Source organism: Bidens hawaiensis, unplaced genomic scaffold (genome assembly GCF_021521415.1).
Source record: "Bidens hawaiensis isolate Kalapana, Puna unplaced genomic scaffold, B.hawaiensis_p1.1 tig00012186_1, whole genome shotgun sequence".
In the NCBI taxonomy this organism is placed as follows: domain Eukaryota; kingdom Viridiplantae; phylum Streptophyta; class Magnoliopsida; order Asterales; family Asteraceae; genus Bidens; species Bidens hawaiensis.
Window position 1 is genome coordinate 77,940 of NW_027491983.1, and position 72,089 is coordinate 150,028.

The 72,089-nt window shown below is 37.9% G+C and overlaps 5 protein-coding genes across 6 annotated transcripts; all 5 read right to left on the reverse strand.

The window, feature by feature from the left end:
- Nucleotides 1-9,678: 9,678 nt before the first annotated feature.
- Nucleotides 9,679-10,068, reverse strand: LOC143540286 (uncharacterized). The gene has a single exon (XM_077033391.1). The coding sequence runs from the start codon at nucleotides 10,066-10,068 to the stop codon at nucleotides 9,679-9,681; it is 390 nt and encodes a 129-aa protein (XP_076889506.1).
- A 12,011-nt stretch (nucleotides 10,069-22,079) lies between these two features.
- On the reverse strand, nucleotides 22,080-27,392 carry LOC143540306 (ubiquitin domain-containing protein DSK2a-like). Of its 2 annotated transcripts, none has more exons than XM_077033408.1 (8): nucleotides 27,173-27,392; nucleotides 24,972-25,748; nucleotides 24,675-24,892; nucleotides 24,482-24,595; nucleotides 23,036-23,091; nucleotides 22,710-22,738; nucleotides 22,436-22,537; nucleotides 22,080-22,340 (listed from the first exon to the last, which is right to left on the reverse strand). In XM_077033408.1, exons 1-8 carry the CDS (start codon nucleotides 27,390-27,392, stop codon nucleotides 22,192-22,194), a joined length of 1,665 nt encoding a protein of 554 aa, XP_076889523.1. In that variant the 3' UTR covers nucleotides 22,080-22,191. The 2 variants fall into 2 exon arrangements, with proteins under 2 accessions (XP_076889523.1, XP_076889522.1); XM_077033407.1 differs by having other exon boundaries at nucleotides 22,436-22,540.
- Nucleotides 27,393-37,667: 10,275 nt separating this feature from the next.
- Nucleotides 37,668-38,377, reverse strand: LOC143540287 (G2/mitotic-specific cyclin-2-like). Its single transcript, XM_077033392.1, has 4 exons — nucleotides 38,356-38,377; nucleotides 38,190-38,278; nucleotides 37,863-38,097; nucleotides 37,668-37,780 (listed from the first exon to the last, which is right to left on the reverse strand). Exons 1-4 carry the CDS (start codon nucleotides 38,375-38,377, stop codon nucleotides 37,668-37,670), a joined length of 459 nt encoding a protein of 152 aa, XP_076889507.1.
- Nucleotides 38,378-40,854: 2,477 nt separating this feature from the next.
- On the reverse strand, nucleotides 40,855-43,575 carry LOC143540273 (G2/mitotic-specific cyclin-2-like). Its single transcript, XM_077033381.1, has 9 exons — nucleotides 43,542-43,575; nucleotides 43,306-43,423; nucleotides 42,944-42,989; nucleotides 42,737-42,850; nucleotides 42,543-42,668; nucleotides 42,016-42,105; nucleotides 41,703-41,924; nucleotides 41,331-41,608; nucleotides 40,855-41,233 (listed from the first exon to the last, which is right to left on the reverse strand). The coding sequence occupies exons 1-9, from the start codon at nucleotides 43,573-43,575 to the stop codon at nucleotides 41,065-41,067; spliced, it is 1,197 nt and encodes a 398-aa protein (XP_076889496.1). The 3' UTR covers nucleotides 40,855-41,064.
- A 14,898-nt stretch (nucleotides 43,576-58,473) lies between these two features.
- LOC143540307 (uncharacterized) lies at nucleotides 58,474-64,160 on the reverse strand. The gene is made up of 16 exons (XM_077033410.1): nucleotides 64,037-64,160; nucleotides 63,877-63,955; nucleotides 63,249-63,359; nucleotides 62,880-62,977; nucleotides 62,694-62,777; nucleotides 62,470-62,606; nucleotides 62,313-62,385; nucleotides 62,094-62,139; nucleotides 61,854-61,963; nucleotides 61,634-61,741; nucleotides 61,493-61,549; nucleotides 61,348-61,409; nucleotides 60,963-61,275; nucleotides 60,579-60,884; nucleotides 60,364-60,519; nucleotides 58,474-58,851 (listed from the first exon to the last, which is right to left on the reverse strand). Exons 1-16 carry the CDS (start codon nucleotides 64,097-64,099, stop codon nucleotides 58,597-58,599), a joined length of 2,058 nt encoding a protein of 685 aa, XP_076889525.1. The 5' UTR covers nucleotides 64,100-64,160; the 3' UTR covers nucleotides 58,474-58,596.
- Nucleotides 64,161-72,089: the final 7,929 nt, after the last annotated feature.

Sequence of the window (72,089 nt, forward strand, 5' to 3'; positions counted from 1 at the left end):
TGAATAATTTAGATCGCATCAGCGGTTCGCGCCGCGCGAAAGTGCAGGGAGGTGCAATTTTACATGTCAATCCTGGAGTGATACGTGTCGACACGTAACCGGATAACGTTGAAATGTGTGCCAACATCTTCGCGTCGCGCGAAGTTGCTCAACCTTCATCTTCGCGCCGCGCGAAGATGCATGAAAATCAAATTTTCATTTTCAGTCCCTATATTTCCAGATTTGACAATTTTAGTCCTTTAACTTTCAGATTTTTCATTTTTTTAGCCCAAAATATATATGAGTTTTTCCGAGATGTTACTCTCGAGGTTACAAATGGTAATAATGGAGTTTCTTCTTGTTTGTTAACTCGTTATGACTATGCTATACTGTGAAAGAAACGATATTCAAAATCGTTTTATTTTAAGTGCTCTTATGGATTACATTTAGTAAAATTCCACATCATCTATTTAGAAAAGTAAAAGGGAAAAGAAAAGAAAAAGAGAATTATCACGCAGAATGGTAACTTGTTTAACATGTAAAAAGCATAGGATTAGAACATTTAATAAAACTTGAGTGACCTAATTGAAACAAAAGAAAGAATTAGTGACTTACTTGAAACAATATCAAAACTTTGTTACTATTCTATGGTGTTTTACCCTTTTTTTAATAGCAATTCTTTTTACCTAAAATTCCTCTAAACTTGCAGCTGTAAAGATATATGTAACATCCTGAAACTTTCAGGAAATTTTTGATGGTAATAAAAGTAGAAAGATCAAAATGTAAAAATCTAAAATTTTAAACCTATCACACTACGCGAAGGACTTGGGAGAAAACAGAGAAATGGTCGGTGTCGCTCTACGGGACGAACTTACCCATTGGGTTTTTGCGGTATGCAATGTCCACATTAAGTAATCTGAGACGTGTTGTACCATGTGTCAACATGTGGCACAACGACACATACCAAGTGTCGCAGCGTATGTTGACGTAGGCTGTCGCGGTCTACTAAAAAAATTAATTAAGGACTTAAATACCTATAACTAGTACAGGTAAGTAAGGTCGTCTCCACAGGGATTCAAGGAAAGTGCTAATTTAGTTACTACTAATTTAATTATTAACTAAGTCGGACAGACAATGTCAAGCAGTTTTTAGACAAAAGATTAATTAAAACTAACAATTACTTAAAAACGATTTGTAAATAATATTAATGAAAATTATTCATTCTAGGTTCGGTTAATGTGACATTCAACTTAATCACAGATTCAATTATATTGATTACACAGTAATTACTAAACCTAGTAGTTGGATTGTGATATCAAACGATACCCTAACCGAATTGATGACACAATTAAACTCGGTTTACTTAATTACCAACTTATGTTTGTTAAAACCAATTAAGAGACAATATTTGATGATAACTAGTCAATGACAAAAGAGCTTAAACCCTAAATGTTGATGAACACAACCAAACAAATAATGTATTAATTAATAATCCCAAACACAAATTGTTTAAATAATCAATCAAAAATTAAGCAAGACCAAAGCAACAACTCAATCAAGCTCATAAACCTTAAGCATATGAATCTGGTCAGAAGTTAAAATACACAAAACCTACCCTAGAATGAACACGAAAACTTAGCCAAGCATTGACATATCGATTATATCACTTATCTTGATGAACATGCAAACCCGAGATGAACCGGAAGCCTTGGAATAGTAGAAAGTCGCCCAACACAGCCTCTTTTGCCTCTGGAAGTTGTAAAAATCCGAATTGGGAGGTTAAGGGGTTTATATAAGGCAAACCCTAATTTTTGCCGACTTTGAGCATCTTCGCGTATCGCGAAGGACAAAATAGTCGGGGTCAGATTCTTGCAACTCCGAGTATCGCGAAGTTGTCTCCCTGCATCTTCGTGTATCGCGAAGATGCAACTTTTTCATATTTATTATTTTCTTTTCTTGATTGCCTCGTGATGCGTGCACTCCAATCTGTCACTTCTCGATCTTCATTCCAAGCCCGTAAATATCCTCATTAAGCTCCATAGCTTCCAAGTTCCTGAAAACACATAAACATACTTGAAGTACCAATGTTCATTCGATTATTAAACTAAAATTAACTAATTAATATATAAAACTAACTAACTTTTACCCAACCATCACATCCCCACACTTATCCTTTTTCGTCCCGAAAAAAACTTTGCAATGGAATCAGAATCAGAAATCATTCTCAAAATACTTCATAGATTATCTTAATTAAGCACAAAGCCTTAATACTCACTAGGAAAAATATGGTGCGACAGTTTTATTAGTTCATATGATTAAAATGGAACCCACACCTCAAAGCCCTAAAGCCGCCTTACCATGCTTCATTATAGTTTTACCAAATCAGACCACCCCAACTTGACTTAAACCTTAAAATTAGACGATCAAAATTTTGTACATTTGTATAATTTTTCAAGCTCATATGTAATAGCTAAGACAATCTTTGATATTTTATCGAAACCAAAACCCAAATTTAAGTATTAAAGTCTACCAAAATGGCTATTAGATATGATTAGGTACAATTAGGTAACCAACTAGTAAATAGCCCCCACTACATGACATACCTCCGTTATCAAGTAATACCCCGAAGTCCATCACCATACGTGAGTAGGCACGAATTCATCTGTAGGGCTTACATATGACGTGTCCTGCGTGGTCCGTTTCTTAATGGTAATGAGACGCGAGCACAGGGACCCCATATGACTAACAGCGTGGATGATCAAGTCAGTAGTGAATTTGTACTAATAAAGCACTTTTTGTGATCATGTTTATTGACTTATGAATTAGCTGGATAAACTGCGGGTTTGCTCTTTGAGCTCTTTTTAATATGAATAAATCCACTTAGGATTTACGCATACCAGATGATAAACTGCATACCGACCCATGGTCTCCGTTCTCCGGGGCATCCCATCAATACAGGATTTAAGGTCATAAAACCATACGCCTATGAAGTTTTAGCCACTTAACTAGCAGTTTTTTCATTTATGTTTATATCACAAGCCATTTAGCATACTCTAATGTTAAGCCTATCCAACCATTGTACTATATACTATTCATATTAAAATATATTCTTGGTGATCAAATCTAATAGTAAGGCTTGAGTATGGCCTAATATTTCATTCCAGTCCTTACACAGACTTAGCTAAACAAACAAAACCCTGAAGGCATTTCCCACTAAAAATAAAGCATTTAAGGTTCAATTAAGTCAACAACCAAATTATCCTTTCATTATCAAGGCGGAGCCTACTAGTACATCTCAAATTACGTGTGTTCCTGTTTTATTTATCTCATATTATATAATAATTTTGAAAAATAACCTCCAATTTTTCTATCATTTTCCATTATTGTGTAAAAATCTTAATTGAAGGAACATTAAAACTTTTAAATATTTCAATTTCTCCCCTATCCCCACACTTGAGGCAAACATTGTCCTCAATGTTTAAAATTTAACAATTAAAAATAGGAACAAGGTTAAAATAACTTAGACAATTTTAAAAACCGGCCTAATGTGATGGTGGTTATACTTTTATACAATTACACTTTTAACACAAAAACTAATAAAATAAATAAGGTTATGAAAACGAAATCACCTGATAAATAAGAAAAACTCTCATGTGCAACTCTCGTGCCCTCGGTGATCTCTCGATGAACTTAACTCCTCAACTCTCGAAATAAAATCTGCAAACTCTCAAACATGTAGAAGCAAGCTTCTCACAATTGTTAAAAATATAGGTCTTTTAAACCGTTTGCAAACCATTAATTTTAAATTACCGACCGAGATTAATAAATTTCATAACCAAATTTGTTAAACAAGTAAAAATGTTAAAAGACCTAACTCACTTTCGTAGGAATCACGATTGCATTTAGCGTATGCAACAAGCCCTTTAAACCCCCCGGTAGCCCGGGTGGATAAGTATGGTCTCGTGAGAGTTTATAGTGAACTACACCCACAAAGTTCAACTACAACAATAATATACACAAGCAACCACCCAAAAGAATAAATCACATCAAGTGTCTCAATCAAACCACCCATAAGCAAAATAATAATAATAATATCAGTACAACCCATAAGCTAATAAAAACATAATAAAATAAACCAGAAAATAAGACCCAAAACATTGATCGGGACAGCTGCATCCGTCAACAGCGACTACTCATCAGAATCCTCTTGGTCATCATCATCACCAGCTCCACCAGCTCCTATTCCTCCTACACCTGCATCGTAAAATGCACTCGTGCCATACTGACTATGACCACTATAACCAGCATCTCCACCATAACTACCAACCTCACCATATCCATAACCACCAGATCCTCCTCCATATACATGCCCAGTGCCACCCATATCAAAACCACTAGTAGCAGGCGGCGGCGGCTGCAAAGTACCCGGTAATGGAATGTTCCAGTGATCAAACATGGTCCTGAAGTAACCCCGCGACTTGTTTCTGTACTCTCTGAACTCGTTTTGATACCCATGTAATTCATCCCGCACCTGTAATTGTTGCTCAAACATGTAGTCTAATGTCATGGGCTTCGGGTGCTGTGCCGGTGGTGGACTGGGTCGTCTCCTCTGACGTGGTCGGGCAGGTGGCCTCTCCACACGATGCCCCCTCGAACTACCCTCTGCTCTCACATCCGCCATCCGCGGTGGATCTCCATAAGTCATTATGCCCGCTTTCTGAGCATCATCAATCGTCACAACAGCGGTATCCTATCCCTCCTCAAAATAATCTACCGGAAATCGTCCAAACACACCCAACGACTGCGCAATCCAAGTAATCATAGGTCCAAATGCCAACTGAGTCGTGGCTCCACTTGCTCTACGACCTCCCCTTGCAAACGAACTTAACAACAATGTAGCTCGATTCACATTCATACCCCCAACCATGGCCATTAAACACATCAGATCAATATTATTACATTTATCCTTTCCCGACTTTCGGCCCACGAATGTGGAAGCAATTACCATATGTAGATACTTGTGAAGTGGATCCCGAATTTGCGACGCGATAACAGAACTCGTATGCTCGCCATCTCCAATAGTCCTCCAAAATCTAGTCAAATTGGTAGTCGAAATCCAGTGAGGCCGAGAAGCAGTCGACCCCGTAGTAAACCCCCGAATACTTTCCCAAAACTCGGGACCAGTTACCTCATGTTCCCCATACAAACCTACAATCACAGCAAACCGGGGCACTGTGAACTTAAACAACTCTCTCCCCAATGCAAAACTAACCGCGTATGGCTCATCAAAATCTTTCGGATTATGTCTGAAAGTGGAGTAAAACTAGTAAATCAGCTCCACATACTGCTTCTTCTCAAACCTCAGAATATCTCCCCAGCATCCCGGTAACAAACTATTAAGTCTCAGAACCTGCCCAATAGATTCCACCGCCTCCCAATCAAACGTACGATGTCGGAATATCTCCATGTCACGAATCTGCCTATACATCTCATATTCTGGAGTATCGGGGAGGAATCGTAATATGATGTGGTCATCTTCATCTCCCCCGGTGATATCCTCAACTTGTAACAGCCCAGCTACCGTCGCACCATAATATTGTCCGCTTTGGCCGGGACGTACCACCATCGCCTCACGGATTTGCTTTTGGTTGCCCAGGTGAAGACTTCCCAGGAGGTTACCCATCCTGATACTGCTCCCACCTGAGCACGCTTAACTATGGAGTTCTTCTCTCATCCACTACTATTAAGCGCCCAAAACGCGTTATGATAAGGATGGTATCCACCTCCTTATAAAGAAGGCTTTGTTCTCCTTCCCAACTGATGTGGGATGTCACAATCCACCCCCTTAGGGGTCCAGCGTCCTCGCGGGACCTAGCACTACCGGTTTGGCCCTGTGTCTGATACCATCTGTAACAGCCCAGCTACCGTCGCACCATAATATTGTCCGCTTTGGCCGGGACGTACCACCATCGCCTCACGGATTTGCTTTTGTTTGCCAAGGTGAAGACTTCCCAGGAGGTTACCCATCCTGATACTGCTCCCACCTGAGCACGCTTAACTGTTGAGTTCTCCTCTCACCCATTACCATTAAGCGCCCAAAACGCGTTATGATAAGGAAGGTATCCACCTCCTTATAAAGAAGGCTTTGTTCTCCTTCCCAACCGATGTGGGATGTCACAAACTTGTAACGCCTGTTAATTTCAGTTCAAGGATTCGGAACTTGTAAAGTATGTACAATTCTCGGGGTTTAACCGACATCTCCCGGAAGCCGTTTCGTCATCCCGGTACGTTAAAACATTTAACTTTCCGTTCAAGTTGCCATACCTTTCAAATTGGAGGGGCTTAGATGAAATATTTTTATAATATAACACAAACCTAAAAACCCTAACCCCCTTGCTCTTGTCCAATCGGCGCCCAACAGCCCCAACCCCACCATCATTTTTCTTTTTTCCGGCCAATTCGTGAGCGTAAAACATCAATTAAAGATTAGTACTATGATTCCCCAAGTCTTTTACACCATAATTGGTCGTTATATCACGCGTATTAATCGTTAAATTGCGTGTTGCAGGCTAACCGGGTGTTTGTCCAAACAAGCATATCCGGGACTGTTTTGAGTGGGGTTTTTGTACCAAAATCCTCTTAGGTATGTCTAGTATAACATACTTAAAAGTCATGTTCATTGGTGTTCGTTAGATGGTCAACTAGTTGTAGTTAGATAGTTAGTGTTCGGTTGACTATAATTGTAGTTTGATGCGTTTAACGCGAGTGTCGAAGTGATTAACGACCAATTCAGCTCGGGGACACTTGGTTTGATGTACGGGCTGTTGAAAAATCATTTTTATAAGTTATGGGGTTGAATTGGTTGTCTGTTACTCCAACGGGTCGGTACAACGCGCAATTGCGTTTATTGAATAGTTGGTGCGTTGTACTTGCGAGTTACCGACCCATTTGACTCGCGTACGTCGTGTGAACTTGTTGGCTGTGATTTTATCATGTAGGGTCCACACGGGGCTGAGTTGGATGTTAATGGCCTAAACGACTCTTAAACGCGCGTATTGGTATCGCCTAGTGCTTTCGAGGGCAATTTGGGAATTCTTTATTCCCGGGAGTATCTAAGGGTTTTTTTGGTGAATGTGAGGCCTCGGGGGCTGTTGTGATTTAGTTTGATGAGGTCGAGGCTTTATGTGACCCGAGCCCCGTTAGAACGTCTCGTAAGATAAACGAGTCATCTTGATGTCATTAGTATTGATTGAATGTAAACCGGCAGGTGTTTGAGTTTTGGGATTACTTAGGGATTCTCTATCTCATGGTGAATCCGTGTCTCGTGTCAGGTGAGTTCATGATGCCCCCCTTTTTAACTCTTTTTAAGTTTTGGGCTAGCATGCACACCTAAGCGAATTGCTTGATGAAACGTTTAAACTATTTTATATAGGCTTGCTAGTATATAGTTGGCCTTGGGATGTTATGGTATGTATATATATATATTATTGTATGGCCAATATTTGGCAATGTTGTAGTTGTATCGACTACGGATGTTACGTGTTTGGGTTGTACGTTTGCTCGACCCTGATGTTATTACCTGGATGTTATATATATAATAATGTATATATAGGAATGTACTTATAAGGATGTTCATATATATGTATGTATGTATATACATAAGAATGATTATTTGCCAATGATGATGGCTTAACTGGTGTACTCCTTTTATATTTTAGAACCTTTGGAATGCCTATTATGATTTTTATTATAGATGTTATTTATTTAAAAACTTGAAGTCACTCAGCTCAAGCTGACTTTGTGTGCATGTTGGTGTGAGTTTCAGGTTAGGAGGAGGATGTCTTATCGCTTGGACGTGCACGAAGCTACTTGGACGGTGAAGGGCATACGTGGATGGAAGATTTTACAATTGAACATTTTATTTTAAAAAGCTTTATAAAATACATTTAAATTGGTTTTGGGCATAATTTCCCGGGGTTTTGGGAACTTATTTTATTATTTATGTTTTCCGCTGAATTATACTCTGAATTGGTTATTTTGATGAAATGAATTAATCCAAGTTTAAATATTTTTATAAGTGTTTTGAATGAATACCAACTGTGGGGTTCCCGGGGTTCGGGGCCTTACACAACTGCGGCCCCGAAAACCTCAATCTCATTACCTGTATATCTGATCGGCACGCGTGTATACTGCTGAGAAGTAGAGTCAAACGTTTGCTGTTATTTGGACCTTTTCCTCGACATTTGCAAATAAATATACCAAATAAGTTCATGTCAAAACAAAGAAGAGTGAAAACCGTATAGCATTTTCGGTCGCGGTTGCCCTCAATAATCTAAATAATAAAAATTGTTGTTGAATTTTAAAATTTTTTTTTTAACTTTTTTTTTATAATCCAAAAAGACTCAAAATAAATTCCTCAAAACCGCATGTGCAATGACACAACGTGACAGAATCACACCCGACAAATTTATTAACCAACAAACCGGCAAAACACTTGGAATTCATTCTCTTCCACAAACACTTGTTACTTTTCAAAAACTTGTTACGATCCCTTTTTCGGAAAAAATCCCATCATTCAAAAACACAAAATCACCGACATCTTAAAATACCGACCCAAAATCACAAACTTTTGTTAAACTTTTTCAAAACTTCAACTCGACAACTCGCCGGAAAATTATTCTGGTGACCAAATTTTTTTTTGAAAACACTATCATTCATCAACAACTTTGTAACAATTTCCAAAATCCGGCCAAAACTTCAATAATCCGGCAAACCCATCCCTGAAAATCCGACATCAACTACCCACGAAATCAATAAACCCATTAATCCCGACCACAAACACACCCAATAACATGCATTCATCAAACCCTAAACAATCTAAGATACACCATTCAAACTAGAAGCAAACCAATTGCTAACAAAATTAAACACATACCTTCCAATCAGGTTTGTCAAAGATGATGAAATTAAACAAAGAAAGTGATGGTAACGATAGTGGCGGCCGGCGACGGTGGTGACAGGGGTGGTGGCGGCCGGAATTTTGATGTGTGGATAGGGTTAAAGATAAGAAAGATATGGTGAAAGTGATGGGAAATCGGATTTTTATAAAAATTTTCGTCAGATACGCGAAGATGCACCTTGACTGTTGACCATTGACTTTGACTTTGGCTGACCGTTTGACTTTTTAGCATCTTTGCGATACGCGAAGATGCAAGGCCTGCATCTTCGCGATACGCGAAGATGCACCTTTTCAGCAACATATTTTAACAGATTTTAGCTTTAAAATATTAATCTTTTAAGTGTTATTCGAGCTGATTTCCTCCGCCACCCGCTTCGGTCGCCACATACCAATCACCTACGTACCTGGGGCTCCCTCTAGCGACGCATGTGCTTACCAATTTCACTCCAATGCTAATCATCGTGTCGCTTCCCCACACTCGATCCTTGCTCTACACTGCACCATTTGAGGAAAACTATTAGCTAACTAGACTCAATATACAAAATTTACTACTTACAAATGACGGGTTGCTTCTCGGTTAGCGCTGAATTGAATGTCTACAGCTCGACATTCCTTGGTTCCTCAATCAACCGAATAAGTCGGTTCGTCCGCCAAAAAGCAAACCTCCGACTCATATATCTCTTTGTTCAAATCCGCATCCTCCAAATAGGGCTTCAACCGATGACCATTCACCACTTGCCTCAGATGATCTCAAAATCTTCGATGTAAACTTCACCGAATTTTCCAACCCTCTTGACTTGATAAGGTCCCGTCCACTTGCTCTTCAATTTGCCCGAAAAAAGTTTCAATCTCGAGTTGTACAACCACACTCGTTGCCCCTCCTCGAACGTCCTTCTTCTTAGCTTAGCATCGTGAACTCTTTTCATCTTGTCTTTATAAGTGAATGCACATTCATAAGTTTCATCTCTCAACTCTTCCAACTCGCATATGTTCAACTTCTTTTGTTTACCTGCACACTCATAGTCTAGATTAATATTCTTAACCGCCCATAGCGCACAATGGGCTAGCTCGACAAGTAAATGACAACCTTTTTCATAAACCAACCGATAAGGGGTGGTTCCAATAGGCATTTTATAAGCGGTCCGGTAAGCCCATAAAGCATCATTTAGTTTATTTGACCAATCCTTCCGATCGGGCCTTACCGTTTTTTGTAAAATCTCTTTTATCTGCCTATTAGCAACCTTCACTTGCCCACTCGTTTGAGGGTGATATGGAGTGGCAATACGGTGGTTTACGCCATACCGTTTAAGTAGTTTGCCAAAATTAAAGTTTTTGAAATGTGAACCCCCATCACTAATGATAACGCGGGGAACACCAAACGTGAAAAAATATTAGACTGGACAAACTTACAAACAACGGTATGGTCATTCGTCTTGGTGGCGATTGCTTCTACCCATTTAGACACATAATCGGCCGCCACCAAGATATAAAGATTACTGAAAGAATTAGAAAACGGGCCCATGAAATCAATCCCCCAAACATCAAAGATTTCGACAACGAGGATTGGTTGCATGGGCATCCCGTCCCTCTTTGAAATACCCCCCCCCCCATCTGTTGACATCTAACACAATTCTTGACAAACGCTGCGGCATCCTTGAATATGGTAGGCCAATAGAATCGGCATGCAAGCACTCGATGTCCTGTCTTCTTGTCGCTGAAATGGCCTCCACAAGGTGATGAGTGGGCATGATATAAAACACTCCGCATCTCCTCCTCCGGTATGCACCGCCTCATTACTTGATCCGGATCTTCCCATGTATAGTGCTTCACCTGCGAGAGGAAGTGTTGCTTCTTCTTCTTTGGCCAAAATTCCGGAATTGTATCTGCAACAAGAAAATTAATAATGTCAGCATACCATGGCAAAGTTGAAACAGAAAACAATTGCTCATTCGGGAAAGACTCAATGATGGCCCTCTCGTCTTTCTCCTTTTCTTCTTGTCCCACAAGTCTCGATAAATGATCCGCTACCACGTTCTCGCTTCCTTTCTTGTCGCGGATCTCCACATCAAACTCTTGGAGCAGTAAAATCCACCTGATCAGGCGCGGCTTCGCGTCCTTCTTCTCCATCAAATACTTGACTGCGCTGTGATCTGAAAAAACAATAACCTTGCTCCCCCAAATGTAAGATCGAAACTTATCAAGTGCATATACTACCGAGAGAAACTCCTTTTCCGTAGTGGTGTAATTAATTTGAGTATCGGAAAGGGATTTGCTTGCGTAGTATATGGCAACGGGCTTCTTATCCACCCGTTGACCCAACACTGCCCCCGACCGTGTAGTCACTTGCGTCACACATAATCTCAAATGGGAGTGACCAATCGGGTGAAAAAAAGATCGGGGCTTCAACCAATTTGTTTTTTAGGACATTAAATGCATTAATACACTCTTCGTTAAAAACAAATGGTACATCTTTTAATAACAAATTACACAACGGTTTAGATATGACACTAAAATTCTTGATGAACCGTCGGTAAAAACCGGCATGACCCAAAAATGACCTTATCCCTTTTATATTAGTAGGCAGTGGTAAATTAGATATGACTTGGATTTTCGCCCGGTCAACCTCAATCCCCCTACTTGAGATGACATGTCCCAAAACCGTCCCCTCTTGAACCATAAAGTGGCTCTTTTCCCAACTTAAGACCAAATTCGTTTCCACACATCTTTTTAAAACTTTTGTTAATTCATTTAAGTATTTTTCAAAAGATGATCCAAAAATCGAAAAGTCGTCCATAAAAATCTCGAGTGAATCCCCGACCATATCTGAAAAGATACTCATCATACACCTTTGAAAGGTGGCCGGAGCATTACACAAACCAAAAGGCATTCGCTTGAATGCGAAAGTGCCGTATGGACACATGAAAGTGGTCTTATGTTGGTCATCGGGGTGAATAGCAATCTGATTGTACCCCGAATAGCCATCTAAAAAACAATAAAACTTCTGATCTACAAGTTTCGCGTCCAACCACTTCAAAACCTCTTTCTTCACTACCTGCTGCATGTTTGGATTCAACCTTCTTTGTGCATCATGAGCGGGTTTTGCCTTGGGATCGGTGATGATCTTATGCATGACAATGGATGGGCTAATACCTATCAAATCTGCTATCGTCCAACCAATCGCTGCCTTATGCTTATTCAAGACTTCCACCAACGCCTTCTCTTGCTCGTCTTCTAAATTTACAGCGACGATGGCTGGTAATGTCTCTCATTCTCCCAAAAACACGTATTTCAGGTGTTTCGGGAGCTCATTCGATTCAACAGCCTGCGGACTCTCCAATGAAGGTTTCAACTTTGAACCGATCGTATCGGGCAACCGCTCCACTTGCTGAGACCATAGCGGTTTCCCAATAATTGCCGCATACAACTCCACTTCTCTCTCTTCTTCTTGTAACTGTAATACATGCTCAACTGCTTTCCTGCAACAAATAGCACACTCCTCTGTGGCATCATCCCCACTTTCGTGAGGGTTCAATCCGTCAATGACTTCAGCCGCAAAGCATTCATCACTCACCAGAGGGTTAGACACGTTTGAAAACACATTAAGCGTAAGATTTTTATTACCAAATGCCATGTCCACTACCCCAGTTCTACAATTAATCAAAGCATTCACGATGGCCAAAAATGGCCCACCGAGAATCACGTTCGGTTGCCATTTTGGGTCAATTGTCACGTAGTCTAGAACCAGGAAGTCAACCGGGTAATAGAAATCTTCTATCATCACAATCACATTGGTCACGATTTCCCTATGAAGCTTGAGTGTCAAATCGACCAACACCACGGGGTGTCGGCTTTTCTAAGTGGACCAAAGTTGTACTGGTCATACGCTCTAGTCATTTTAAAATCGCCCACTTGAATGGGTATAATTGGCGTTCCCGGATCCTGTAGCTTGGGTGGGAGGATATCCGTCAAAACCGAACTCACATTTGCAGTTAAATCAACTTGTTTGGGCAACTTGTGAGTTCATTTTTGAGTACACAAGTCTTTCAAATATTTAGCATATGCAGGGACTTGTTTAATTGCATTTATGAGGTGTAAATTAATTTTTACTTGTTTAAATATTTCCCACATTTCCTCCTGCTGTGGGCCCCTCTTCCTAAGTGTCGATGAGGTCTCAGGGTTCACCAATGCCCGAGGGAACGGAACGGTTTTATTCGTTGAACCCGTCTCCTTGGCGGTTGGTGTTCCCGTCATAGTTTTAGTTTCAATTTTATTTTTATTTGTTTGATTTGATTTAGTTTTCGGTTCAATTTCAACATCATCGTCACTTTTCCCATCTTCCCCCAAGTCCTCCACCACACCTTCAACAGAAGGTGGTGGAGTTACCCCATTATTATATGTCTTACCGCTTCTAAGGGTACTTACCTGGCTGACATGGGCATTCTTACTATTCGAAGAGCTACCACTCTGATGGCTCGGGTTCTTCAAGGTATCACTCGGCAACTTGGATGGATTTCTCTTCAAACTCGCCACTTCCTCAGCAAGCTGGCTCACCTGTTTATCCCTCGCAACATTGGCTTTCTCTTGGAGCTCTAACCTTTGATTTACACTTTTATTTTGAGCCTCCTGATCAGTCTTCATCTGTTTTAGAAAATCCATCACATCCTTAATCGACTCCTCCTTGTTTCCCGAAGAACTTCCTTGACCTTGTGTCCCCCTTGATTTTGCTGACCCTGCTGATAGCTCTTCTGATAACTCTTGTTTATAACCCCACGATTCACTTTGATTATACCTACTTTGACCGCTACCCCTCTCGTGTCACACCCCAACCTAAGGCAGAAATGTCGGGGCATGATCCGATTGCTCACAGCTCGAAGATACTATCATATATAAAATGTGACAATATCTAATTAATTATTTAATTCAAATAATAAACAATATTCAAATACAACAATACAATTCAAGTAAATACATAAATACAATCAATTAAATTCAAGTTTGTCTTCAATATAACCCTAAGGTCTTTCTAGGTGTCCATCCTTCAAATCAGTCAACCTGCATATACGTAGAAAATGGAGTTTTGGTCAACAACACATGTTGAGTAAGTTTACCACCATTTTTGCAATAAAATAAAGATAATATAATAAATAAGCAAAAAGTAATAAATGCGGCAATGAAATCAAACCATAAGCAAGTAAGTTGTCGATTAAACCATTGCCAAGTGAATCGGGCGCCATTAAATCACTATAAGCAAATAAGAATAACCGTTGCCAAGCGAATTGGGTGGTGGTCAATAGAATGAGAACCCTTTCCAAGGGGATATGTCAAACGATTGCATACAAAGACAAATAAGCACATAAGTAGATTTGATTAATCACACACAATTACACGTTTGCTATTTTTGATATGTATGTATATATAGATATGTATGTACAGTATGATATACGCATATGTCCCCAAAACGTTTGTAAAAATCGAGTAAAATAGGGGAATGATAAAATTCACCTTATCGATTAAGCCAAACGGGAATGATTACAACAAGAACAATAATCACGCTCTTCGAGAGACAAGGATCCTAATTAAATAATATTATAAGTGAATTATAATGATATAATATGTATAACGAATTTCAGATTTCGATGTGATTTGAGTTACAATTACGATTTGGTATGTTACGGATTGAACGATTGATCTCTACAAACTATTAGTATTATTTTATTATAAAAATCATTGTTTGCCATAAAATCGGGTTTAAGTACAATTAATTTGATTAAATATAAGTTAAGATATAATATACTAATAAACGTCTAAATATATAATTATCGTAAAATTTATATTTTGAAGTTTGTAACGACACCCGATGATAAAAATATATTAATATGTTTACTACGTTTATTATAATTTTGTTTAAAATAATATAGGTATGTATAATTATATACATATAATATATATATGTGATAAACAAATTTATAAAAATATTTTAATCAACAAAAAGCCTCAATATAAAGGTCGGGTTTAATAAAATAGTGATGGTTTTCTATTAATAATATATATATATAGGATTAGGATCATGTGAGAACTTTTTGGGAAGTGAGAACTATGAAAACCATTTTGGATAACAAAAAAACCCAAAAATAAAAAAAATCATAAAACAAAAAAAACACAAAAATAAAAAAAGTAAAAAAACCAAAGTTCTTATTTATCATCCCGGTTTCTAAAAAAACGTAAAAAAAATTCTCGGTTTAGCTAAATTAAACATATACATATATGTATAATATGTACATATATGTACACATATATGTACATATTATAATTTAAGGTAAATGATAATGTACATATGTGTACATTACATAACTAGAGATTAAATGAAAGTATAAATATGTGTATAGGTATAATATGAATTAAAAAGAAAAAAAATCGGTTTTTTTTATTATACATATATGTATAATGTGTACAAACATGTTTTTTCATATACATATATGTATAATTTAAGGTAAATGATAATGTACATATGTGTATATTACGTAACTAGAGATTAAATGAAAGTATACATATGCGTATAGGTATAATACGAATTAAAAAGAAAAAAAAATTCAGTTTTTTTTAATGAAACCGGAATGAAATATAATAATTTTGGTTTTTTTTACTTTTTTAAAATTTTCGGTCCTGTTTGTTTTATTATTTTTTTAATATTTTTTAGAGGGTTTTTTTAGTGGTCCAAAATGGTTCTCAAAGTTCTCAATTTGCCAATGGTTCTCTTAGGATCCTTACCCTATATATATATATATATATTTGTACACTATTATATATATACACGAAACTTCTAACGAGACTAATTGACACAAAACGTTTAGCATTAGGATGTCGGGTTAACAAAATATCGTTTATTTAATATGTAATATATATTATAATTTATTTAAAAACCATTAAAACAAGTGAAAACCAAAAATAACAAAAACCTGCAAAACTGGGACTCGAACCCGCGACCTGTGACCAGAATTTAGAACACACACACACCAGCCATGCGTGCTGGTGTGTCAGTTGATTAACGTTTGGAAACAGCACATTATATACAGAAACAGATCAAGATCCAACTGAATATAAACCCTAATTCATCAACCCTCAATCTGTTAATCGTTTCTTTAAATTTATTTAGGGCTTATGATCATCAATGATAGACGATTAGTACATATACTTTAATTACCTGATTTTAGGTTTAAACGCAGACCAATTTGAGATCGACAGAACCGGCGGGCAAAGATGACGAACGTATATCACCAAACTTCGAAAATATAATAATCATAGGGTTCTTGTTGGCGCTGATATTAACGGTGTGCAGACGCGATTAATTGCATAATGATCAATCCTAGGTTATATATTAGAATTTAGGTCACGGCGGTTTGAGTTTATAATCAAATTCGTATCGTCTTGATCTTTTTTTCCTAATTAATTACGTCGGTTTGGCCGATTATGGCAAGATTAATCATAAACACAATCCAATTTCTAACTTAGATCGTTAATTTAGGCTCAAGTAACTAAACAGGTCACGAAATTGGGTTAACAGGTCATGGGTACGGGGTCTAGTAAATGGATCATAAAGAAATGTTAAAAATTGCATTTTAGTCCCTATAGATTGAAGGTGGGAACAATGATGGATAAAAGTTTTTATTCGGGTTAAAAACGTATATCTTTCAAATTTAAATATATATTAAATCAATATAATAAATACATATAAATTGTAAAATAATTTCTCGATAACCGCGATAATTTTCATTATTAAAATTTCCCGAATATAAAACGGGTCGAGTAACGGATATAAATTCATACGTGGAAAACCCGAGTTGTTACAGTCTCCCCTACTTTAGGGAATGTCGTCCCAAAATTAAGGAAAACCATAACATCATCGTTTTGAAAACAATTATACTTTTAACGAAAATAATCATAACATAGAATTTATAATAACCGAAGCAACACTTCAAATGGCAATCCGATAAGGACACTTATATATATGATGTACCAGCGGCGTATCCACCATGTCCTTATCATCTCATCATTCGTACCGTTACCCTAGCTACCTTAGTTTCTAAATCATGACACACAATCTTTACGTATTATAATTTCCATGCGAGGACTTGAATAATTACGTATGCATCCATAATTATTCTTATTGTCGGATGGTCCGCATAACCCGCTCCATTATGTGGGTTGTAAAACATTTAAAATAAAATTTTGAAAAGAAAACAATTATTTTTGATAATTTCTAAATATGATTTCAAATTTTAATTAGTAAATGTTCTAGTTGAATTAATAAAACCGTAAGATTTCGAAAACATCTTTTGCTTTTAAAAGTAAAATTTTGAAAATTAAAGGAAACAGATTTGGTGATTTAGGTGTTATTAAGATAATCGAGGATAAGGTAATGAGATAGAGATACAATATCCTAATAGTTTTAATTTTGATAAAGGAAACTTTATTCATAGAATGAAATGCTTAAATAGTTCAAATTGAAATCATCAAATGTCACGAATAACTAAAGAGTCGATACAAAGCAATAACGAAAAGATAAGATAACTTAAGATAGGAAAGCAACAAAAATCTTCAGAGTCTTCAAGCATCTTCAGTTATGGTAGATGTGATTCACTTGACTTGGAGCACTTGAAGTAGTTGAATCCACAATAACGTTAGGAGCATTTTGGGTGGAGGGTGAAGGGTTAGTTTGGCTAGCAGTGTTGGATTTACGTTTGTGACGAGAAGAGTTGTCTTTACGCGAAGTGGGTTTGGGTTTAGCCTTAGCATTAGTCGAGTATTTGGATTTGGAGTTTTCAGAGGTAGGGTTAGAGTCCGTGCGAGGTGGAGTTCCATCTTCAACAGTGTCATCGGGACGTGAGGCAGCAAGAGCAATAGCTTCCTTGAATTCCTCCCATGGCATATTCGTAGCAATCCGAGGCATAGCGGCAGCAATCTCCTTAGTGATCCTAGCAGTCAAACGGTGATCGCGGGCAGCCGACGAACGACGTTGATTACGACTATGATTTCCTAAGGAAGACATTCTACGAGGACCAAGGATAAAAATGTGTAAGATGACAGATGAGTTGTAGGAATGAGTTGATATGAAATCACGGGGATACGTATGTATATGTATATGTATGTTTATGAATTGTTACTAGTGAAAACTCGAGGACGAGTCAAGAATTAAAATAATATGTATGAGTTTGAAGCATTTAAGTAACTGGACAATGTTTTTATAAGATTTTCCAAGAATAACACAATCAAGCATATCAAACTAGTTGACCTCCCATGAGCTTTCCATGGAAATTTGAATGGCCCAACTAAACAAGCAACATAAAGTTTGTGAATTGGCCTCCCATGAACGTTCCATGGCAATTTATTGGCCCAATTCAAATAATAAGTAATAAACAATTGAGTTGTTCAGCCCATGAGCGTGTACAAGGCATTTAACTGACCAAACTAATTAATGAATTATCGAATCAATGGAGCGTTCGTTTCACGGAATGGAATTGAAATTTGCATAGGATTTGGAATTGTAAGGAATTGGATTTGGAATCTAAATATTCCAATAGGAATTGGAATTTGAAGGAATTGAAATCTCATTCCATTCTTGATGTGTTCGTTTGACAAATGAATTGGAATCGTTTTTTTTTTTTCTTTTTTAATGAGGATAACGGCGGAAACACTTTAGTTTTTTTACTTTTTTTGTTTTCGATTTATATTTTGAGTTACGATTTTTTTATTATTATTTTTGAATATTTTTTTGAGGGGTTTTTAGTTTTTTAAAACCCCTCAAAAAATATTCAATAATAATAATAAAAAAATCATGGCTCAAAATATAAATTGAAAACAAAAAAAAAGTAAAAAAACTAAAGTGTTTCCGCCGTTATCCTCGTAAAAAAAATAAAAAAAATAAAACTTGAGAAAAAAATTCCAACAAATTCACTTGAAATCCTCCACATTTTGGAAGGATTTAGAATCCCTTTATTTAAAGGAATTTGAAGGAATTGAATTCCAATTCCAATTCCATTTCTTTGACAACCGAACACATCATTTTAGATTCTCACGAATTAAGATTCCAATTCCAACGAAACGAACACACCATGTCATGGTATTTTAATTCCAATTCGTTTGAATTCCCACGAATTCTGTGAAACGAACGCGCCCTAAGGGTATGTTTGATTGGAGGTAATGGAATGAAGTGGGAATGAAATGGGAGAAGAAATTGAATGGACAAGAAAATGAAATGGATCATTAACATTCATTTGTCTTGTTTGGTTAACCTAGAGGAATGAAATGAATTATTACTTTATGTTGTTTGGTATTCAAAAAAAATTATAGGAATGAAATGAAAATAATAAAAAAAAACACTTTTATCAAATTAATTTTTTTTACAAGAAAAAATTACATTGGCAACGGACGGTGGTGGTAGGGCTGTAAACGAACTGCACAAACACGAACAAGGCCTTGTTCATGTTCGTTCGTTAAGAAAATAATGTGTTCACGAACGGTTCACGGACACTTAATGAACGAGATTTTATGTTCGTGTTCGTTCATTAAGGAAATTAATGTGTTCACGAACGGTTCACGAACACAAACGAACACAAATAAAATTGGAAAAGCCTACAGATTGAGACTGATGTATTAATCAATGTGAATAATGAAAGCCTGTAAACGAATCGAATGAACACGAAAAATGGCATGTTCGTGTTCTTTCATTTAATTTTAAAAGAACATAGGCACTTAATTGAACAAATATTTATGTTCATGTTCGTTTATTTGAAAAAGGATATTTGTGTTTGTTTGTTTAAAATCTAATCGAATATAACTAGGCAAAGATAAACGAACATACATGAACAAATGTAGATGAACACAAACAAACATAAACAAACTTAAATAAAAACACCTAAATGAAGACAAATTAACAAATATAAAACCTTTAACCAGATGACCTATCTAGATAATATTTAATTATTTTCTATTAATACATAAACGAACATAAATGAACAGACATAAATGAACATAAATAAACGAACATAAACGAACGTTCATGAACATAAATGAACGAACGGAACATGTGTTCATGTTCGTTCATTTAATTAAACGAACACAAGTTTTTTGTTCAAGTCCGTTTGTTTATTAAATAAACGAATATAAACGAACTTCCCACTGAACGTTCGGTTCGTTTACAAGCCTAGGTGGTGGTGGTAGCGGTCAGGCGGCAGGGGCGATGGTTGTGGTGGCGGTGGTGGCGGTGTGTGTATGTGGGGGGGGGGGGTGGGGGGGTGGTTTGGTAGTGACCAAGCGGTGGTAGCACTGGTAGTGATGGAGATGGTAGGGTGGCGACAACGGTGGTAGCGGTCAGGTAGTGGTGGTGGTGGTGGTAGCGGTCAAGCGGCAGGGGCGATGGTTGTGTGGTGGTCAGGTAGTGGTGGTCAGGCAGCGACAATGGTGGCGGTGGTGATGGCTAAGCGAAGGTTTCGGTGGTTACCGCAACGATGATGGCAGCGATGGTGGCGGTGGTAACGTTGGTTGTAAGGTGGCGATGGTGGCGGCAGTGGTGGTAGCGATGGTAGTAATAGAGGTGCACAACAAAGCTCGAACCCGGAACCGGACCCGAAAAAAATACCCAAAACCGGTTTTTTTAATACCCGGGTTTTTAATTCCCGAACCCGTACCCGATCCTACCCGTAGGGTACGGATAGGGTATGCATTTTAGTACCAAAACCCGTACCCGGAACCGGGCCCGATTTATACCCGGTAATACCCGGAACCGGTTCCATACCTGAAACCGGTTTTTTCCAATACCCGAGACCGGGTTTTTCAAATACCCGATCTATACCCGAAATTACGCAGAATATACCTGACAAGGTTTTTCAAAAGAGTAGTTGATTTTAAGGTTAAAAACTAACTAGTCAAATAGAATATTGGATTTAAAGAAATTGAAAGTTTGTTTGTAGTCAAGTTGATTGACTTGAAGCATTTTTCTATACGTTAAATTATATATGTTAGGTAGGGTTAAGAGAACATAACAATCCAAGAATGAGATTTGTCAAAAGTATAGAGTAAGAAAGGAGAAATTAATAAAACATATGACCCCAAAACTTTTATTTTTATTTTATAATGCTATTACTCTAAAATTACGTATTGACACCCAAAAACAAAAATGAAGCCATTTCTTTAAACAAATTACGCAAGTAGTTTAACTTCTAACATAACATAACCATAATGAATATACAAAAAATAGGTAAAACTAACAAGCCTCTAGATAACTCAACCTATGTAACTAAAGATGTCTATGGATTCAACCCGCAAACAAAACCAATACTTGTCCAAAATTTATATTCAAAATCGTAGTTTTGTTTATATAACAAGTTAAAAGACCCCACATATTGCTGCCGCTCAAACTTGATTCTGCCTCCACCGATTACCTCACCAAAAACCCAAAATAATCAAAACCCACTCTTTGTAGCCAGGGCGTGTTGCGGTAGAAACGCAATGGAAACTCAGTCGGTTGGTTTAGTTACAATACTGTCAAAAAATATATTATATTGTGAAAAATTAAAAGTTTAATAGCCAAAGAATAAAAGACAAAAAATTTACTTTTTGGTAGCCAAAGTTTACAAGGCAAAATGTTTTGTAAAGTATAAAACGCAAAAACTTATGATGAGAGTATAAAAATAAAAAATTATCAAGTTAATATTTAATTAACCTTTGTGGCAAAAATTAGAATACAAATTACACTTTAATATAAGCAAAAACTAAAATAACAAATTTAAGGGACCAAAGTAGAAAAGTACTTTATCAAATTGAATTTTAATATAATGTAAAATGTATAACACAGAAAAGCAAACAAACAAAATAAATTAACTTAAAACAGTAAAATAATAAAATTTGATGTCTAGTAACCACCAGGCAATAATTTTATGAACAAAATTGGTTTTCGAAAGATATCCGGTTAAAAATCTTTCTAAAGCCTAGTTCTTTTTGTATTGTTTTAAAGTGTAATAATTTTAGAGATGACAAAGTATGTGCAACCAAAATGCTGTTTCAGGTATCAAATCACACCACATGAGCAACATAATAAGGATAACAGAGAAGGCAATTTCCAAAGCCATACAGAAAAAAATATTCATGCACATAATTCAACATATTTGGCTCCGATCCAAACAGACCAATTCCACATTTGTTCACTGATACGGTATATATGTAAATATATCATATTATATATATGCGGTTACAGATTCTTAGGGACCAAGATTTCCCAATAGCCTCTCAACAGCAGCATGAACATTACCTCGGGTGGCAGTCAGTGCCTGAAGATTCTCACGCGTATCGAAAAATCCCATTTCTTGAAGCTGCGCGAGTTGGGTAGCATACAGTTCCTCTGGTGGCACTAGTATTTGAAAAAAAACATAAACCTTGTGAATTTATGGGTAAATGAACAAAGATAAGACAAAATAATGGTGGATAAATGAGGTGAGATGTTACCATTTGAATTGGTTGGTGCTGTAAAGCCGCCAGTCCCAAGGTTACCAAACATGTTCATAAGCATCTCCATATTCATGTTAGGATTTGGGTTATTGGGAGCACCTGCTATCAAAAATTAGATCCTTTTCTAGAATGTTTAAAAATTGCATTATTTCCCTTTATGGAAAAATATCGATCCGAACTCACTGATATGACTTGTAATAATAATTATAGAAGGTTTTTTAACTATAAATTAAGTAAATTTAAAGGCATGAAACTATGAACAAAAAGATACCTGTCCCTCCACCAGTTTGACCTGCATCCCTGCATAACAGGTATTCCAGTTAAATACTGAGCAGCATATATTAATCAAACATAAGGTGGAGTTATTCCACACATACCAAACAAAGTTAAAAAGAGAGAGAGAGAGAGAGAGAGAGCATTTTAAACTTCAAAGTGAAAATTTTTTGAGAAAAGACTTGTAGCCGGCTTTATGCTGTATTCTGTGTATCTTAAACATATGATTTTTTATTCATTGCTTTACTTTATATGTTACGCATATCCACATGATTGATCTTTCGCATTTAAATCAAACGAGATCAAAATTTTAACGTGATTTACCTGGTGAGTTGTTGACCAAGTCCGGAGAAAAGAGATTGTTGCAGTGTCATCATTTGCTGTAATAGGAATAAACATGATAGGATTAAGGAAATGAGTGAACTAAAATAACATAAGATGACAAATTAAAAGCTTGAGGGATATGTTATAAATTTGAGATGCAAGCCACTTGTGTGGTACTAATAGAAATGCATGAAAGAATATAAACACTCGAATGGATATGCATGACTGTTGACTAATGACCCTCGAAATCCTCAAATTTCAGCTGTACCTCAACTCATAAGAGTAATGATATTAAAAAATATAGCCTTTTCTGACTTTAAAATACATAACCCATGACTTGTATAAGTTTAACGACTATCTGCATAGGTCTAAACAAAACTGATCACTACACGTGCAGTTATATCAGACTGTATACAGTTTTAGGGCCATCAACAAGTTTAAATTAGGTTAAGTGGTTAACAAACCATAATCATATGATGAGTACCTTAAAAGTTCTGCTTGGTTTTCAACTGTTGGTATCAGAGCACAATTGTCACAATCAACAACAAAAATTTAGGAGCAAGTGTTTCACTTGGATTCAATATCAGAAAATGCATGCATGAATAGAAAATAGAACCACTCTTAAACAGGGAAAGCAGATAACAAAAAGCAGCATATTAATCCAAGAGACTCGCACTTTAACAAACTAATAAGCCAAAAGCTTAATTCAAAATAATTAAAATACTAATGCGATAAAGCAGATTGACTTCACATGGATGCAACATGCTCAAAGTCTTCAAACCCATGTGCATGATGAGACCAAGTTTTGAATCATCCTTCAACATGTTGCATGCATGTGAAGTCAATCTGGTTTATCGCATTGGTATTTGAATTATTTTGAATGAAGCCTTCGACAATGTAGTTTGCTACTTTGTTATAGTCCGAGTCTCCCGGATCATTCTGTTGCTTTGTTATTTGTTTTCCCATTTTAAAAGTCTTTCTATTTCCTGTTCATGTATGCATTTACTGATAATGAATTCAAGTGAACCATTTTCTCTTATATTTCTTCTCTTGATTGTGACAATTATGTTCCTATACCAACAGTTATGAACCCTAAATGGTAGTTTGACCAACAAAATCAAACAAAGACTACCATATACATGATATACACCTTTTTATGAATGCATTTCAACTTATTATATGCCATGCCATATAAGGCAATTTCACTGGATCTTTTTCTGCACTTGGGCTTTTAAATAAATTACTCACTACTTTTCTTCTCAATAATTTTCCATACGACCATCTTATTTCTATATTTTATGAACTAAAAATGGACAGATATATTTAGCATAATTCTTCAAGTTATTACAATAAAAAACTACCATTCAAAATATATTTCATAGTTATACTTTATCACCATTTAGTTAAACTTTTTATAAATTTTTTCAGAGTTATTAACTGATTTACCTGCATGGTCTCCGGAGAAGTTAGCTGACGAATGAAGTCCGGATTTTGCATCATCTCTCTCAATTGAGGGTTTGCATCAAGCATGCTTCGCATTTGTGGATTGAGACCAAGTATCTAGACAATATGATTGTTTAGTAAGTACACAACCCAACAAACAAAATCTAGGTTAAAGAAAAAAAAGCAAAATGATCACCTGATTCATATACTGTGGGTTTGACAGTAGACTTTGCATCATCTGAGAAATAGCAGGGTTTTGCATAAGTTGACTCATTGAATTAGGATCAGGGTTCGTGCCACCAAACAATCCCTCGAGACCCGGAAGACCAAGTCCACCTAGACCGCCAACTGGAGGTGGCGGCCTACCAGCCCCACCAGTGTTCGTTGCAGCAGCATTTGTTTGGTTAGCTGCACCTGTGAACTCGCATTTAGTTCATCATAATATAGTAAGCCCATATGTATATGTCAGAATAAAGGTTTGGAAGCTTACCACCACCACCACCAGCCCAAGGATTAGGAAGTGGATTGGTATTTGGAGCAGGAGAACCAGTAGTGGTGTCAGCCCCAGTGGTGGTAGGGTTAGCTACCTGGCCACGTGGTTGCCCCCCCTGACCACCTCCCAAAAGAGCTGCAAACGGATTTGAGTTCAAATCATTGGTTGTATCACCACCGCCACCGCCCATTGTGGTAGCATTCAGAAACGGCTCTTGAACATTTTCATACATTCTCCTGAGCATATTAAACCCTTCAGGAGACGATTCAATATTGCTCATTGCTCTATCTGTGTTACGCATCATTTCACGCATGAGTTCAGGGTTTCTTGCAGCCTCCATTGTTTGACGAAGAATTGCAGGATCATTAAGCATATGACCAAGTTCTGGATTCCTATCGATGAGGTCACGCATTTGAGGATTATTCATCATCATGTTGCGCATGATCTCCGGGTTGTTTAACAGATTTTGAAAAAGAGGCAGATCCATGATTTCACGCATCATGTTAGGGTTTTGAGTCATCTGCTGTTGCATTTGTTCCAAATCTGGAAGTCCACCTCCAAACATGCCACCACCATTACCTCCCAAACCACCCAGACCGAGTCCAGGAAACAGTGAGCCACCAACACCCGGCCCACCTGTGGTTCCACCTCCAACCGAGCCAGTTTGCTCTGCAGCAGGTGGAGTAGCAGTTGCTCCGGCAGGGGCCCCACCTGCTGGAGTAGCTGTAGCAGGAACAAAACCGCGCACCAAGTGAACAGTGTGCTCTGCCTCCATACCTATAAATTACATAAATAATTAATACCATATAATAGAAAATATGTTACTACCAAATAGAAGAATCACAGAACAGAAGCGTCAGGCATAAAAATCAAATAAGTTAGCATAGAAGAACATATAAAGCTTATTTCATCAAGATAGTGAATTATTGATTTTCTTTATTCGTTTCCTTTGGAGACCAATAAAAATGACTTGCACCACGATATAATTAAATGTCTGCTTAAATAAAGTATCTTCAGATGCATGAGATTACCGACACCGTGGCCTCTTAAGTATGTTGCCTTCACGTGATTTTGTTTCTATATAGCTTCTATGATCTATCAAAACCGTGTTTTCCGGATAACATGCAATTACTGTCATTGTTAGTTCTACCCTAATTTGCCTTTATGTTTCATTTTTACATATATAATCCATTTACATAAACCGTCTATGGTTCTTCATATGGTATCAAAGGTTACTTCTACCATCCAATTGCTTCATGAGGCAGACTAAAATCAAGATATTACATAAAAATACATATTTCGATCAACATTAACAGTTATCCTAACTTCTAATACTTCCTAGATAAGTATTACCGCTTATCTATATGAAAGTATATGACCATGTCATATTAACAAATATGTTCATCATGTAAACGTATCTTATCAGCCTACGGCAAACAAACACCAATCTCTGCCTGTGTTCCGAATCAATACTCTTCTTTTAACTTACCAAAGGTAAAACAATTTCATTTTCTTTCCAATCAACCTACAAACTTTGCAAGAACATCTCAATACACCTAGATAAATAACAATGAGACCTAATACTCCATTGTTCGACATAAATTAGCACAAAACATAGCTTCTGGCTTTTCTGTCTCCAAACCATCTGTGGTTCTTCATATGATATCAAAGGCTATTAATCCAAATACTTGCTAGACAAATATAACCACTTATCTATATCCATACTATCAGATATATTCATCACGTGAATTCGTAAACATATCCTATCAGCCTAAGCCAAACAAAACATCAATCTCTTCCTATCTTCCAAATCAATATACTTCTTTCATTTCACAAAAAGTAAAACAACTTCGTTTTCTTTCTCTTGTTTCATATGGTATTATAACCTCTTTATAAACTTCAACCTAGTAACTCTTCAAAGTAAAAAAACCCCTAGATAAATAACAATCAGGCCTGATACTCCTTCAGTCGACATAAATTAGCACAAAATATTAAGCTTCTGTCTATTCGATCAAACTTTTACGCAAATTTACATCTAAAACCACTAGCTCTAGCAAATTCATCACATTCACCTCATCAATAATAGTATATAAAACACACAAAAGTAAGTCACTAAGACACAAAACCTAGCAGTTGAATCATCAACATTCAACAGTGAATATAAGTAAACAATGAATTAATATAAGAAATGAACAATATACCATAGCTCTTAAGAGTCTGATCATCCTTGAGAATCCGTCCTTTGTAAATCAAGCGCTGCTGTGCGGCCGATATGTCGCAATTCTGTTCGAGAACAGACTTGAACGACTCAACAGACGAGTCCAGAGTCGCCTGGACGGAGAACTTGTTGCCGTTAGAGCACCGGACGTTAACTTTAACGGAATCGGCGCCGTTGGATTCATCACCGCTTCCGCCGCCCATCGTAATTTTGAATCGAATTGGAGAAGTGAGTGATTGATTGATTGATGAGTGAAGTGATATTCGAAACCCTGAATTGAATTGGAGAATCGAAGAGAAGAGAAGAAATGGTTTTATTTATTATTAAGTGAAGAAAAGAAAACTTGGGCAAGGAGGAACTCGTTCTTTCTTTCTTTCAGCAAATAAATAAATTCAGTATTTATATTATATTATTATTATTATTATTATTATTATTATTATTATTATTATTATTATTATTATTATTATTATGTTTTTTTTAAATAAATGCAGTCACAATCAGCCGTTGATTACTGCTGGTTTTGATTTTTGACATCACTATATGCGTTAACTCATCGTATAATTTTTAATAATTAATTTCACTATTGTATTTTGTATTGACAAAAAAAACTCTTTTGTTCACATTTATCAATTTAAGACTTCTTTACAGAATCCTCTCTACTTTATTTATATCATTTTATACTTGTACTACAATGTCAGATATATGTAAGATTACATCATTTTGTGTAGTATATGTAATGAATTGATTGTAAAACCGTTATTGAATAACATATGTGTAATAACATTACTGTATACTTATAATATAACATTGCAACATATATCTGTAATAAAATTTGCTCACTAGGGATGAGATATTTTCCGAATACCGGTACCGTACTAGTAATCTAGCCTATTCTATATCGGTGTCAAATTTTATTCATTTCGATCTTTCAGCTTGAACTTGATTTGCGAAAGTGGAAAGACGTCGCTGAGTTAAAAGTGAACAAGATTTTGTGATTAATTTGTAAAAGTCTAAAAGTTTGTGACCAAAATTTAGAGGGCTAAAAGTTTTGTACAATAAGATCTAAAAGTTACGTATCCAAAGTTGAAATGCTTAAAATCTTGTGTCAAAATGTAAAGACGTGAAATTTTAAAGGCTAAAGTTTGAAGAATAAATAATTTAATGACCAAAGTTGAAAGTTTAAAACTTTTCAACTTGTCTTTTAATATATACATACATATTTATATACGTTGCATAATTTTGAGCGTAACTAGGCATAGACTTTACATAATTATTTAACGTTGTATGTAATTATGAGTCGCACACATATGCCCCTCTAAGGTCATAGGGTGTACATCCATGCTCTTTAACTCCATGTATGCATCGTATCACATACTTTATCCCATTTCACTCCACCTCACCCTAAGGCCATGGGGTACTCTAACGTCCAACAAAGTTAAGATGACATGATACTTTAAATATGCGTTAAACCATTCCCCACTAGTGTTAAGTCTGTTAAAAAGGTCCGTAGATTATGATTTTAACATGTTAAAAAGGAACAATATGTATTAATTACTAATTGATTTGCTATTAATTATGAATTAAACCATTTCTTTTGGGTGAGATTGAGTGAAAGAGAGAAAAATGAGTGATGTGTTGTTTATAGGGATTAGAGCATACCCTATGGCCAAATGAAATTCTTTCCCTTAACCCTATCTTAATTTAATGTACAATTAATTCTTAAATTGTTGTATGTGTAAAGAATTTTAAAGCCCATTAACGTTTTAACTCATATTGTTTTAATACTTAAATGGTTAACAATTACACTATATATTAGAGAAAACCTAAGTTGTTGTAGTGATTTTCAGGAGGTTCAATCAATGTGACAGCCACTAAGTGTTTTTTTTTTCTAATTTTCTGAAATAGCATTTAATGTTTGAAAGCAACAAAAATGAAGTTATGGTGGTAGTGTAGTACTGTAGTTAAAGCTGGTCATGAGTTCGATGTGGGTTTTTGGTTTTTTATTTTTCTTTTGGTTTAATCTTTTGGTTTTGATTTTTTAAACATAAATAGATTTTTGTATTTATAAATTTCTTACTAATTCAAGTAATGAAAAAGTAAGGTGGTGTGATGGTAAAGTTATAACGTACTATGTTTTATGTGTTTTTGAATCGTGTGTCCGGCGCGATTGTTGCAAGGTGGGAGATAGACGATGAGTGTTGGTGTTAAACGTACACCAAATTGCCTAGCTAAACGTAGCACCATAAATTGAAGGAACTTTTGTAACAATTAACAAACTGCACGCACTACCTAGCTAAATAGAGAAACAACTACAACGAACGTATACCGGGGCGGCCGCTTAGCTAAACTGAGAAACAACTACAACGAATTTACACCCCACCTAGTTAAACGGAGTAACAACTACAACGAAGGTACACCGCCGCAACGCGCCGAGATAACACCTGGTTAACACTATTAGAAAAATGGAACCATAAAATTAATACATATTTTATATGATCAAGGTATATTTGTTATCCTGGGCGATACTGTACAAACATGGGTACGAATATACAAAATGCGATTTGAGAAAATGAAACTTTAAATAATTATGTTATCAATTTCCAGCGCGTTACAATGTTATCTTCAAAAAGTGTGGACTCACCGCATTACAATCAACACTCATGTCCTATATGATTAAAGAATTCCTCTAACCACCAAGTTTTAAATCATACGAAAAGGACAAACTTTTTTAATCAACAAGGCACTAACTCGTACAAGGCACTAACTCTCAATAATTCAGTAACGTCATCTGAAGAAGGAATGAGCAAGGCGGGAATACTCCCGCCCAAATGAGCCAGTCCGCACGCTTCTGGAGGATCTTTTGTACTATATCTGCCAAGGTATGGACAAAATAGACAATATCTGACCAAAGCAGCCCATCACAGGGTGACAGCTCACTGACAACAGTACGACGAGGAGCACGCTCTAGTACAAAATGTCACTATCAGTCGCTGCCTACTCACCAACCCTCATCGTGGCACGTACATAGCCCGCAGTTGGTGGAAAAGGAATAGTACGCAGCCGGCCATGTCACTATCAGCCGCTGCCTACCCACCAACCACCAGCACGGCACGTGCGTAGCCCACAGTTGGTAGAAAATGAATATTATACAGCTGGCTGTACCTGCTTGGAAACCTACCTTCGGCTATAAATACTCCAACACCTTGGAACGGTATCATACTATCTTATACCATCATATATTATCTGATATTATCTAGCTATTTCTCTTAATATACACTTATATTCAGAGCAATCTAGTCTGATTCTCACGCCGGAGGGTGGTCACAAGGAGGTACCCCCCCTTCTCAGTGACGAGCACATGGTGTCTGTTTTGCAGGTCATCAGAAGAATAACCATCTTTGCCGGACCTAACCCTCGTGGGAAACATCTACTTAACCCCTAGATTATCCGTAATCTGTCGGGGTCACTTAGTGTTTCTTCATTGGCGCCATCCGTGCATAAAAGCTAGAACTAATTTTCTCAGTTTTTTCAAAACCTCTGGAAAGATGGTTAAGGTTACTCCGGTGCCAAGGCCAACGAGTGACCAAAAAACTCCGGTAACCACAACCCCAGCTACTGGGGGGAACACCGGCGAGTACACAATATTTACGAACACTACCCCGGTTACCCAAGCCAAGGCAAGTGCAGTAAATAATCCTCCCCTGGGATTCACCGATACCCAGTTGGAGAGACAACAGACGAGGCTCCCCCGCCAAACACTTGATCAAGTTAAAGCGTGGGCGGAAGCACATCAGAAGGAATTCCAAGCTGAGTTGGATGAACGCTTACGTTCACTCCAACAGGCTGACGAATTCGGAAGCACTCGACAACAGCTCAACATGAGTAATGAGTGCGAGTATGATAAAGATTGAGAAGAATCTGACAGTGACGCAAACTCGCGCCATAGGGCGAAAGGGAAGCGTAAACAAGCAGATTTCCACAGAAGAAATTTTGGAGAAACCTTTAAACCAAAAAACGCGGGTGGAAACCCACGTGACTTCTCTAAAACCTTCAGACCAACTGTTGCAAATGCGGGAACGTCCAAATTTGCAAGGGACATTGCGGAAGCAATTGCCCCGAAAAGTGCCAAACAAATGTCCAACATAGGCACATATGATGGTATATCTGACCCAGACGATCATTTGAACAGATTCATAGCGGGGGCAACCGTCAGCAATTGGACGGAACCCACGTGGTGTTACATGTTCCAAATGACGCTTGTTGGGGCAGCCAGAGCGTGGTTCGACCGTCTACCGGTCCACCACATCTACGATTGGGCAGACTTCCAGCAAAAGTTCAGCCAACACTTCAGTCAACAAAGAAAGTATACCGAAGAGCAATGGACGATCCTCAACTGCATCCGAGAGGAAGATGAGTCTTTACTAGACTTCATCACGCGCTTCAATTCAAAGAAGCTAAGTCTGGGCACTATTAGCGAAGATCTTGTCCGCGCTGCTTTCATCCAGGGCGCGGAAGACCCAGAGCTCATCCGCACCTTAACGGGTAAAGATGGCATGCCATCCACGTGGGATGCCATCATGACAGCAGCTAAACGCTTCGCGGAAACGGAAAAGCAACTGGGTAGAGATCTTCCCCAGAGTACAAACCTCTACACTCAAAAAACAAGAGAAAATAACGTCCTTACCGCCCGACAAAACAAAAAGAGGAAGCTTGGTATTTGGCAGTCAAGGGTAAACTTTGGCACCTCATCCGGCTCGCACCCTCGGTTAGGTGGAAAGGATAACATGCAGTCGTCGAACCGGAACTCCAGATGGACGCCACTCACCAAAAGCGTCACCGAGATATTTGCCACCGAGAGGCTCCCATGGCCAGAGGCTCCAATAATCCGACAGCGTCCAAACGCTGATCAAAGCAAATCCTGTGACTTCCACAGGACAAAAGGCCACACCACGGAGGAATGCGTAGCCTTGAAGGACGTCGTCGAAGCATTCGTCAGAAATGGGAAACTCACTCACCTCATGGCGTAATGGACGCTAAGCAGGCTAATGCGTGTAGAATCCCAGTTGGGGAAAACACGGATGAAACTGCAGCTTCAATGTTGGAGACTACATACTGCATAAACAACGAGATTCCGAACCAGGTGCATATCGGCTCGAAAGGCTCGATGACACCCCCATCCCAAGAACATGGAAGGGAGCTCAATTACACAGGCTGCATGTAGATCAATTCCAAACTTGTAAAGAAAAGGCCTAGAGCCACTTCTAATGGAAATGATTCTCCAAATCACATTGACGCTGATGGTCTTACATTTATACTTATGAACTTTCCAGACTGATATGCCGGTATTCACCGCATAAATATGGAAAGAAGTAAGTCGTTGCGTGTGGAAGGCGGCAAAACCCGCATAAACACAAAAAACGGTAAAAATTTCTAAGGAAAAGATGAGGAAAACCTTCACGCAGGTCAGTTATAGGTGAAGTTTGGTCATCCCACTAAATGAAAGTGACGGTCCTACCCGCACAATCATGATAGAGGAAACTGAACATTAACCTATTGACAACCACTCGTCGAAAGGTTAACTTATTCAAAACACTTAGAAAATTTCTGAAAAGATGAGGAAAACCTTCACGCAGGTCAGTTATAGGTGAAGTTTGGTCATCCCACTAAATGAAAGTGACGGTCCTACCCGCATAATCATGATAGAGGAAACTGAACATTAACCTATTGACAACCACGCGTCGAAAGGTTAACTTATTCAAAACACTTAGAAAATTTCTGAAAAGATGAGGAAAACCTTCACGCAGGTCAGTTATAGGTGAAGTTTGGTCATCCCACTAAATGAAAGTGACGGTCCTACCCGCACAATCATGATAGAGGAAACTGAACATTAACCTATTGACAACCACGCGTCGAAAGGTTAACTTATTCAAAACACTGATATGCCGGTATTCACCGCATAAATAAGTGGGGAAGTAAGTCGTTGCGTATGGAAGGCGGCAAAACCCGCATAAACACAAGAAACGGCAAAAATTTATAAGGAAAAGATGAGGAAAACCTTCACGCAGGTCAGTTATAGGTAAAGTTTGGTCATCCCACTAAATGAAAGTGACGGTCATACCCGCACAATCATGATAAAGGAAACTGAACATCAACCTATTGACAACCGCGCGTCGAAAGGTTAACTTATTTAAAACACTTAGAAAATTTCTAAGGAAAAGATGAGGAAAACCTTCATGCATGTCAGATATAGGTAAAGTTTAGCCATCCTACTAAGTGAAAGTGACGGTCTTACCCGCACAATCACGAAAGAGAGCAAAACTTTAACCTATCATCTGCCACGTTGAAAGGTTAACTTATCCAAACTACTCAAGAAATTGCTAAGTTAAACTAAAATATGCGTGAAACAAAGATTCAAAAATAAGAGGGAATATACCCCCTTACCTAGGTAACCAAGAAACCGTAAGACAAGTGCGGGTACAGTGTCAAGGCGAAACCCTTCACATACTTAGCACCTGCAGGGAATTGAAGCCAAGAATACCTTGGTAACCAAGAAACCGTAAGACAAGTGCGGGTACAGTGTCAAGGCGAAACCCTTCACATACTTAGCACCTGCAGGGAAGTGAAGCCAAGAATACCTTGGAAGTTAAGTAACTATAAGACGAGTGCGGGTACAGTGTCAAGGCGAAACCCTTCACATACTTAGCACTTGTAGGGAATTAAAACCAAGAAGGATCTTCTGGGCCATGCTTGTGGAAAGGGAAATAACATCCCCGCATAGCGGGAACGTTGAGAACTAGATTGTTTGAAGCTCCAAGATGGAATTGGTTGTTTAACATAATTGATCACTATGTCTAAAACTACCAAAACCTCGTGGAGAATCTACACAAGTGAAACTCAACGCTCCTGACTTGCGAGGAAGTTACACACCTACCCGCATCATACCCAAAGATCAAGCAGAAAAGTCGGGAATTTTTGCACGTGACATTAGGGAAACCGCGGGAAGAATCCCCACAGAAAACCTTAAAACTAAAAACCCTTTTCAAAACCCTTTGCTTAAGTCCAAAAGTTCACCTCACTTATTAACAATTCATGAGAAGAACATTGGACTGGGGGGACTTGAAGAGGTAGGTCCCAGCAGGGCCCAGTTGGACCCGCAAGACTCACCTTGAAGAGGGACGTCTGCGCAAAGACCAACTGGTTCCGCAGGATCCACCATGCTCAGAGAGATGAAGACCTTACGCGCAGTACGCCAGCTGTTCCCACAGGAAAAGCCTCCCAATGGTGAAGTACCCCGCCTGTTCCCGCAGCTGCGGATACAAGCCATCAGGGAAGGCTACCCGCACTAACAGCAAGGCTAACCACCAAGTTTTAAATCATACGAAAAGGACAAACTTTTTTAATCAACAAATATAATACTAGTTTTATAACTAGTTGCTTTAAACCCGCACGTTACGATGGAAAAGCGATCAAAACTCAATCGGTAACAATTTAATTCATTAATCAAGTAACAAACGATGTGTGTAAACTTATCTAGGTTAACATTTTAAGAATACAATAACTAAAATTTATTTTTAAAATTATTTAATTGAATAATAAAATGTGCCTAAACAAATGAAAAATACCTTGAATAAATTAAATTTATGTTGAAACATGTATATAAATATTATTAGAATGTCCCATTTTATTAAAACTATTTGTCATTCTTATGAAAACTAATTGTTATTAATTTATTAAAGATACCATGTAAATCAAATTAATTGACTAAAGAATCAATGTTTATATCAAACTTTGTGAGATACTATGAAAATCAAATAACCTTCAAATAAACTAGGTTTTGAAACAAACCACGGATATGTTTTTGATAAAACACAAAGATATGAAACCATAAATCTTGATTTATGTGTTTCACCGTGCTTGTAAGTCTACAAAAGCGAAAACCCTAACAAAACAAAGTGTTTAATCGGTGGAGATGAAGACATTGGCGGTGTTCTAGCAGAGAAGTAGAAGACAAATATACCAAGTTATCTATGTGAGGCCAGCTAGAAAGTGCCAATGGTTATACTTGGTTACGGAGATGATTTGAGCTAAGAGTCAATTGCCTTTGTGATAGGGCACAAATTTTATACTCAAGAAATGTTCCATCGATACTTGTTACATTTCTAATCGCTTTCTATGCGATGTGCAAACACACATTCTAGTAGTGGTGAATTTTCTCTCCTATGAACTCAATCAACTAAACACAATGTACCATATAAGCGATAAAGTTGGTCGTGAATGACAAGAAAAGAATGTAAAACCAATAATAGAAACAAATCATTGACCGGACTAGTATGGCTTAAAGTTCTTGAAGCCCACTCTAAGTCAAATCGACATTTTCTAGCCTTTTTGGCTACAAGCCTACCCCGGACAAAGAAATTCAAGACTTGAAGAGCAACAGGCCATTACTTGACATAATCCCTAAAGCTCAAATCCTTAAAGGACGGTGATTTGCTTGTGAAGTGCGTTGGAGTATTTGCCATGTGTTAACTAGCGATGGTTTCATATCAAATAGAAACAATTGAATACTTCATTTGGAGTGCTTATCGAGCAGTCTTAAGATGGTAAAATCTTCTACTATTCACCATATAGAATTGACATGATGAAAGATTTAGAACACTCATGAAACATTTAGGGATTATCCAAATATCAAAATGAACTAACTATAGGTTGTTTTGTAGCTTTTTTTTATATTTAGCCTTCGATGTTGAATCTATAAGAAAAATAGAAGCTGGTTAAGCAAATATAAGTTAAAATAACATAAATCTCATTACTATTTTAAGCAATACCATATGCCTTGAACAAACATTTTGTTACGTTTCATTTATTTATATTTATGTTTTATTGTTATTATTATTAAGTTAGGGATTGGGGATGGCTATTTTGGGTTAGTTTGGGGGTGTCTATTGTAATTTGGATTTCTATTTAATTATGTGCGTGATTAATAAAAGATCAACCAGTTTGGATATGATATTCTTTCTCTTTGTTCAAGTTTCTTCTTCTTAATTGGTTCTAACCCTATCAAGGGTATCAGAGCCGTTCTGATCTTCCATGGATGCTCAAACTCTATCCTATGAAGAGTTTGATGAGTATCTATGCAAGAAGATTGCTATACAAGGGGTAATCTTCAATCAAATGCAAGCTACGATTCAAACCCTTTTGACAAGGATGCAATCTCTCAAGGTCTCCTTGAACCAACAGCTATGTTCTGGAGAGTCTCGTGGTTCACCCAACACACATACCATTCCGAACAACACCCAAACCACCCCATATCATCAACCCCTCAAGTTGCACTTTCCAAAATTTAGCATCGGCACTCTAGAACATGGGAATGTAGAAAACATAATGGTTGTTAATGAAAAGGTCAACGGTATTATTATGTTTGGTGCATATTTAAATCCATTGGCGAGTTCAGTGTACGATTGGCGCCCACCATGGCGCATTGGTACGAGTTTTCCGATTGCAACCGGAAGAACTGAATGGCGTCCACCATGGATCGAGTCAACCCAAATAGTCCATGGTTGCTGCAGTCTTTTTTTTTTCTTAATTTTGTGATTCTTGGGTCAAGAATCTTTAAGGAGGGAGTATTGTTATGTTTCATTTATTTATATTTATGTTTTATTGTTATTATTATTAAGTTAGGGATTGGGGATGGCTATTTTGGGTTAGTTTGGGGGTGTCTATTGTAATTTGGATTTCTATTTAATTATGTCCATGATTAATGAAAGATCAACCAGTTTTGAGATTATATTCTTTCTCTTTGTTCAAGTTTCTTCTTCTTAATTGGTTCTAAACCTATCACATTTGCAATTTTAACCCAAAATCAAATAGAAACATTTAAATGAAACAACTTTTTGACACAAACTCATAGACGTATTTGTGTTTATGTGTATCATCGTGTGCCTCTTTAAAATCAAAACTAGCAAATCAAGGCATTGATGCTCAAAAGCACAATGGTGGGGAATAGAGGAACACAGTGGCGATGCTCTATTGAGAAGGCGAAGACAAAAATACCGAGTAACCTATATTATGCCAACTCTATGGTGTCGACGATTATGTTCTCTCATATAAGGTTCAATTTGGTTTGAGGAATTTGTCTGGGATATATGTTTCTTTTTTTCAACGGGAGCAAGGAAATATGCAAATCCCTGAAAGGGTATAAAATTTATACTCGCGCTGACATTAAATGTTTCTATAAATATTTGTCATGTTTCCCCGATGTGTGAGTCAATAAATGCAATGTACATTTTCTGTTTTTTTTTTCTTTGCTATTAACGACGTATAGTGAATTTATTATAAGAAAAAAAAAACTTTTAGCAAGAAGCTAGATGAACTAGATACAACCATACATATTAGTTCAAAAGGTTTGCGTTGATATCTTCAATAAAGACAATGTACATAAAGCATCTCATATTCGACAAAGCTAGCTCAATCATGAAAAATTACAGTTGGTCAAGTTTTGAATCTGATTGAGCCGCCTTGATGCATCGTTTCACGAAAGCATACGAGGTTGGCAACGACTTGTTATATTCTAGTGTGTTCAACATTTGTTTTCCTGCAAAACACAAAGATTTGCTAATTATAAGATTAGTTTTTATTTGTTAATTAGATCAAGATGTATGATGAAAGGTGTTGACCTTTTAGTACCATTGCAAGAATCTGACTTCTGGAGTAAGCTTTGTCCGAGATAAAAATCAAATCATCAATAATCGAGACCGAAACTTCCTCATATTTGCAAGCCATAAGCATTGCAACCGAACCTACTAATTGCAAATTCTTTCTTAATATTACAGACTGTTTAGCTAAATATCTGTCAATGAGATTCATTGTCAAAAATAGTGTTTCTAGTTGCAGGTCTAACTTGTGGTGCACCTGTTGAATTCTCACTATTAGTAAGAAATATAGATAAACTTAATAAAAATCTGAAATAACAAAATTTTAAATCCAAGCGACCGAAAAGTTACCTCAATGAGCCAATCAATTAGGATAACTCTCATCTTCTCATTGAGGTCAATTGTTGTGTCATATAATATGGCGAGACCAAGCTCAAATTCTGCAAAGAACCAGAATTCGCCTCATTTAATTTTCTGACAGTAGTCGAATAAAAAAGTAACGCGCACAATTTTTAACTTTTTGTAGTAAATTTTGTCATTTTCGTATAGTGAAACAAGGTAGAATTTTACAAACAATCCGAATTAAGAGATTCTGGTTTACTAATAAAGCGAATGAACTAAATGAACCTGCCTGTTTTTAGCATCAGGAACTCAAGGTAATGCGCATAGTTTGTGTATTGAAATAAAGAGAGGTTACATTTTTCAATTCATCGTGTGTATCATATTAAAAGGGCACAAAGTTCCTATTTCTTCCTTTTTCTTTTCTTTTTTCCAGGTCATAAACTCATAATAGCAATGCAAGCAAGAAACATTTACAAAAAAAAAAAATCATAATCTGCATATTCAACACTTATAGAACTTAAAACATTAAAGTTTTTACATAAATAAAGCCAAAATGATGAGCATGATTTAACATTTTAACATTTTGTATTTTAAAAATAATTCAGTTGAATAAAAAAATGCGCCTAAAGAAATGAAAATACCTTGAATAAAATTTATGTCAAAACATGAATAAAATATTCTCAGGATGTCCCGTTTTAGTAAAACTATTTATTGTTCTTATAAAAAAGTAATTGTTGATAAATTATTGAAGAAGCAAAGCCATATCAAATCAATTTATTGAAGAATCAAAGATTATATATATTAAACTTTGTGAGAGAGATAAAAATCAAATAATAACCTTCAAATAAACAAGTTTTTTATACAAACCAGGGATATGTTCTTGATACAACAATAGATATGAAACCACAAATTTTGTTTTATGTGTTTCAGCGTGCTTGTAAGTCTACACAATCGAAAACCCTAGCAAAACGAAGCATTTAATCGGTGGAGATGAAGAAATTGGTGCGGAGAAGATGAAGACAAACTACTGATCGAGTTATCTATGTGAGGCCAACTATAAGGTGTCAATGGTTATGCTTTGTCATTTGAGCTAAGATTATATCGCCGTCGTGAAAGACTGATAGGGTACATAACTCAAGCTAGCATTAAATGTTTCCATTAATATTTGTCACGTTTCTATTTGGTGTGTAGACACATTCTGGTAGTGGTAAATTTTCTCTCCTATGAACTTATGTAACTAAACACAATGCACAATATAAGTGATAAAGTTAGTTGCTAATGACAAGAAAACGATTAACGATGACCAGTAATATTATAAAGATAAAAATATATATGTAACACCAAATATAGAAACAAATCATAGATCGGACTAGTATGGCTTAAAGTTCTTTAAGCCTGCTCTCCTTGTCAAATCGACATTTTTTAGCTTTTTCAGCTGTACTAGGACCTCCGACAGAGAATTTCAAGAGTTGAAAAGCAATAGGCAATGACTTGGCATCCCTAAAATGGACAATGATTTGCTCGTTAAGTACGAGGATTCGTCATGTCATCATGTGTCAAGAGTTGAAGAGCAATAGGCAATGTCATCAAGTATCGATGGCTCCACGTCTTAATGAAACAGTTAGCATACTTCATTTACCCTTTTACAAAATATTTGAATATGGTCACTCTCATCCAACATTAGGAGCGCTTGTCGATAAGTATTAAGATGGTAAAATCTTCTTCTATTCACCCACGAAATCGACATGATGAACGACAATTAGAACACTTATCAAACATTTAGGGATTATCCAAAAATCGTATCGTACCAAGTATAAGTTGTTTTGTACCATTTTGTATTTAGCCTTCTATATTGAACATATAAGAAAAATAGACTATAAGTTCAATTAAAAAACACACATCTGATATCTCATGTACTATTTTAAGCAATACATATATTGAACAAAAACTTGCAATTTTAACCCAAAATCAAATAGAAACATTCAAATGAAACAACTTTTTGTTACAAAACCACCGACATATTCGTGTTTTATGTGTATCGCCGTGTGCATGTCTCTTCAAAATTGAAAACCCTAAAAGTCATAGATGAAGACACTGGTGTCAAACTAAGTTGTCAATGGCTATGTTCTCTCTCATGTGAGGTTCAATTTGGTCATGAAAATTTGGTTATGAAGCTATTTAGCTGACTTTTATGTTTTTTTTCAACAGGAGCTGATATTAAATGTTCCTATTAATATTTGTCATGTTTCCCAATGTGTAGACACGATTTATTAAAGTATGGCTTTCCTTCCTAGGAACTCATAACTCAATAAACACGATGTGTTTTTTTTTTCCTTTGTTTTAAACGGCGTATAGTGAATTTATTAAAGAAAAAAAAAACTTCTACAAAGAAGCTAGATGAACCAGATATAATTCAAAAGAATGGCTTGATATCTTCGACAAAGGCAATGCACATAAAACACCATATCTTTCCTAAAGTACAAGAGAAGATAAAAACTTTTATAAGGTGGCAGATCTTTCATTGACCAGTTAGTAGTCAGGCCGCTATGTCACCCTTTATCTTAGTTTCGTTTTCGATAATCAAGCTAAGTCGAAGACAAAATTGCAGTGTCATATGTTCAACAAAGCATAACCTTTATTAATCTTGTATAATCTTTTGATTATTGTCAACATTGTTCATGAATAAAACAATGAAGTTACAAAGTCAAACTGACTTACAAACCCCCCAATAAAAGTCAACACACAAGAACCCTCCCCTCACATAAATGCAACAAGGGAAGTTGCTAAAAAAATCATATAAAAGGTTAGCCCATTCACCAGACCAACACACCACCACCACTTCAGTAACCCAAAACACAGGTTATGTCACATTATTATTCCCATTTTAAGAACTGTCATTCTTGAAAAGCATGTCGGTCTCCTTGACCAGAAACTTTGCAGGCTCGCTTTTTGCTGCATAACCGAACTTCGATGTATTATACTTCCTATAAACACCAGTCAGTCTCCCCACTGCTGCCTTTTGATGATACCCCACAATCATCCTTGAGCATTCCCTAAATAGAAAGTCAAAGCAAACATTATTATTATTATTAGAAACAGACACATGATGACATGAACCTTATAATATCAACTGAAAGTTAGTATACTTACAGAAGCTGGTCTTCAGTGTAGTGAGTATACCACTCACATGTCTTGGACCACAGCCTCAGACCATAAAGAGTACACTGAGCCGTGTACACCGATGCAGCCGCCAACAAAGACGATGGGAATTTGAGCATCTCATATTCCACAAGGCATAGCTCAACCATGAAAAATGAGAGTTGGTCTAGCTTTGAATCTGATTGAGCCGCCTTGATGAATCTTTTCACGAAAACATACGGAGTTGGCAACGACATGTTAAAGTCTAGTGTGTTCAACATTTGTTTCTCCTAGAAAGCACAAAGAGTTGTTTGTTAATAAGATTAGGTTTTTATGAGTAAATAAGATCAAGATTTATGATGAAAGTTGTTGACTTTTTAGTACCATAGCAAGAATCTGACTTCTGGAGTAAGCTTTGTCCGAGATAAAAATCAAATCATCGATAATGGGGACCGAAACTTCCTCATATTTGCAAGCCAGGAGCATTGCAACCAAACCTACTAATTGCAAGTTCTTTCTGATTACAGTCTGCTTAGCCAAAAATCTATCAATGAGATTCACTGTCAAAAACAGTGTTTCTGGCTGGAGGTCAAACTTGTGGTGCACCTGTTTAATTCTCATTATTAGTAACAATTATAGATAAAATTTATATATATGAGTAATAATAACTATAAACAAAATTTAAAATTCAAGTTACCTCAATGAGCCAGTCAATCAGGATACCTCTCATCTTCTCATTGAGATCAAACTGTTGTGCCATGTAACTCGGCGAGACCAGGCTCAAATGCTGCAGAGATCCAGGAATTAGTCTCATTTAGTTTTCTAACAATAGTCGAATAAAAAGGTTAACGCGCACAATCTGTGAAGCGCGCACCAATTTGACTTTTTGTAGTTAATTTTGTCGTTTTCGTATAGTGAAACAAGGTACAAACACCCCGAATTAAGAGATTCTAGTTTACTAAAATATCAAATGGAATTAATGAACCTTCCTATTTTTAGCATCAAAAACCTCTAAGGCAATATGCATAGTATGAGTATTGAATATTGATATACAAAAAGAGGGTTACATTTTTCAATTTATCATATTACAAGGGCACAAAGTTCCTACTTTTTCTTTTTCTTTTACTCTTTTTTTTGGGTCATAACTCATAATAGCAATGCATTCAAGTTTTTGCATAAAATAAAGTCAAGTAATTAGCATGAAAGATCAAAGAAACCATATACCTCCATCTTTCTATAGTTAGCATAAAGATCTTCAACATACTCAACCACCGCAAGCGGATTTCCTTCATCGCAAGCATCGATATCAATAACGGATTCCTCAAAAATATCCTCCATCTCAACCTCCTCCTACAATTTTTTTCAAAAAGTCAAAACTAAAGATCTCAAAATACATAAATAGACAATTAGGCATATACCATATCCTGATCCACCATTGCATCTGATGTTTCCAAAAATATTGGCACAGGTTCATTTTCATTTTCAACTTCATCTTCCCACACACCAAAACCCTCACTTGCCTTCTTAACCTCCTAGTAAATCAATCAAATCAAATCAAAAGTCAAAACCTTAAGCAAATTATATAAAAAGTCAACGTAAATGGAAGCCTGAAATTAGTGGTGTACCTCTTGTAAACACTGCTTCTTATTGCCAAATTCTACAGCAGGTTTCCTTTTATCACAAACAAAATCAATTCATTTGTCAGTATAAAAATTAACAAAAATTAAAAATGAAACACAGTTTTGAGTTTAAAATCATAAATATGAATTTATATAATATATATACACACGCATAGTTTTGACACAGAAAATATATAGATCAAATCATCAAAAGCAATTAAAGTTTGAATGTGAATTTAATAGGTTTAAATACCAGATCAAACATGAATGCATTACCATCAGATATCAACAACACAATAACAAGTTAAATAAATAAAACCATAATAAACAAAACTAAATAAAAATAAAAACAAAACAAATAAACCTACAGTGACAAAGCTCTCTTGCTAGCAACACCACCACGGTTATCCAAATTCTGATTAATGACACTCAAAGCTCTCCTGTTACCGCCGCCAAACTTCTTGGCACCCATAACATCTCCTTCACCTACATATATAATAACACAACCAAACTCAAATTAAACACAAACCCAGATCACAAACCAGCTCAAACATCAATCCAAATCCATAAAAATAGGATCTTGCATTCAAAGATCCATCAATACCTTGATGGGTATTTGCGGATGACTTGTTTTCCATTGATGAGTAAAATTATTCAACTTCAAAGATCTTTGAGATGATATGTAAAGTATCAAGAGTCAATCCCACAAATCAATCAAGCAAACCCTGAAGATTTGCAGACGATGAAGAATGAAGAAATGGGTGTACGAAGGTGGCCATTGTATTTGAAATCAACGGCTATAAAATCGGCCCGTTGGATTTAAGATAACAATCAATCTTAATATTACAATATTCATCCGCCTAATATGATGCATTCATTTGCTTTTTCCAGATTAATATTTATTATTTTTGAAATTTGTTACGCAATAGGAGTTGTACTTTCGGCTTAAAGGGTTGTGTTTTGGTGTGGATAAAAGGAAAGAGTTTTTTAAGGGTCATTGTACGCAACGGTCACCTTTGAGGTTTATTCCACGTGGCATGCACGCTGCCTTCGAATATTTATGCATTATTAATTAATTAAAGAATGGAGTGATTAATGATCAAGATTGTAGAGAGAGAAAATTATTTTCATTACCTTCTAAAACTATTTTTTGTTGAAAATTTTAATTGTTCTAGAAAAACTATATATATTTTATTATGAAAAGAAATGCAAACAAATAAATTTTTTTCCTATAATTGTAGGTTCAAGCCTACTAAATACTATTAGTTAGTTAATTAATATGTATAAATAATAAATTGTGCCAATTAATGTTTGTACATGTTCAAAGAACAAACTCTAATTTTGAAATTTGAAATTCAAATTAGTTGATACAATTGTAATTATATTTTTTTTGATTTCTTTAGTAAAAAAAAGTGTAAATAATGTTAATTAATATAAAAAATATCAAAGTAATTCATCTTGAGTTTGAACGAACGGAGAGACATGCAAATATATAACTAAAAAACATTTAGAGAAACTTAAAGCCGTATATATATTTACGCATTTTGTTTTGTTGTAATGCATCAATATATAATGTAATCGTCTACTCGGCCATCCGTCTCCCTCTCTCGTTAATCAATAAGTACTTTGTATAAACGTATTATATAATTTAAAGTTTTATAGCTCTATACTTAACATTGGTTTATATTGAATACTCTTAATTTAGGTTGTAATTATATTATTTCATGATATTTATGTGTTATTCTTTGTCAATAGATGTAATGTAATGTAACTTTTTAATATAATAATAATAATAATAATAATAATAATAATAATAATAATAATAATAATAATGACTAATGTGAGTTGTGATGTGTCATATTTTTATTGCCTACTTTTTAATATAATATTATTAATAATAATAAGTTAATTGGTTAAATAAAATATAGAGATTGTATTTAATTTGAAAGTAGGACAATATTATTATTATAATGATAGGGATTGCACTTTATGGACGAGGGGATAGACTATAGAGGATGCGCTCTTGCCCACTTTGGGCTTTTTGACGAAGGTAAACTTGTTTTTTACGAAGAGGCTCCGTTGTCTTGAATTTTGGGCACATGTTAACGCTCTTTCAACTTATATTATATTTCAAGAATAAAACTTTGATTAAGGAGTTGCTCAGTAACACACGGTTTTAGCTTAAATTTAATTCATATAATATGCTATATCATCTAAGGAAAATATTTAATGTAAATTCATAACAAAATAATGCATTTATATGCTACAGACATCATCTAAGGAAAATATTTTAATGTGAGTTCATAACAATATAATGCATTTATATGCTGCAGACGAGTGAATAATAATAAATTGAGAATGGAATATCTCCAAAGGAAAAAACACCGTTTATAAAACTAAAACTAACACCGTATTTTTTTAGTTTTTTATTTAAAGGTTTGAAAAAGAAAAGATTAGAATTTTTTTCTTTTTCATTCTTGAGTTTTTTCTTTAAAAGAAAAGAAAGATAATGGAAAGAAAATTTAAGGCTTTTTTCCTCCAAAACTTTCCAGCCAAATATGGCTTGATTATGAAGGAAAGTTTATAGTCATGTACAATATTACTAACTTACCCTATCGTTTCTTTCCTATATAACTCAATAATGAGGGTATGATTGTAAAGTTACAATTTTTTTCCTATATTTTCCTTCCTATCTAACTCAAGAATGTAATTAACGCTTTCTTTTCTTTTCTTTTCTTTTCTTTTAACTCGAGAATGTCTTTTAAATATATAATTTCTTTTCCTTTCTTCCCCTATCCAATCTTATCATTTCTTTTCCTTATATTTTAAACCCGAGAATGCAGTGTAAAAGAATTAAGGCATGTCACTTGGTTTTCTTAGTCCAGATCAAGAACCTTTTTTCTTTTCAAGATTATTGTAATTTGTTAAATAAATTCGAATTTTAAGAATTTGATTTAGAATTGAAATTCTTCAAAAGGAATTTGAATCTTAAGCATTTTAAGTTTTAGAGTGCGTTTGTTTAACAGGTTTTCTTTTTTAAGAAATTGAAAATTTATCACTTTATCGGTACCAGATACGTACCAACATTGTAGCATACCTAGCACCAGAATCTACTGACATGTACCGACACCGAAGCGTATCCAGTTTCCTGCACATGACCGTAGAATGTATGAGTGAAGGAATGTATTAGTCGGATCGATCGTTGCAAGAAACAACACTGGTCCGTATAGGGAGTGAACTACCATGTCGCTATAGGTGGAATTGTTGGGAAGAGAGTGGGGGGGGGGGGGGGGTGTTAAGGGTGAGGTGCCTAAAATTTAATTTACTTTGTGTGAAACTTTCTAATTCATTTGACAATCAACGAATTAAAAATGAAACTGAATTTCCGATTTCAATTATGTGATGAACCAAACACTAAATGCAACCTCCATTGAATTCTGCAAACCAAATACAAAATTAGTGTAAAAAGAATTATGATGAAAACATTTTTATGAACTTTTATAAAATTTAACAATTAATGCATGAACGTAAAATATTGTAAGAATCATTTAGCTTATTGCGTCCAAACAAATGTCCACATTACAATTTTTATGCATGTTAGCTATCATTATACAGTAGCCTACACCTTATATATTCAAAATTACAACTATCTGTATATGGTATGGTCCTTAAAATGAATATCTATTCTTTGTTGAAATTTTAAAAAATAGCAAATTACAAAATGTCTTTATGTTTTGTTGGTAGATGATTACGGATTTACTCATTAAGAATCCAAAATTACTCCCAATCTTATCACTTAAACATGTCACTATTATCAAAAGTCATAGATGTAAAGCAACTCCATGAAGTTAGGTGAATAGTGGTGGTTCGGGGAGAAATTCCGAGATTGTCCATTTTATAGAGAGTTCCGAGTTTTGTCTCCAAGTCCATTTAATTCCTTAAATGTCCACCATAATGTACCCGAGTTGAGCAAAAGACAACCCTTGGCGAGTATTTTCATCGGCCACCTAGGCAAGTGGCGACATTTGGATGAGAATGCTGGGGGGTGGGGGGGGGGGGGGGGTGGGGGGGGGACTCAAAATGCATTAAAAAATTCATAAATGAAGGGGGGTCAAATGTTCTGTCAAAATGGGTAAATTAACACTACATGCACAAATTTCGGGCGAAAAACAAGTAATTTTACACTACTGCGCAAAAAAATGTGGTGGGGCGGGGGGATTCCTGGCCCTCACTAAGCTTCGCCGGTGCACTTTGGAGGAAATGCGTGGCACCAAACTGTAAGGGACGGGTAGTTTATGAAGGGAAAAAAATGTCGGGACGGGTAGTTTAAAGAACAAAATGTGAGGAGCGAGTAGGAATTAGTAAGGACGACTACTTTCATTTAGACAACTTTTTTAACGTTTCTGAATATTATATTATTAAAATTAATTTACCTATAATTAGTTTTTCTTTTATAACTTCTTCAAAATGCACCGGAGATGTGCTTTTTTTTCATCTTCGTGTCGGCATAAATTTTATTTAAAACCGAGCATGTCAAAAAAAGTTTGATATAAATTTGACCCGCTCGGTTTTGAATAAAATTTATATTGACACGTACATAAAAAGCACGTCTCAGCGGTTTATTTGAAATTTTGTTTAAAAGTTATGAATAAAATTTTATATAATAATATAATACTAAGAAAAGTAAAAAAGTTACATAACAAACTCGCCCGACTATATTTATTCCTAAAATATTCACCCTTTACATTTTGTTATACAAAATATTCTTTCCGGTAATTTTGTTAGCCTAAAATACTCGCCCCGGCCAGCTTTAGTGCCACACGCTAGTATTTTATAAGTTACTCGTTAACTCTAACAACCTAGGCATGACGACTGTTTTATGGACAATTGGGAATATATTACAAAGTGAAAACAAAAGTCGAAACTCTCTATTTAAAATGAAGATTCTTAGAATTTTTCTTTGGATAGCGTTGGGAGATAATGTGTAAATGTGACTGATGGTAGCAGAAAGAGATGTTGAAGGTCAATGGGCATCGTAGTGCGGAAATGAGGCTGTCGACTCGAGGGTAACCTATAAGGCTATAACCACTTAAAAGACTTGGGGCTAGGCTAACATTTTATTTCATTTCATAATTAAATGTAAAAATGCAAAGTTAGAATTTTCATGATGAATGAATGCTACAACCACTTAAAAAGACTTTTTTTAATTCAAGAACGTGCCTATTTCAAAAAATTTCTCACATTTTAAAGAAGACAAGATATACGGAGAAACAAAATCATTCTACTTATTTATTAGTAAAAAATTATAACTTTAAATCCAGCTCAGCTAAATGAATAATGAGAGTCAAACGAGCTAGTTAAAATTTGGCATCCAACTTATGTAAGTTAACTAGATTATTGGGTGTAAACAAGCCGATTCACTAGTAAGCTACTAGAGAAGATCTTGCTTAAAGCACGCGACAAGATGAGTTTAAACAAGCTCAAACCTAGACTTAAGCTCGTCAAATATACAAGCTCTCCGCCATCTCGGCAATATATTTAGCTTAACCAAGGTTGCAAGTGTAAATATACCTATTATTCACATAAATATAATCATTTTTATTTTCTATATTATTGAGCAACTATTATTATCCATAAGTTATGCCAACATCTAAATAAGATATATGAAGAAACACTAATCGGACCCCGGGCAGATTACGGATAACCTGGGTGTTAAATAGATGTTTCCCACGAGGGGTTAGACCCGGCAAAGATGGTTCTTCTGATAACCTGCAAAACAGACACCGTGAGCTCGTCACTGAGAAGGGGGGGGGGGTTCCTCCTTGTGACCACCCTCCGGCGTGAGAATCAGACTAGATTGCTCTTGAATATAAATGTATATTAAGAGATTGCTAGAGCAGATATCAGGTATAATATGTAATACGAGATAGTATATGATGATAAGATGATAAGATCATACCATTTGGGGTATTTATAGCCGAAGGTAGGTTTCCAAGAAGGTATTGCCGGCTGAATAGTATTCCTGTTCTACCAACTGTGGCCTACGCACGTGCCATGCTGGTAGTTGGTGGGTAGGCAGCGGCTGACAGTGACCAGGCCTGCTGTGTACTATTCCTTTTCCACCAACTGCCGGCTATGCACGTGGTATGACAGGAGTTGGTGAGTAGGCAGCGGCTAATAGTGACATACAGTACAAGAGCATGCTGCTCGCCATACTGTTGTCAATGAGCTGTCGTATCTTTGGTCAGATCTTTTGCCCATACCTCGTCAGGTACAGTACAAAAGATCTTCCCGTATCGTACGGACTGGCTTATTTGGGCGGGAGTATTCCCCCTCCCGCCTTTGTGCGGGATTGTTCCCGGCTTTGCTCATTCCTTCAGGTGACAACTGAATTATTGAGAGCAAAGTGCCTTGTGCGTGTAGCATTGCTGCGCGGGTGGCCTTCCCTGATGGCTTGTATCCGCAGCTGCGGGAACAGGCGGAGTACTTCACCATTGGGAGGCATTTCCTGCGGGAACAGCTTGCGTACTGCGCGTAAGGACGTCACGTCTCTGAGCATGGTGGGTCCTGCGGATCCAGTTGGTTTCTGCGCAGACGTCTCTTTTCAAGGTGAGTCTTGCGGGTCCAACTGGGCTCTGCTGGGACCTACCTCTTCAAGTCCCCCCAGTCCAATGTTCTTCTCATGAATGTTTAATAAAGTGAGGTGAACTTTTGGACTTAAGCAAAGGGTTTTGAAAAGGGTTTAGTTTTAAGGTTTTCTATGGGGATTCTTCCCGCGGAAGTCCTTCTGTCACTTGCAGAAATTCCCGACTTTCCTGCTTGATCTTTGGGTATGATGCGGGTAGGTCTGTAACCTCCTCGCAAGTCAGGAGTGTTGAGTCCCACTTGTGTGGATCTCCATGAGGTTTTAGTAGTTTTGAACATAGTGATCAATTATGTTAAAACCACCAATTCCATCTTGAAGTTTCAAACAATGTAGTTCCCGACATTCCCGCTATGCGGGGATGTTATTTCCGTTTCCGCAAGCATTGCCCAGAAGATCCTTCTTGGTTTCAATTCCCTGCGGAGCGCTAGGTAAGCCTTAACACTGTACCCGCGCTCGTCTTACGGTTACTTTACTTCCAAGGTATTCCTGGCGTCAATTCCCTGCGGGCGCTAAGTATGTGAAGGGTTTTGCCTTGACACTGTACCCGCACCCGTCTTATAGTTACTTGGTCGCCAAGGTATTCCTGGCGTCAATTCCCTGCGGGTGATAAGTATGTGAAGGGTTTTGCCTTAACACTGTACCCGCACCCATCTTATAGTTACTTGGTTGTCGAGGTATTCTTGGCTTCAATTCCCTGTAGGTGCTAAGTATGTGAAGGGTTTTGCCTTAACACTGTACTCGCACCTGCCTTACAGTTACTTGGTTGCCAAGGTAAGGGGTATTTTCCAGCTTACTTTTGAATCTTTTTGAAATTTTTTGAAATTCGAAGAGTTGGTGAAAGGATAAGAACAGTCCAAATTGCTGAAACGTCGTGCGACGGTTTCTTCTGACTGTGTCAGGACGTGCAGGAAGTTATGGTGACGTGACAGTACATGGTCATTCCAGACGCTTTTTCAGGCGCGTGGGCGCGATTTTTCGGGCGCGTGGCCGCGAAATTAATGGTACGCGTCCTTTCAACAGCTGTTGCCAGCTTGCTTTTTGCCACGTGTCATAGTTTCATTGCACCTTCGATTTCTCTCTCTTCCGCATTAATTGCGATTAGTATATAAAGGGGGAGAGGGTTCTTTGTAATCCACACTTTCACTTTTCTCTTCATCTTCAAAACGATTTCCGGCGAATACTCACCTTTTCAGTCGAGCATTCTCTTGAAATCGTTTTCTTCTTTCATCTGCAAGATGTCTTCTCACGATCTCGAAGCTACAGCCCAGGAGGCTGGGGTGTACGCCGATGACAAGAGTACTGCTGGCGAGTGCCAGTGTGCTCTGCCTGTCGATCTATATCAGTACATCGTCAGGAAGTTCATGCTCGAGTCTCTCGAGCCTGAGTTTCCTGAACCCCATCAGACGGTGTATGATGCCCCCAGAGGCAAGATCGGGGTATATGCTGCATTCTTTGTTTATGGGAATCTTAGGTTCCCCTTGACAAAGTTTGTGTACCGTGTCCTGGAGAGGCACGGTGTACACCTGACCGACGTACACCCAATGGCAATCGCGAAGATTCGCCACTTCGAGTGGGTGTGCCGGATTCTGGGCGTTGAGCCCTTCGTCGACCGCCTGATGACCTTCTACTCTTGGAGGTGCATCCAGGGGTGGTATACTCTGATAACCCGGATCAAGGGTTTGAAGATTTGCGCAACCGAGCGCAGTCTTCGTTCGTGGAAGCGGGAGTTCTTTTTTATCTCCGCTCGCGCCATCCCCCTTGCCATGAAGTTCAAGAATGGGCAAGCACTTCCCAGCCTTCACGCCTCCAACTACCAGGAGGCGGAATGGTTCTCGAAGATATCCCGAGTCCAATCTCCGGTTTACCGCTTTGCGGAGTCCGGGATGGTGATGCTCGGGATGAGCCGGGCGTGGAAGGATGCGGATGCGCGAAAGATCCCGATCGTCCTCGAATACGGTTTGAACTCTGTCCCTTACGGTATGCTTCTGTCTTCTTTGTTTATATAGGTTTGTCTTCTAACTGCTTTTCTTTTATTTCAGAGGGGAACGACTTGCAGTCGCTCCTGTATCCGCGGGAGGCTGACAGTCCCGCTCGGATGGGTACTCGTGCTCTAGATGAGAACGAGTTGCCCATCCTTGAACAGACAGCGGATCGGTTCGTGGAGATCTACCCGCCAGGCCACGAGATCCTGAGCGCCAGGCGGCCAGGTAAGGCGTTATTCAACCCTCGACCCCTCAATGTTGAAACCTCTGCTGGAATTCCTCTAATCTTGTGTTCTGATGAGGAATCCGCAGATGGTCCTCCGTTAGTGCGGAAAAAGAAGGCTGCCGGCGGGAAGGGAAAGGCGAAGGTCTCCACTGCCGATCCGGTGCCTCTGTCTGATTCAGAGACCGAGAGCGAGGAGGTGGCGGGGAACCCGGGTGGTGATAGGACCACTGCTCCGGAGGCTGCGACGACTGTCACCTCCGGAGATCCCAGGATGACAACGGTGAGCGGCGTGAAGAGGCCGGCTCCATCGGGTTCATCCCCGCCTGTCCGCACTTTTAGGCTCAAGAAAACCCGTAAGTACAAACTTTATTTTTAACTTCATAGCTTTCCATCATTAATGCTTATCTTCCTTGTGCAGGCGTGGATGTTGACGCATTCCAGGGTGGAGCGGGGAGGAGTACCTCTCCGCCCATGACGGTAGGCTTGGTCAGCCTACCTGAGGCGACGACCCAGGCGGGTGCACCTGCTTCCGCTGGTTCAGTTGCTCACTCCGTTGAGCCAACTGTTCCAGCTGTGATGACATCACCGCCGGCCGTCAGTGCCATATATACCGCATCTTTCACTGAGCCGGCGGTTACTTTTTCTGCGCATTCCGCAGCGGCGACCACGGTTGTGAGTTCACCTCCGTTGGTTTCTACCGCGGCGGCCTCCATGCCTCCGACGTCGGCAGCTACAGCCGATCCTTCAGGTATGCTTGGGGCTTCTCACCAACCTCTGCCTCCTTCCCATCTGCCTGACCTCTTGGATGGATTTCCTTTGGGTTCAGGTGATGGGTTTGGCGGCTATCGGCCTGTTGTTGACCCTACAGGTGCGTAGGGTTCTTTTGGCCTTTTTTTTTTTATATCATCTTTTCCTAACTGCTTTTTGTTTTTTGCAGTGTCGGATTCCAATGAAGTGTATGTTCCACGATGGAACATCCGCCGAGGAACAACCCTTCGCACACCTGTGGAGTGCGTGGAGTGGGCTCGTCACGCAGCTCCCAGTGGTGCGTTGGGGGAAGCCATGGCTAGCTACCAGGAGGGTAGGCTAACCAATGAGCTTCGGGTTCTCCTGGCCCAGATGCAGCCGCGCGTCGAGCTGCTTTGTTGTGAAAACGACAAGTTAAAAGCAGCTCGCATTCAAGAAGTAGCTCAGGCGCGGGCTGTCCGGGAGGAGAATAGGAGGCTCTCCGCGGCTGCTGCGGAGAAGGAGAATGCGTTCAAGGCCCTTGAAGTTGAAGTTCAGGCCCGTTCCAAGGCTGTCCAAGCTGTTAACGAACAGCTTCGGCTGGCTAAGGAAACTGCTAGGAACGCAACTGAAAGGGCCACCAAGGCTGAAGCTGTTGTTGAGCCTCTACGCCTCGAGAATGAGGAACTTAAAGCTAAATTAGAGGCGCTCCAACAGGCTCATGATGCCTTGGCGATGGAGGACGCGAAGAAGCTCTAAGAGATCCTGGACCAGAGGGGCGTGCTTGACCACACTGAGCGGAAGCTAAAGGGCGTTGAAGAGGCTGCTGCAAAGGAAGTGTTGCTTGCCAACCTCAATAAAAGTGAAGCCGAACGCGCCTGTAACCAATCTCAAGCCGCCCTCCAAGAAGCTCTGGTTGCCAAGGAATGGCTTCTTCGAGAAGCGTTGTCTCAGGTAAGCTTTTCATGTCTTTACGCTTTTCTTTGTAAATAGAAAAGGTTTTGATACTTGTATTTTTTTCTTTTTGTAGGTTGTGCATCGGGTCTTCACGGAGACGTCTTATGACGATGCTATGAGCGCAGCCCTCAACGCTTCTCATGAGGATGGGGAAAAGGCCGGCTTTCTGCTTGGTCTAGGGTTCGTTGAGAAAGGCATCCCGCCTTCCAACTTCCCTTTATTTGATGTGGATACTGAAGCTGTATACGACCAAGCAGTGAATCAGTATGCCGCCTTCCCGCATCCGGTGGTGGAGAAGGTGAACGAAGTTGCTGCTGCTGATGATGGGCTAGCTATCCTTAAAGCTTTCCTTGAACCGCCACGCTTTACTGATGGTGCTGGTCCAAGTGGAAGTGGCCCTGAAGCCTGATCCTGAAGATCCCTTCCCACTGCTAGGATAGGTTTAGCTTGTATAGATTTATATTCTTGTAGGCGGGTAGTTACCTGGCCATTCTTGTAATGAATATTATGAAATATAAATCTTTATGCGGGTAAGACCGCTATTGTCACTGGATTACTTGCTTTATAAACGTTATATGACTTGCATACTTTAGTTTAAATTAGCAATTTTCCAAGTGTTTAGAATAAGTTAACCTTTGAACGTGGTAGATAATAGGTTGAAGTTTTGCTTCCTCTTTCGTGATTGTGCGGGTAGGACCGTCACTTGCACTTAGTAGGATGGCTAAACTTTACCTATATCTGACCTGCGTGGAGGTTTTCCTCATCTTTTTAGAAATTTCTAAGTGTTTAGGATAAGTTAACCTTTGAACGTGGTAGATAATAGGTTGAAGTTTTGCTTCCTCTTTCGTGATTGTGCGGGTAGGACCGTCACTTGCACTTAGTAGGATGGCTAAACTTTACCTACATCTAACCTGCGTGGAGGTTTTCCTCATCCTTCTGTTAGAAATTTTCTAAAGTATTTTGAATAAGTTAACCGTTCGACGCACGGTTGTCAATAGGTTTGGTTTCCTATCGTGATTTGTGCGGTTAGGACCGGCACTTTCATTTAGTTGGATGACCAAAGTTTACCTATGACTGACCTGCGTGAAGGTTTGCCGTTTTTTGGGTTTATGCGGGTTTTGCCGCCTTCCCCACGCAACGACTTTCCACGTAATTATGCGGTGAAAACCGGCATCAATGTTGAATAAATTAACCGTTCGACGCGCGGTTGTTAATTGGTTAGTGTTCAGTTTCCTCTATCATGATTCATGCGGATAGACCGGCACTCTCATTTAGTGGGATGACTGAACTTTACCTTTAACTGACCTGCGTGAAGGTTTGCCGTTTTTTGGGTTTATGCGGGTTTTGCCGCCTTCCCCACGCAACGACTTTCCACGTAATTATACGGTGAAAACCGGCATATCCGTGTTGAATAAATTAACCGTTCGACGCGCGGTTGTTAATAGGTTAGTGTTCAGTTTCCTCTATCATGATTCATGCGGATAGACCGGCACTTTCATTTAGTGGGATGACAACTTTACCTTTAACTGACCTGCGTGAAAGTTTGCCGTTTTTTGGGTTTATGCGGGTTTTGCCGCCTTCCCCACGCAACGACTTTCACACTTATGTATGCGGTGAAAACCGGCATCAGTGTTGAAAGTTCATAAAAGTATAAATGTAAAATCATCAGCGTCGATGTTCTAAGGAGAATCATTTCCATTAGAAGTGGCTCTTGGCCTTTTCTTTACAAATTTGGAATTGATCTACATGCAAACTGTGTAATTGAGCTCCCTTCCATGTTGTTGGGATGGGAGTGCCATCGAGCCGATATGCACCTGGTTCGGGATCTCGTTGTTTACGCAGTATGTAGTCTCCAACATTGAAGCTGTAATTTTATTCGTGTTTTCCCCAACTGGGGTTCTACACGCATCAGCCTGCTCAGCGTTCATTGCGCCACGAGGTGCGCGAGCGTCCCATCTCTGACAAATGCTTCGACCATGTCCTTTACGTCTGTGCATTCTTCAGTGTTGTGGCCTTTTGTCCTGTGATAGTCACAGTATTTGCTCCGATCAGCATTGTGACGATGTCGGATTATTGGAGCCTTTGGCCATGGGAGCTCCTCAGTGGCGAATATCTCGGTGACGCTTTTGGTGAGTGGCGTCTATCTGGAGTTCTTGTTTGACTGTACGTTATCCCTTCCGCCTAACCGATGTTGCAAGCCGGATGAGGTGTCAAAGTTTACCCTTGACTGCCAAATGCCTAGCTTCCGCTTTTTGTTTAGTCGGGCGGTAAGGACGTTGTCTTCTCTTGTTTTCTGGGTGTAGAGGTTTGTGCTCTGGGGGAGATCTCTACCCAGTTGCTTCTCCGTTTCCGCAAAGCGTTTTGCTGCTGTCATGATGGCATCCCATGTGGATGGCATGCCATCTTTACCCGTTAAGGTGCGGATGAGCTCTGGGTCGTTCGCGCCCTGGATGAAAGCAGCGCGAACAAGATCTTCGCTGATATTACCCAGACTTAGCTTCTTTGAGTTGAAGCGAGTGATGAAGTCTAGCAAAGATTCATCTTCCTCTCGAATGCATTTGAGGATTGTCCATTGCTCTTCGGTATACTTTCTTTGTTGGCTGAAGTGTTGGCTAAACTTCTGTTGGAAGTCTGCCCAGTCGTAGATGTGGTTGACCGGTAGACGATCGAACCACGCTCTAGCTGCCCCTACAAGCGTCATTTGGAACATGTAACACCACGTAGGTTCCGTCCAACTACTGACGGTTGCCCCCGCTATGAACCTGTTCAAATGATCGTCTGGATCAGATATACCATCGTAAGTGCCGATGTTGGACATCTGTTTGGCACTTTTCGGGACGATTGCTTCCGCAATGTCCCTTGCAAATTTGGACGTTCCCGCCTTTGCAGCAGTTGGTGTAAATGTTTTCGAGAAGTCACGTGGATTTCCACCTGTGTTTTTTGGTTTGAAGGTTTCTTAAAAATGCCTTCTCGGTTGGGAGTCCGTTTCCTTACGCTTCCCTTTCGCCCTATGACGAGGGTTTGCGTCACTATCGGATTCCTCCGAATCATTGTCCCAGTACTCTCCAAATTCGTCAGCCTGTTGGACGGAACGCAAGCGTTCGTCCAACTCAGCTTGGAATTCCTTCTGACGTGCCTCCGCCCACGCTTTAACTTGTTCAAGTGTTTGGCGGGGGAGTCTCGTCTGTTGTCTTTCCGCCTGGGTATTATTGAATCCCAGGGGATGGTTGTTTACTGCACTTGCCCCAGCTTGGGTAACTGGGGTAGTGTTCGTAAAATTTACTGCACTTGCCCCGGCTTGGGTAACCGGGGTAGTGTTCGTAAAAACTGTGTAGTCGCCGGTATTCCTCCCAGTAGGTGGGGTTGTGGTTACCGGAGTTTCTTTAACCATCTTTCCAGAAGTTTGAAAAAACTGAAAAGAAATGAAGTTCTAACTTTTATGCACGGATGGCGCCAATGAAGAAACACTAATCGGACCCCGGGCAGATTACGGATAACCTGGGTGTTAAATAGATGTTTCCCACGAGGGGTTAGACCCGGCAAAGATGGTTCTTCTGATAACCTGCAAAACAGACACCGTGAGCTCGTCACTGAGAAGGGGGGGGGTTCCTCCTTGTGACCACCCTCCGGCGTGAGAATCAGACTAGATTGCTCTTGAATATAAATGTATATTAAGAGATTGCTAGAGCAGATATCAGGTATAATATGTAATACGAGATAGTATATGATGATAAGATGATAAGATCATACCATTTGGGGTATTTATAGCCGAAGGTAGGTTTCCAAGAAGGTATTGCCGGCTGAATAGTATTCCTGTTCTACCAACTGTGGCCTACGCACGTGCCATGCTGGTAGTTGGTGGGTAGGCAGCGGCTGACAGTGACCAGGCCTGCTGTGTACTATTCCTTTTCCACCAACTGCCGGCTATGTACGTGGTATGACAGGAGTTGGTGAGTAGGCAGCGGCTAATAGTGACATACAGTACAAGAGCATGCTGCTCGCCATACTGTTGTCAATGAGCTGTCGTATCTTTGGTCAGATCTTTTGCCCATACCTCGTCAGGTACAGTACAGAAGATCTTCCCGTATCGTACGGACTGGCTTATTTGGGCGGGAGTATTCCCCCTCCCGCCTTTGTGCGGGATTGTTCCCGGCTTTGCTCATTCCTTCAGGTGACAACTGAATTATTGAGAGCTAAGTGCCTTGTGCGTGTAGCCTTGCTGCGCGGGTGGGCTTCCCTGATTGCTTGTATCCGCAGCTGCGGGAACAGGCGGAGTACTTCACCATTGGGAGGCATTTCCTGCGGGAACAGCTTGCGTACTGCGCGTAAGGACGTCACGTCTCTGAGCATAGTGGGTCCTGCGGATCCAGTTGGTTTCTGCGCAGACGTCTCTTTTTAAGGTGAGTCTTGCGGGTCCAACTGGGCTCTGCTGGGACCTACCTCTTCAATATATTTTCTATATACACAAAAATGTAAAGAAAACTATATATAGTACTAATGATACATAAAATAATAAGCGAGTTAAATTAAACAAGTCAAATTCGAATTTGAACTTTAGCACTACATCCCTCACCAGATTCACCCCTATCGACAACTTCACATTTTATATATAAAAGTTTTAAGATTCTCAAAAATTTTATAAGTTGGTCATTCTGCGTGGTATATTCTTGCCAAATATTTAAATAAACTCAAGAATTATTAATAAAAACACTTCATGGTTGTTCTTAAAAATAAATTGACTGACAATTGACAGTACCTCAATTCAATACAATGTCAGAAGACCACCCCAGTGGGCTTCCAGTGCTGTCTTTGTATTTGTATTACCTTCACTGTGCATCACCAAGTTGTACTGTACAACTATGTTCAAGATTCACCTTAACGGTTACAACTAAGTTCCATAAAATAAATAAATTAAAAAAAGGCACACGATACAAAAACAAGTCTTTGATGAAAAGAAGCCTAAAAATACAAAACCTTCCCTTTGCACAATCACAGGCTGTTAATGTTTTAAAGAAAACTAAAACGTCCAAAAATGGAATATTATAATTTTATAAAATGATAACTGATTATATTAAAAGCAGATGAGAAATAACTAATGCCTGCAACAGATTTGTGGTGTCATTTACTTGAAAAGAGAAGATAGTTGCAACAGTTTCCGCTTTCTGCTTACACTTTCTTCTTTGGTGGTTGACTGATCTGCTTCAACTTCCGCGACTACGTTGAATTTTTCTTTAGTGCTTAGAGCTTCTGATTGAGATGGAAGCTTTCCATTTCTGTTATCGTTTCCATTGTACAAACAAGATTCCAGTGTGGCCATAAGTTCTGGTGTTGGTGAATCCGACTCACGCATCTCTACCGGTTTCTCTATTGTGTGATCCTGCAAGTCATTGATAACAAGAATTACGATATAATTCGGAAAAAGAATAATCAAAGCAGAAAAAATTTAACGCTGCGTGAAAACGAAGAAAATTCCTATTTTGGCAAGTGTTATAGATCGAGTTGCCTATTTATAAGTTGTGGACATTGCTAGCTATTAATGCCACTGAATACGCTTAGATTCGTTTACTTTCTATTGTTGAACATCTGACCATTTGTTTAGTCAAATAGTTTGATAAAGAAGCACTGTTTGACTTTTAAGAGTGGAAAATACCCCTTTTCGCGTATTATTACAACTAAAGTGTCTTCATTTAATGGCCATTTATATGCGTAAATCAGGAAATAACTGTATTTTCCATTTTCAGGGTAATTTCTCAATTTATAAACAAAACAACAAATCTAGATATCTAAGATACGGAAACAATATAAACTAGGAAACAAAATAATGACATGAATACTGTCATGCTATGTGTCAAATAAAACACTGCAATCTTTACAAGACAAAGATTAGGATACTTATGAATTGGTTGATTTAGGTTACGCTTCATCACTAACAGGTTAAACTAAAAATATTAGCTTGAAAGAAAGGGTCAAAAAGTTGCCCATAGCGTATTATTAAAATGCATAAATTCTCCCAAATCATTTTATTCAAAAGATTATATTAATATCAGAAAGATATAGTTTTGTAAAATAAATGACACAAATAATAATCATTCGTACAAGGAATATTGGTTTTAAATAATTCCAACTATGGCCTATTGGTAAATATCAGTCCCAACTTTACACTTGCTTGCTGACCGTCCCAACTATTGATGTATTTGTTTTTAATGGGCCGCGACTAACGGATGTTAACTCCGTTAGTGATTTGCTGACGTGGACCTTCTTCTCCGGCCGCATCACGCCGGAAACTTGCCGGAAACCTGCAACTTGCCTCCATTCTCCCTAATATCGTCACACCGAATCCCTCCCTCTTCAAAAGACATCGGAAATTAGAAAATGAAGTAGATTTCATCTTCTTTCATGGCCAATCCCTATATACCAAACCCGATTTTATTTTCAAAAATTTGAAATCAATGTTACACGATTTACAAAATGAGTATAGGGCTTTTGTTAAGAGGATAAAAACGAGTCGGATGATGTATCAATTACCTCGAATGGTGCACGATTGACAAGGGTGGACTTCGCCGGAGACAACAACAGCGGCACGTCGGTTAGGTTTCGAATGAGGGGAAAGATAGAGAGAGATGGTGGAACGATATTAGGGAGAATGGAGGCGAGTTGCAGGTTTCTGGCAAGTTTCCGGCGTGATGCGGCCGGAGAAGAAGGTCCACGTCAGCAAATCACTAACGGAGTTAACATCCGTTAGTCGCGGCCCATTAAAAACAAATACATCAATAGTTGGGACGGTCAGCAGGCAAGTATAAAGTTGAGACTGATATTTACCAATAGGCCATAGTTGGAATTATTTAAAACCAATATTCCTTCGTATAAAGTTTAAAATTTTGGTTTTTACAGTAGCTGCAACATCGTTGATCTCTTTCTTTGTGGCTCCATTTTGCTTCTTACTGTTGCTTGATTTTGCATTCGATTTTTGCTTCTTATGGTTACTTGATTTCTTTGTTGATGATTTAGATGCACTGATCTCTACCGGCTTCTCCATTGTGGGACCCTATACATATTTAACAATCAGCCACTTCATAAAAAGTATTCTAATACTTCAATTTGTACCTCAATATCTTCACTTTTTTCTTCTGTATCTGCATTTTGCTTCTGACCAGTGCTTGATTTTGCATTCGGTTTTTTCATATTTTCAGGTGGTCCGAGGTGGTTATTATCATCTTGATCAACCTTACAGCCCATAGTTTTCATTATGATCTTTCCTAGGGTAAATATAGTCTCCAAAGTGTCCCCTTTTCCAAGCAACTGATGATTCACCTCAAATGAACTTCTGCCCACATCATAAGTTTCTGCCTTATGCGCAAGAACATAAAACAGTTGTACAGCACTGTGAGCAGCATTCTTGGATACAAAAACCTGAAAAAGATTTAAAATATTTTACTCAAACTATAAGTAATAAATAGCAACGAATTAAAACTAATCAGTTTCACTTACTAAACCAGGGCGCGAAAAACCAGGGAATCTAGACATTGTTTTGTGCAGGGTATCTGGATCCACCAAAACATCAATAGAATCTATCACCCGCTTTGTTAATTTATTTACCTTTTTAGCAACCTCGTCATCAGAAACGAACTCATATGGATCTAAAGTTTCAGGGTCAAAGCTGACTAGCCCTTGACTATATTTCCTCGCAAACTTGAGGCCATCCCTCCAACTCTGATGGTATAGAACACAACCGAAAGTCAAAACGACAAAAGGATGTTGGGGTTTATTTAGTAGTGTTTGATGGAAAGCCAAAAGTCCAATCCTGTGGTTAACAGCAAATGCTTGGTCAACTTTAAAGTTTGACTAAAAATGATTAATGATTGAACTAGCTCACCATAAGCAACAGGCAGCTGGCTGATCACAACTAACAAGCTCATCCAAATGAGAGAACAATTTCTGATAAAACAAATTTCAGACATAGTAAGACACATAGATGTAATGTTATATATAAATATTGAGATATAAGCTACCGAGCATACCATCAGCATCATGGTACTTTGCTCAGGTCCAGTTGTTTGTCTGGAAATGTATGCCGCCTACAATCAAACATTTTAAAAATTAGCTTATTGTAACTATATATTTTTTTAAACCATTAATCAGAAGCGTTATTCATAAACTACCTGAAATGGTAGCAAAATCTTGAGAATGTGAAATCTGTGTAGTAAACGGAGGGAAGATTCTGCAGCCCCGAACGAAAACATATAATCCATCTCCATCATTATCCTGGACTGAATAAAAAAGCTGATATAGTTATATCATATATAGTATGACAACATAAAGCGCCAATAACAAATTAACAAGAAGCACAAAAATAAGATATGTAATCTGAAAAATATGTACCGGGCTTAGATTCAAAATAGATGAAGCGAGTTTATGAATTGCGGTTTCGACATCCTTTGAAAGTGATAATCCAAGACGAGCAGCAATTCTCAGTCCCCGAAGGATTCTTGCTGAATAGAATTATAGGCGAGCATAATAGAAATCTAGAGTTAGTTTTTTAAGATCAAATTTGGTGCTAATTAATAAAAAGCATAAAGTTTCGTGCTAAACATTTTTTTAGTTGAAAAGCAATGAACTAACCACAGTCCTCTGTGAATGACACATGCGCAGGTACTATTGTCCGTAGCTGAAATCGTATAACAAAACAACAAACTGAAGTTATTATATCTATTAGCTTAACCTGTTTGACCGCTTAGAATTATTATAGTTCAAATCGACCCATTATTAGATAAGTTAAAATTGCCCCTTCTATAACTAACAAAGTTAATGAAAAAGATCATGCAGAAGTATATGTCTAACCTTTAAGTCCAATAAGTCCTTCATTGCATTGTTGTAATCATATATCTTGTAATTTAGAGGATCAAAAAACAAGCTGCTTTCACAAAATCGCAACATAAAAAAATAAAACAAAAACTATGATATTTATTATACAAGTACACAAAGCAGGCACAAATACCTGTTAACAGTGAAGTCACGACGCATGGAGTTTTTCCAAAGATTAAGGTCAAATTTGTTACAGCCTCTAGGCATTTGAGACACAAGAAATTTTTCTTTTTCTTCAGACTCTTTTGCCAAAGTCTTAAAACTTGATACCTTTTATACAACATACAAAAAAAACTTAATTTAATAATATACTGCATCCAAAAGAATCAGAAAGTTAAAGTGAATACAACAACCTACCTCAATAATTGTTCCCTTTATATGCACTCTACATATAGGAAATCTGCGTCCAACAATTACACAACGATGAAACTGCTTTTTAATCTGCAAAATAAACGTACACACTTAGACCATCAATATCACATGGAATGAATTAAACAGCCATGTAAACAATACAACAATGAAGTAGTTTCAAGAAAGGAGAACCTGATGAAGATCAGCTGTAGTGATGACATCAAAATCTTTTGGTGTCCTGTTTAAAATTAAATCCCTCACACAACCACCAACCAAATAGGCTTCAAATCCTGTAAATAACGAAGTTAATATGGCATCAAACAGCAAGCTACCTGACATTCAATTATATTCTAACTGAATGAAATGTAGGATACGGTAATAATATCATAATCAAAGCTTGAGCTTTCCTTAATAAATGGTTGAATAACTGTTTCCAAATAATGCATAGAATTCATGAAGGTAAACACTACTCAAGGTCTAAAAGTTAAAACATAAAGAGAAAAAGATCATATCAAGAAATGCTCGATATAAAAATAAAAAAAAATGTAACAAAAAGATCACCTCCGCCTCTGAGAATCTTTAGAAGAGTATAGGGAGAAGAAGGCACCATCAGTCGGGTTATCCCCAGTGCTCTGGAATCCATCTTTTGCCATTTAGATGTATCAACTTTACCTGTCAATAATCATCAATACCACAAGCCCAAGAAAACAATTATCACATGCTTCAAAATACTGTTCTTTTTTACTATATCAATTCCCAGAAAAGGTTACATTTCTACCTCAGATATCCTTTTCAGTACACATTTTATAACTAAATCAAAAGATTTAAAAATAGCACAATGCCAATGTTTAAGGCTAAAGCTTGACTCTTTTTCACAAAAGGGAAGCATCTAATCAAACATGCTGGCGTTAACCCTCTCCACGCCAACCATCCACCATGCATCAACCCCTTAAACCATTAACCCAATATGCGCGGCAACCCTGCCACCTCATCTGCCATGTGGGTTTAACGTGGTGGGCTTAACGCCCGACAGCATACAGCCTAACAGAAATTGCGCTAAAAGTTTAAAGCTTGACTCGTTTTCACAGCAGAGAAGCATCTAATAATACGATACACATAACAAATTGCATAGAAAAATTGAGTAGAAAGGTATTGAATTCATTGCTACAGATACAGTGATCGAATATACCTGGTTCAGAAACAGAATCTTTTTGGGTTCGAGGAGGTCGAGGTTTGCTTCCAACTTCAACAAGTTTATGGTAATGTAACTGCAATTGAAAATTCAAAGCACACCAGGTGTTCGACGAAATGCTCAAGCGAAAAAAACAATAAAAGATGGGAAGAGGAACCTGTGAAAGAAGAGCTTTGAAGCGAGCAACGAAGGAATGGCGTTTAATGTATATCGTCGTCATCGGAACGTCAAACAGCGGCCGCTTGCCACGGCGGCGGCGGTTGCTGTAAATCCGGAGGTCACTGAAACAAAGTAAAGAAAGGCGCGATTTATTTATTGTAGTACTTTGTTTGTTCGTACTTATTATTATTATTTTCCCCTTTGTGTCAAATACTTTCTAAGTCAAGAAGGTTTCTAGGTATCCTCGACTCACCAGAGACTGCTCAATAAAATTGATTTAAATCTCATAAATTGAGCCATATGATTTATCGGGGTGTTTGGATGAGCTTTTAAAAATATTTTTTTGTTCTTTTTGAAAAGTAAAAGCAATTATTGAAAAGCTTCAATTTGAAGCTTTTGGAGAAGCTTTGTCAAACACAATTTGTTTTTCAACCAGCAAATAAGCAAGTTTTAAAAGCTCACCCAAACACCCACTAAATGTCATGGTTCCAACCGTTTGACAGCAACTACGGATCAAAATAATTAAATTATACATTATTATTATATTAGCTACGTAATTGTTGACAGACCATATTACTCTTACTTGTTAATCCCTGCCCCTTGGGTGTATATAAATGTATATCTCTAATATAAATATACGGAGAGATTAATTAAAATCATAACATAACCATAAACACACACACACATCAAATTCGTCTGTCTGTCTGTCTCTCTCTCTCTCCATATATTCGGTTTACTCAAGAACCCTAATTCCCATCATTACCATATATCCTAAATGGGAACTCGACAAAGCTAGCAATCATGTCGTATGGATCATTCTTGTCAACCATAGCTACTCTCTCTGTTGTAGCAGGTATGTTTTAGTTATAGGTTTATCATATAATTGATGTTTCCATTACCAACGTAAAAAACTGATCAACATATGGTATCAGAGCGATGTTGATTAATTAATTCTTCATGTTTTTCTCATAAAATCATGATCTAGTTAGGAAGACAGAGACTAAAACCTGATAAACCCTAACAATATTCGGTTTTCGTTATAAAACATGTTATATGTTGAAAATTGATTATAGAAATGTTTCAGAATCATTCGTATTTGATAAACCCTAATAAATTTTAAAAATATGATAATTTCAATGATGTTCTTCGTGCTCGTCACAGTTTTTCAAAAATCACATATAATCTGGTTCAGAATCTGGATGGTGATAATGTTTTTCCTATTATTTTAGTTAAACTTTATCCCAAAGATATTTAGAATTCTGGAAAATTAATAAAAGAATTATTTTTGAAAATAAACAAATATTGGATAAACAAACAATCTCTAAGAATTTGAATCAAACCTTATCACGTAACTGTTTATGGACTTGCAAGTGTATACAATTACGGTTAAAATAGTTTCTGGAAACACTAAGTTCCCGAAAACACCTAGGTTCCGGAAACACTAAGTTCCCGAAAACACATAAAAACCCGTAAACCCTTATTCCCAATAATAAAAAAAAATTTCGTGGATAGTATTAATTAATTAATGTTTTGTAAAATCACTTAAAAAACAAATTTACAAAACATAAAAAGCTTAACTTGAATGAACTGTTGATGCATCACTTCTGTCCAAAGGTGATGTGCTACATCTACCCTATCATTCAAGTCTAAATCCAAGCTTTGTTAGTTTAGCCTAATATGATTTAAATGTCTCATTTCTGCCCAAAGGTGATATGTTACATTTCAAAACTAACGTATGCATGATTAAAATGGTTGTCTCACTTCTGCCCAAAGGTGATGTGTTACAATTGTTTTGCACATATACTTAAATAAACGTTTATTTATTTCTGCCCAAAGGTGATTTATTTTTTATTTAAAACTTTTAATTAATGTAGTCTATTAGTTTGATGTTAATAATAGACATTTATTATCATAGCTTCATAAATTAAAATTGTCCATATCTATGCATGCTTTAGTTTAATTTTCCACTAGATCACTCTATTTTTCTAGTTTAGTATCTTAATATTCTTGTCTAATTTCCATTAACAGTTCTGAATGGTGGAATCACACCATTAACTGGAGATAACTTTGCTGCCTAAAAGGACCCTCTTATGCTTAATCTCGCCTTCCTGGATTTCGACTATGCTCTAGCCAAGGCTAAATCTCCAGCACTGACCGATGAAAGCACTCCTACTCAGCACTTATTATTCGAAAAATGGAGGAGGTGTAACCGCATGCCTCTAATGCTTATGAAAAAATCCATTAGCATGCCAATAAGAGGATCCATTCCAAACTCTAAAATTGCTAAAATCTATCTGGATTCTATGAAGGAGCAACTCATATGAACGTCTAAAAGGCATGCTAGTACTCTCATTCTCTAACATCTGAGAATAATAAATAAAGGAAAATTTTATTATTTCATGTGTGTCGTCACTTAATTTATAAGTAACATATGATATTATGTTAATTTAATAGGGTGTTAGTGCTTGGGTGGTGTTGGGTTTGGGCTTGGGAATGGTTAAGGAAGGGTTATGGGCCATAGGGCCCATGGACCCCCTATATAAACCCTCTTAACTATCAAAAAAATCCATTTCTTTTCCATCTCTTTTCTTCCACCCAAACACTCAAGAACACACGCACACGTTCTCTCTCAAACCCGGATCCAAATTCGAGCCAAATGAAGTACAAATCTCGTGTTCAACATCTTAAAACAACAAGAAACACCACCAGATCTGCGGGTTGTTCAGATCTGAACCCAAACCCGAGACCGTAAGGTGAGTTTTGGTTAAAAAGGCTAAGTTTTAAGGTCGGTTCCAACATGCAAACTGGTATAACGATAGATCGGGCTGTAGGATGTAATAAAAATGTAAACTTGGTAGACCGTCATCCACCGGGTGCGATATAGGACAAAAAGGTGATGTTCGGACCTTGTAAAACACGGGTAGACAAAGTTGGTACAACCCAAAACCCATAAAAAGAGAGAAGTCAGGTCATAAGAAGGGTCACGGAGGAAAACGGCTGGAAAATGGTAAAAGAAGAACGTGAGATTCTGATCGCATGGTATAGAATCGCATCGCATAGCCATGCGATGCGATTTATTTAAAGAAAGCGATGCGAATTGTTTTCTAATGCAATGCGAATCGTTTGCTCGTGCGATGGGAATTGTTTTCTCATGTGATGCGCTTCGTTTGCTCGTTCAATGCGAATTGTTTTATCATGCGATGCGATTCGTTTGCTCGTGCGATGCGAGTTGTTTTCTCATGCGATGCGATTCGTTTGCTCGTGCGATGCGATTCGTTTCCCCACGCGATGCGACTAAAATGTTCCCATGCGATTAGTTTTAAATGCGATCCAAATTGTTGTAAAGGTAACCCGATTCATTTTTCTGATGCATTAACCCCAGCCAAGGGCTGCCGCCCTAGACCCCGCTACCAGGGGCGCTGCCCCCCGGACCTCCGTTCGTTAGAGACTTCACTAACCTATAAGTACGATTTGTTTAGAGGTAGTCAATTAATGCTTGTAATTATTACACAGTTAGCCGTACACAGCTAAGGAAGGGTATTACTATTAACTCCGAGAGGAACCGGCTTCAGGTGAGTTCTAGCCCCTTTCTGTGTTATGTTTTCAGGGCGGTATGCATACTACGACGTGTTAGATTAATACACTCACCTTAAAAGATGAATTGTATATTAGATATATGTTTGTAAATGTATGTGAATGGTATAGAATGTTTTAATGGTATGCACGTAGTAATGCATATATATAATTATACTTGAAGGTAATAGAGGTATGTAATGAACATATGTATGGTTGTATGGGACGATGAAGGGCACCGGGCCCTAATAATATCCAAGGTACGAAGGGCACCGGACCTTAATAATATCCGAGGTACGAAGGGCACCGGACCCTAATAATATCAGAGGTATGGAGAACACCGGACCCTAATAATATTCGAGGTATGTAGGGCGAAATGCTCTTTAAAACGAATGAGTAATAAGAAAGTAATGTAAGTATGGAAATTATAAAGAAGTATGTGCGTATGTATTAGTAAGTTTAGTACGAAATATGTATCTCCGGATATGTATAAGTAAAGATATGAAAGTAATGTATGTAATGTTGTTAACTATAACTCACTCAGCGTAGCTGACTTTTAGTATGCACACAGGTAAATAGGTTGAAGGGGCTGGCTTGCGGATGACACATGGTAGGGACTAAAAGACTGGCATATTGAGAAGAAATATTATGAAACTCTATGTTATGCTAGGACAAGTTAACTTCTGTTAAGATAAGATTTGTGGTTTTTGTAATATATTGGTTGATGTTTTTAGTTATTCCGCCGAAAGTTTTAATTCACTCTGATATTTAGAATTGCGTTTATAAGTAAATCCAACGCCAACATGGGGCTACTGGGAACGGGGCATTACACATTCTCAAGCTTGTGGCTATTAAGTATGATGGAAGGAGTGGCATTCATGGGCACATTATGATGATGTACGATATGGCCCATAAGCTGAAGGAATTAGACATGGAGATCAGTGATGGTTTCTAGTGCACTTCATCATGACTTCTCTTCCAGCTGCCTATAAAAGCATTCAAGATCAATTACAACACCCAGAAGGAGAATTGGACTATGAGTGAGCTGATTGCTATATGTGTTCAAGAGGAAAAGCATATGAAGTTGGAAAAACCCTGAAGTTGCTTACCTGCTACCAGTTCTAACAAGAGGAAGAACACTCATCCAAGAAAGGAGGTTGCTAAAATTCAGAAGACTAATAGAGGAGCTTCATCTAGCTCTCAAAACTCCACTGGAAAGCCTTTTTGCAAGTTCTGCAATAAGTACATTCATAAGCTGAAAGACTGCCCAAACTTTAAGAAGTGACTGGCTAAGAAAGGTAATGATCTCTTTATGATACTTGAGTCTTATAAATTAAGTGTTCCATCCAATAAATGGTGGTTTAATTCTGGTTCTATTGTTCATGTGACCAATTCTACTCAGGGATAGCTTTCAATTCGGAAGCTCGAAAGAAACCAAATAACACTAAGACTGGGGGAATGATAAAGAACTTGAAGTCAAGGATGTGGGAACTTTACATTTAATAATGAAAACTGGTTTATGCATTAAACTTTATGATACCTTATATATTCCTGAGATTACTCGGAATCTTGTATCAGGACTAAAGTTTCACATGGACGGTTTTGATGTTTCTCATGGTCATGACAAACTTACTATCTTTTTTAATTCTTAAGTGTTTGGTTATGGCTTTTTGGATGGTAGTCTTTATAGGTTAGAAATTGATAATTTTTCTAAATCTTTGTTGTCATAGTATTAAAGAGAAACGAGACTTAGAGACTTCATCTATGTTGTGGCATCAACGTTTAGGCTACATCTCACGAGATCGGTTAGCCCGACTCGTGAAAAATGAAGTCTTACCACATCTTGATTTCACCGATTTTGAAACATGTGTCAAATGCGTTAAAGGCAAAATGACATCAACAAATAAGAAAAGCGCCACTAGGAGCTCTAATTTATTAGAACTCATTCATACTGATACTAGTGGTCCTTACCCCGTTGCTGGCATAACTGGACATACTTCATTTATCACTTTTATTGATGATTATTCCTGCTATATGTGTGACATTTGTCATTTTCGTTTTGATTCGTATTCATATTTGTATTGTAAACCCAACCCGTTTTGTTTTCCAGATCTTTTGATATAATAAAATAGTGTATTTTAAGTTATAATCATGTTTCATATTTGTATTGGCAACCCCACGGTGGGTGCCACTTGTTGCTACAACGGATATAGCGACAATGAGAGTATGATAGAGTGATGGTATGGACGCTTCCAGGGTCACCTTCTAGCTTGTACCTATAACACGAAAGAACTCGGGAGAAGGGGCCAGAGCCCATGGTCTCTGGACCACCCTATGACGCTCAACATTCCCATAAAAGTTTATAAATAGTAAATATAGATATGTATACTAGAGATAAAGAATGCAAGAGGAGATAGTGGTTGAGACCCGACGATTAGAGAGCAGTTGAGGCGATTTCAGATTGCTTAACTGGCGAGTGGTTGTTGGGGTTGGAGTGAGCTGATAGTGTTATGCCTTAGCAGCTTAGAGGACTAACAACTCAGTTAATGATAATTACTCTTTGGAGAGGGAGATCTCTTGGTGAGCAATGTTGTAAAACTCCCGAGTAGGCGTCCGAGTACTCCCCAATACTCCCCGCCTAGATCGAGTACTCCCCACCTCGGCCGAGTAGTCCTTAGGTATTTTCCGAGTAATCCCCGACTACTCCCGAGTACTCGCAACTCCCCAATCAACCGCCTAAGACCGCCTAACGACTTTTACAACATTGTTGGTGAGTAGTATTTTAAAGAGTAGGGAGAGTACTATTCTAGAGAGAGTGTTGGAGAATATAGTAAAAAAGTGGGAGAGCTGGAATGAGATGATCAGAAATGTGCGTGACTTCTTTTATAGACAATCCAGGGGCTTCCCAGGAGAAAGCTAAGCTTCTATAAGAGGAATGAGTCGGCTTCTTCTTTTAGCTTACTCAGACAAGTCATTCTTTTTTTATGTAACTTCTAGTCTACTTTGAGTCTGTAAGCCGACATAGTTGGTTTACCTTAGACTTTAGGTTTATGTCACATCAGAGGTGTCAGACTTTAGCTTAATGTCACATTAGAGGTGACAAACTGAGGTTTACTGTAGCAAGAAGCTTCCCTTTCCAGCCAGCTATGGTGATGAAGCTTCAAGCTTCACAACTTAGCAGCTGGAGCTTGTGGCTTCTTAGTTATTGGTCTTCTTTAGCTTGTGAGTGGGTAGGGGTACCCACGTCATCAACAACTCTTTATAATTTAGCTTTACTTTTGTTTCTTAACTAAGCTGACTAAATAATAACACGTATAGGCCTAGTCATATCAATCTCTTACTCTCCCTAGCAAAAATCCAGTTAACCACAAAATATCCAACCACTATCCTTCCTCGATTAGTTAAAAACTATTTTTAGTAACTCCGATGATGACTGCTTGTTGATTACAACTCGGGAGGTAGTGTTGCCAATAAGGAATCCAACCCATTTAATGAGTTTTCTCGCAAATCCTCTTTTATGTATTGAAATTATAGGAAATTTAATTAAATTTTTGTAAAAGGATTTGGATTGAATTGGAATATATAAAGTGATTTGGATTTCGCAAAGCATTTGTACAAAACAATGGTGAAGAAATTGGAATCCATCACTTTGCCACAAACTACCGCTCGTCACTACCTTGAAGGTCAAACAGTTTCAAAAACGTAAACTTCACAGCAACAACCATCGAGGACGTAGACAAGCCACAATTACGCACCGTCAAAGTCAAATAGTGCGTTAAAGGATGCGCTCGACATGAATTAGCACACGGTTAAAATTTTTAATCTTTTGACATATTGAAGTCTTTCTCAATACTCAATTCAACACGTGTGCTAGTCATGTCACTTCTATATGATTTTAGATCCTCAAAATGAGATTGAATTGGTGGAGCTGCGAGAATAAGTGGATCCGTATACAAAACCCTAATTACTTTTGTATAACCTATGTAGTATTAAATTTTATGTGTCTGAAGAAACACTAAGTGACCCCGGCGGATTACGGATAATCTGGGGGTTAAGTAGATGTTTCCCACGAGGGTTAGGTCCGGCAAAGATGGTTATTCTTCTGATGATCTGCAAAACAGACACCGTGAGCTCGTCACTGAGAAGGGGGGGTACCTCCTTGTGACCACCATCTGGCGTGAGAATCAGACTAGATTTCTCTGAATATAAGTGTATATTAAGAGAAATAGCTAGAGCAGATAAGATACAAGATAATGATACCGTTCCAAGGTGTTGGAGTATTTATAGCCGAAGGTAGGTGTCCAAGCAGGTACAGCCAGCTGTATAATATTCCTTTTCTACCAACTGTGGGCTACGCATGTGCCATGCTGGTGGTTGGTGGGTAGGCAGCGGCTGATAGTGACATGGCCGGCTGTGTACTATTCCTTTTCCACCAACTGCAGGCTATGTGCGTGCCACGACAGGGGTTGGTGAGTAGG

Coding starts and splice junctions, on each gene's coding strand:
- LOC143540273 (XM_077033381.1), bottom strand. CDS start 43,575: ATGGAAAACAAGTCATCCGCAAATACCCATCAAG. Junction 43,424..43,541: donor ATCCGCAAATACCCATCAAG/GTATTGATGGAT, acceptor TTATATATGTAG/GTGAAGGAGATGTTATGGGT. Junction 42,851..42,943: donor AGAAGCAGTGTTTACAAGAG/GTACACCACTAA, acceptor TTGATTTACTAG/GAGGTTAAGAAGGCAAGTGA.
- LOC143540306 (XM_077033407.1), bottom strand. CDS start 27,392: ATGGGCGGCGGAAGCGGTGATGAATCCAACGGCGCCGATTCCGTTAAA. Junction 24,893..24,971: donor TCCTTGGGCTGGTGGTGGTG/GTGGTAAGCTTC, acceptor GCGAGTTCACAG/GTGCAGCTAACCAAACAAAT. Junction 22,541..22,709: donor TCAAACTGGTGGAGGGACAG/GTATCTTTTTGT, acceptor AATTTTTGATAG/CAGGTGCTCCCAATAACCCA.
- LOC143540287 (XM_077033392.1), bottom strand. CDS start 38,377: ATGACAAAATTTACTACAAAAA. Junction 38,279..38,355: donor GACAAAATTTACTACAAAAA/GTTAAAAATTGT, acceptor GGTTCTTTGCAG/AATTTGAGCTTGGTCTCGCC. Junction 38,098..38,189: donor TAATTGATTGGCTCATTGAG/GTAACTTTTCGG, acceptor AGAATTCAACAG/GTGCACCACAAGTTAGACCT.
- LOC143540307 (XM_077033410.1), bottom strand. CDS start 64,099: ATGACGACGATATACATTAAACGCCATTCCTTCGTTGCTCGCTTCAAA. Junction 60,885..60,962: donor GTTTTTCGCGCCCTGGTTTA/GTAAGTGAAACT, acceptor AATCTTTTTCAG/GTTTTTGTATCCAAGAATGC. Junction 58,852..60,363: donor TCAACGATGTTGCAGCTACT/GTAAAAACCAAA, acceptor AATGACTTGCAG/GATCACACAATAGAGAAACC.
- LOC143540286 (XM_077033391.1), bottom strand. CDS start 10,068: ATGCCTATTGGAACCACCCCTTATCGGTTGGTTTATGAAAAAGGTTGT.